Source organism: Oncorhynchus gorbuscha, linkage group LG12, assembly GCF_021184085.1.
Source record: "Oncorhynchus gorbuscha isolate QuinsamMale2020 ecotype Even-year linkage group LG12, OgorEven_v1.0, whole genome shotgun sequence".
Taxonomy (NCBI): Eukaryota; Metazoa; Chordata; class Actinopteri; order Salmoniformes; family Salmonidae; genus Oncorhynchus; species Oncorhynchus gorbuscha.
Window position 1 is genome coordinate 6,592,559 of NC_060184.1, and position 71,905 is coordinate 6,664,463.

A 71,905-nucleotide genomic window follows, 5' to 3' on the forward strand; every position below is an offset into this window, starting at 1 on the left:
TGGCCCAACACTCTAACCACTAGGCTACCTGCTGGTGACTGGCCCAACACTCTGACCACTAGGCTACCTGCTGGTTACTGGCCCAACACTCTAACCACTAGGCTACCTGCTGGTTACTGGCCCAACACTCTAACCACTAGGCTACCTGCTGGTTACTGGCCCAACACTCTAACCACTAGACTACCTGCTGGTTACTAGTCCAACACTAACCACTAGGCTACCTGCTGGTTACTGGCCCAACACTCTAACCACTAGGCTACCTGCTGGTTACTGGCCCAACACTCTAACCACTAGGCTACCTGCTGGTGACTGGCCCAACACTCTAACCACTAGGCTACCTGCTGGTGACTGGCCCAACACTCTAACCACTAGGCTACCTGCTGGTTACTAGTCCAACACTCTAACCACTAGGCTACCTGCTGGTTACTGGCCCAACACTCTAACCACTAGGCTACCTGCTGGTGACTGGCCCAACACTCTAACCACTAGGTTACCTGCTGGTTACTGGCCCAACACTCTAACCACTAGGCTACCTGCTGGTTACTGGCCCAACACTCTAACCACTAGGCTACCTGCTGGTGACTGGCCCAACACTCTAACCACTAGGCTACCTGCTGGTGACTGGCCCAACAGTCTAACCACTAGGTTACCTGCTGGTTACTGGCCCAACAGTCTAACCACTAGGCTACCTGCTGGTGACTGGCCCAACACTCTAACCACTAGGCTACCTGCTGGTGACTGGCCCAACACTCTAACCACTAGGCTACCTGCTGGTTACTGGCCCAACACTCTAACCACTAGGCTACCTGCTGGTGACTGGCCCAACACTCTAACCACTAGGCTACCTGCTGGTGACTGGCCCAACACTCTAACCACTAGGCTACCTGCTGGTGACTGGCCCAACACTCTAACCACTAGGCTACCTGCTGGTGACTGGCCCAACACTCTGACCACTAGGCCACCTGCTGGTGACTGGCCCAACACTCTAACCACTAGGCTACCTGCTGGTTACTGGCCCAACACTCTAACCACTAGGCTACCTGCTGGTGACTGGCCCAACACTCTAACCACTAGGCTACCTGCTGGTGACTGGCCCAACACTCTGACCACTAGGCTACCTGCTGGTTACTGGCCCAACACTCTAACCACTAGGCTACCTGCTGGTTACTGGCCCAACACTCTAACCACTAGGCTACCTGCTGGTGACTGGCCCAACACTCTGACCACTAGGCTACCTGCTGGTTACTGGCCCAACACTCTAACCACTAGGCTACCTGCTGGTTACTGGCCCAACACTCTAACCACTAGGCTACCTGCCATTCCAGGTTAATAAAATAGATTATAGTAGTAGCAAGTTAACCTCCGGTCCTCCTTTTCATCTTTGCACTCTCCTTCTCAAGCTGAACAGAACATAGGCTAGTCCGCGCACATGTTTTTTTATGTATTGTTTAACTAGGACTAACCTTTATTTAACTAGGCAAGTCATCAAACATTATTTTCAGGCAGATGCCTTTGACTCTCCTCCTGAAGTGCCACCGTAGCCATACACAGCACAGCCAATGGTTAAGCTGTATAAAAACTCCACTCTAACTAGCCTATAAAGCCTCCTCTAGACTATATTTAAAAAAAATACTAAACTCTCCTCTAGACTATATAAAAAAAAATACTAAACTCTCCTCTAGACTACATTAAAAACAGACTAAACCCTCCTCTAGACTACATTAAAAATGACTAAACCCTCCCCTTGACTGAAATTGAAAAAGCATGACCCTCTCCCTTTTCCTCCAGGTAACCATTCTGTACATGTTGATTCATCCCTTATGGTAAGAGTAGGGGTGTTAACCCCGGTGTCCCGGCTAAATACCCAATCTGGCCCCCATACCTCATACCATGACCACCTAATCATCCCCAGCTTCCAATTGTCTCATTCATCCCCTCTCTTCCCCCTGTAACTCTTCCCCCAGGTTATTACTTCTGTAGCTCAGTTGGTAGAGCATGGCGCTTGTAACGCCAGGGTAGTGGGTTCGATCCCCGGGACCACCCATACGTAGAATGTATGCACACATGACTGTAAGTCGCTTTGGATAAAAGCGTCTGCTAAATGGCATATATTATTATTATTACTGTAAAAGAGACGATATGTTTTCAGTCATCTGACCTGACCTGGTAAAATTATGGTTAATAAATGACTGATTTCACTGACTTACCTATTTTTATTTTACCTTTATTTAACTAGGCAAGTCAGTTAAGAACAAATTCTTATTTTCAATGACGGCCTAGGAACAGTGGGTTAACTGTTATTCAGGGGCAGAACGACAGATTTGTACCTTGTCAGCTCGGGGATTTGAACTTGCAACTTTTCGGTTACTAGTCCAACGCTCTAACCACTAGGCTACCCTGCCGCCCCTATAATATCACAGATTCACTGGCTTCACTCAATGTAAAGTATATGGTAGTATTCTATAGTTAAACACTGTTTCTCTCACGTCAACCCCACCTCATTTCCTTTCTGTCTGAATAACACGTGGAAAAACACCTTCAATAAAGAAGAAGAAAACGCTCTTGTAAAAGGATACATTCAGCACATACGAGGTCCTTTTCACCATACTCTGAAAGCTACCACAGTCCATCTTGATGTGAGGGAGACTGTCCAGAAGCACATGATGCCCTGTGGTCATGGGTTGGTTAACCTGAGGACTCCCGGGTGGCCTGGAGGTCACCCTGGACCTCACTATGACCGGATCCCACGGTAAGTCAACTATCTCTGGGGTAGGCAGACCCATGGTACTGGGTCTACACTGGAGCCCTCCGAAGGTATCGTGATGGGAGCTGTCGTGTTTCAGGTTGTCCAGTACTTGGTGGCTTTCCTGTAGAGCAGTGGGGTGGTTGTATAGGAATGGAGGCTGGTGGAAATGGAGAGGCCTTTTCACTGTTAGGTTTAGAGAACATTGGCGAGTCATTGAAGCAGGCTTTTGAACAACCAGAGATAGAGCCTCGGTTTGAATCTCTGGTAGTTGTTGGGCCATACCACTCTCGGAACATGGGGGGAGTCGTGACATGCTGTCGACATGGGTGGATGTTGACGCCGGCTCGGGGGAGCTGAGGAACGCGGTCTCATCTTCTGTTTCCACCATTCCGCCATCCTCGACGTGTAGCTCTGGTGACTTGACGAAAGCATGCGATATGTTTTTGAAAATTGAGTCAACGCTCGAGTTTACAGCTCTGGAGAGTTCGTACTTGAGAATGTCTGCTAGGAGTTTGTCTTCGTTGTCTGGGTTCGAGTGAAGGTAGTCAGTTTGCTTGTTATTCATCCATCCCAGATTACCTTTATCTAAAGGCGTCTTATTGTTAAACTCACTGTAAGGGTCCAAGAACACCTCACCAGGAGATGTCTTTGTCTCCACATATTCTTTGTTCCAAGTACTATGGTGGTCATCCTCTTCAGACTCAGTCTGATTCTCGTAGACCTGGATGAACCTGGCCTGGAGTTGACCCAGGAGCCTCTGCATGGTCTGAAGCTGCTTCCTCAATGCATGTCCATCGTCCGTATTCTTCCCGCTAACGCCCCCCGTCCCGGGGAGGTCCTGGTGCCGCGGCACCCTCTGTTTCCTCTTGTTTTCCAACATCTCACTCTGAAGGTGACTGGTTGGAGTGGTCTCCCCTTCACCAAACCCTTCACCTGTGAAATAAACACTGAGAGGAGAGCCTGCCATGCCTCTGATGATGTTCTCCACTCTGGCACGCTTGGCCCGGTGTCTGTCAACCAGCTCCAGCATCCAGTCCTGGGTCAACCCGGCCTCATTGGGTCTGAATCTAGCGGGACTGGCCCCGGTGGATGCCTGGCTGGCCGGAGACAGAGGTGCCATGGTGGTACTGCTGCTGTGGTGGTCCACCTGGTTAAGATTCGTCAAGGCAGAGCTGGACATGGGAGTGTCTGGGGGGTAATATGCAGTGGTGCTCTCCTGCAGGTTTTTTTTACTCTCTATGGTTGTCTGTAGGAGCGTAGAGAGAAGGGATCCACCACTTGAGTGAGAGGAGGAGGAGTTGTATGTGTTGTTATGTGGAAAGGAGGGAGGATTCTCTGTCCTGTCCTCTGGGTAGGTGCTGCTGGAGGAATGATGCATGTTGTGGTCCAAAAGGCTCGGCTCCATGCTTCAGGTAAAATAAACGTACATAACCACAAATATAGTTTACAGGAAAAACAGGTCTTTAGAAAGCATTTAACGGTAGCAACTGTTGTAATAAAATATTTTAAAATAAAACAATATTGCAGTATTGAGGGAAAAATCATCAATACTGCAAAATGTTATTTCCCCCAGAAAACTTCATATAATTTTAAATGACAAAACAAAACTATATTTAACAGATGAACTGAAATAGTGTATTTGTGATTAAAACTATAACATTTTGCCATTGGTAATAAATATGAAATACAGTACTTTACTGGCAGTTTTGAAAGTTCTAAGTTTTGTGAAGTCATCTACGAGACAACCATATCTGTATGTATTCATGGTGTGCAGCAATGATGCAGAAGCAGACAATATTACTCACATTTTACCTCAAAAGATCGTTAAGGTAATGTCTGCTTGAATTATGCAAATATGCATCCTGTAGAAGCACAATTAAAATCAACATTTTTTTAAAGAAAACTGTTTCTCTGAAATGACTGACACTAGCCTTTTCTTTATATATAACATGCTCCCTATATCAAAGTAGCAGCAGACAAGTTAAGACCCAAACGAGAATATCTGTTATTAATTTGATCAAATCCAAATCACACTATTTATTTTAATAAAAAGAACATGTTACTTTAAATGAGCATACTCTATGTTGAGAAGATTTTGTTGCAGCCTAGTGCCTACTTTTCACGTGTCTACTTCCAAAAACCCGACAACAACAAAAAAGGATGCCTGCCTACCAGTTGCTCTGTTGGCGTCCAGTAGCTGTCCAGAGACGAGAGCTGAAATGATGCGTGCCACAGGGGAGAAGAGTTACTTTAACTGGGTTACTGTATTTCATCCACAATCAATCCACACGAGGAGGGGGCGTGGCACCCTATAATTAAATCAACCTCATATAAATTAGCACGTAGCATTACTGCCCCCGTGGGAACTGGATGAAAGACAAAAGCATCCGACATTTCTTGGAAAATGTTTATTTCGGATGTAGAAGTATGTAAGTGAGGTTCTTATTCTTGTTTCCCCACCCCACCATTTTACACACACGCATTTTCTTTTCATACATTGGTCACATAAAACCCCAAGACGATTGAATTAATAAGCCTCTAAAGCAATTCAAACCGTATTTAAAGTTGTGTTAAATATTTTTAGCGAACAAAAGGAAGCCTAAACTTCTGGACTGTCTGTAGTTGTACATCATTTATTTGGTATGAGCTATCTCCCCTATCATAAAAACGACATTGGTTTGTCCCTCGTTCTTTCCTGTCGGGGCAGTCGGCAGCAGTCATAGCTAGATGATATCCATCTTTTGTCAAATGAACGTCACAAATAGACAGTTTTACCTAACCCTAACCTAATGGTCCTAAACATTAGCCACGTCAATTATCTTAATAACACAATGCGTAAATGCTTCTTAGTCCGCTGCTACGAAAAGTAAAATCTGATGTTCATTTGACAAAAGGTGGATCTGTTCTAGTCGTGACCCGCGGTACCGCCCCCTACTACCTTCCCAGGTGTTCTGAACTTCCGTACGGCTCCCTTTGGTCGTTTTGACACCTCTGTTGACGCTATGTTATCGCATTCCGGATGTCTTTGCAGGACACTGGGGCGCTCCCTGTCTGCGCTAAGTCAGGTAGGAGAGAAGTACCAATTCAATTTCCACGTGTATCGAATGGTTGGTTTCGGCAAAAGCTTGTTTTAATTTATATCCAAAGGCCATAACGTTAACTGCCGGGGAATAGAGTTTAGCCCAACCCAAGGATTAAGAAGCGTGAGTGTGACTTGTCAGGCATGTAAACACGGATCTAATGCCTTTGGTCATTGGTTCCCAAGCCTTTTACCCCTGAAGTAGCCTACCCCCTCATATGCATTTTACTGCAGTAAGCCTATGGTCTCATGAGTTTTCACCAGTACCCCCTATGAGCCAAGTACCCATGGTTGGGAACCACTGCCTTGGGTAACAACGTTAGCTAGCGGTACACATTCAGATCATTGTCAAGACACACTTGAGCCACAACTCTCATGCACAGACTGAAAGCGAGTTATTACCTAGCTAGCAGTGCATTTGGACTTTCCTGTCCATTTTACAGCTTGACCTCTGCTTGAAACCTATGCTCGATTTAAAAAAAAAAAAAAAAAAATCACCTTTATTTAACCAGGTAGGCTAGTTGAGAACAAGTTCTCATTTACAACTGCGACCTGGCCAAGATAAAGCATAGCAGTGTGAACAGACAACAGCACGGAGTTACACATGGGAGTAAAACAATTAACAAGTCAATAACACAGTAGGAAAAAAAAAGTCTAAAATAGCCTGTGTCATGCATGAACTAACCTTGTGTGAGTTGAGCCACAACTCTCATGCATAGACTGAAAGCGAGTTATTACCTAGCTAGCAGTAAATTTGGACTTTCTCGTCCATTTTACAGCTTGACCTCTGCTTGTAACCTATGCTAGAAATAGCCTGTGTCATGCATGAACTAACCTTGTGTGTAGTTCATAAAATAATAATAATAAATAATAATAATAGTTCAGAGAGTCTTCGGGTGTCTCCGCAACCCCACTTTAACCCACACCGACTTACACAACCTAACCTGTGCCTTGGCCAGTGTAAGCATAACTATAGCTAGACACCATTTGAATATTTCACACTGACCCACTACCGGATAGCGAAGAGAAGAGTCAGATTTCTATGCCTTTGACAAATCGTTTGCTACTTGATTGATGTTTTTGTATTAAACACTGTGCCACACACATTACTTTTCCAAAGAGGATTTATTCCAGCTCCCCCGTTTGAGTAAACACACATTGCCAAACAAGTTTGTTGTCAATGGCCTGATCAGAGCTAGACCTAAGGACAATACATAACATGCATTGCTCTGGTAAAGGCAATGGCCGTACTGGGGCGCTGTGCTGGATCAGATTGCATGCATTTCATCAAATGTTTGTTTGAACAGCAATCAATTCAACTGGTGTAACTATCCACTTGTTTGGTGACTGCGTAGGTGATTCCTTTTTTGTCGATAGGAAACATTATCCGTTAATTGTATGAAGTTTTGTTGTTGTGTGTATCAGAGGGGAAGGAAAGAGGAGGGTAACATGTATCAGAGGGGAAGGAAAGAGGAGGGTAACATGTATCAGAGGGGAAGGAAAGAGGAGGGTAACATGTATCAGAGGGGAAGGAAAGAGGAGGGTAACATGTATCAGAGGGGGGGGTAATGTGTATCAGAGGGGAAGGAAAGAGGGGGGTAACATATCAGAGGGGAAGGAAAGAGGAGAGTAACATGTATCAGAGGGGGGGTAATGTGTATCAGAGGGGAAGGAAAGAGGGGGTAACATATCAGAGGGGAAGGAAAGAGGAGAGTAACATGTATCAGAGAGGGGGGTAATGTGTATCAGAGGGGAAGGAAAGAGGGGGGTAACATATCAGAGGGGAAGGAAAGAGGGGGGTAATGTGTATCAGAGGGGAAGGAAAGAGGGGGTAATGTGTATCAGAGAGGGGGGTAATGTGTATCAGAGGGGAAGGAAAGAGGGGGGTAACATATCAGAGGGGAAGGAAAGAGGAGAGTAACATGTATCAGAGAGGGGGGGTAATGTGTATCAGAGGGGAAGGAAAGAGGGGGGTAACATATCAGAGGGGAAGGAAAGAGGGGGTAATGTGTATCAGAGGGGAAGGAAAGAGGGGGTAATGTGTATCAGAGGGGAAGGAAAGAGGGGGGTAAGGTGTATCAGAGGGGAAGGAAGAGGGGGGTAATGTGTATCAGAAGGGAAGGAAAGAGGGGGGTAAGGTGTATCAGAGGAGAAGGAAAGAGGGGGGTAACATATCAGAGGGGAAGGAAAGGGGGGGTAATGTGTATCAGAGGGGAAGGAAAGAGGGGGTAACGTATCAGAGGAGAAGGAAAGAGGGGCGTAACGTATCAGAGGAGAAGGAAAGAGGGGGGTAACATATCAGAGGGGAAGGAAAGAGGAGAGTAACATGTATCAGAGAGGGGGGTAATGTGTATCAGAGGGGAAGGAAAGAGGGGGGTAACATATCAGAGGGGAAGGAAAGAGGGGGGGGGTAATGTGTATCAGAGGGGAAGGAAAGAGGGGGGTAATGTGTATCAGAGGGGAAGGAAAGAGGGGGGTAACATATCAGAGGGGAAGGAAAGAGGGGGGTAATGTGTATCAGAGGGGAAGGAAAGAGGGGGGTAATGTGTATCAGAGGGGAAGGAAAGAGGGGGGTAAGGTGTATCAGAGGGGAAGGAACGAGGGGGGGTAATGTGTATCAGAAGGGAAGGAAAGAGGGGGGTAAGGTGTATCAGAGGAGAAGGAAAGAGGGGGTAACATATCAGAGGGGAAGGAAAGAGGGGGGTAATGTGTATCAGAGGGGAAGGAAAGAGGGGGGTAACGTATCAGAGGAGAAGGAAAGAGGGGGCGTAACGTATCAGAGGAGAAGGAAAGAGGGGGTTAATGTGTATCAGAGGAGAAGGAAAGAGGGGGTTAACGTGTATCAGAGGAGAAGGAAAGAGGGGGGATAATGTGTATCAGAGGGGAAGGAAAGAGGGGGTAACATATCAGAGGGGAAGGAAAGAGGGGGGTAACGTATCACAGGAGAAGGAAAGAGGGGGGTTAACGTATCAGAGGAGAAGGAAAGAGGGGGTTAAGGTGTATCAGAGGGGAAGGAAAGAGGGGGGTAAGGTGTATCAGAGGGGAAGGAAAGAGGGGGGTAACGTGTATCAGAGGGGAAGGAAAGAGGGGGTAACGTATCAGAGGGGAAGGAAAGAGGGGGGGGTAACGTATCAGAGGGGAAGGAAAGAGGGGGGTAACGTATCAGAGGGGAAGGAAAGAGGGGGGGTAAGGTGTATCAGAGGGGAAGGAAAGAGGGGGGTAACATATCAGAGGGGAAGGAAAGAGGGGGTAAGGTGTATCAGAGGGGAAGGAAAGAGGGGGGTAATGTGTATCAGAGGGGAAGGAAAGAGGGGGTAAGGTGTATCAGAGGGGAAGGAAAGAGGGGGGTAACGTATCAGAGGGGAAGGAAAAAGGGGGTAACGTGTATCAGAGGGGAAGGAAAGAGGGTTGGTAACGTATCAGAGGGGAAGGAAAGAGGGGGTAATGTGTATCAGAGGGGAAGGAAAGAGGGGGGTAACGTATCAGAGGGGAAGGAAAGAGGGGGTAACGTATCAGAGGAGAAGGAAAGAGGGGGGTAACGTATCAGAGGAGAAGGAAAGAGGGGGGTAACGTATCAGAGGAGAAGGAAAGAGGGGGGTAAGGTGTATCAGAGGGGAAGGAAAGAGGGGGTAAGGTGTATCAGAGGGGAAGGAAAGAGGGGGTAAGGTGTATCAGAGGGGATGGAAAGAGGGGGGGTAACGTATCAGAGGGGAAGGAAAAAGGGGGTAACGTGTATCAGAGGGGAAGGAAAGAGGGGGTAACGTATCAGAGGGGAAGGAAAGAGGGGGGTAACGTATCAGAGGAGAAGGAAAGAGGGGGGGGTAACGTATCAGAGGGGAAGGAAAGAGGGGGGGTAAGGTGTATCAGAGGGGAAGGAAAGAGGGGGGTAACATATCAGAGGGGAAGGAAAGAGGGGGTAAGGTGTATCAGAGGGGAAGGAAAGAGGGGGGTAATGTGTATCAGAGGGGAAGGAAAGAGGGGGTAAGGTGTATCAGAGGGGAAGGAAAGAGGGGGTAACGTATCAGAGGGGAAGGAAAAAGGGGGGTAACGTGTATCAGAGGGGAAGGAAAGAGGGTTGGTAACGTATCAGAGGGGAAGGAAAGAGGGGGTAATGCGTATCAGAGGGGAAGGAAAGAGGGGGGTAACGTATCAGAGGGGAAGGAAAGAGGGGGGTAACGTATCAGAGGAGAAGGAAAGAGGGGGGTAACGTATCAGAGGAGAAGGAAAGAGGGGGGTAACGTATCAGAGGAGAAGGAAAGAGGGGGGTAAGGTGTATCAGAGGGGAAGGAAAGAGGGGGTAAGGTGTATCAGAGGGGAAGGAAAGAGGGGGTAAGGTGTATCAGAGGGGATGGAAAGAGGGGGTAACGTATCAGAGGGGAAGGAAAAAGGGGGTAACGTGTATCAGAGGGGAAGGAAAGAGGGGGGTAACGTATCAGAGGGGAAGGAAAGAGGGGAAGGAAAGAGGGGGGTAACGTATCAGAGGGGAAGGAAAGAGGGGGGTAACATATCAGAGGAGAAGGAAAGAGGGGGGTAACGCATCAGAGGAGAAGGAAAGAGGGGGGTAACGTATCAGAGGGGAAGGAAAGAGGGGGTGAGGTGTATCAGAGGGGAAGGAAAGAGGGGGCGAGTAACGTATCAGAGGAGAAGGAAAAGGGGGGTAATGTGTATCAGAGGGGAAGGAAAGAGGGGGGTAACGTGTATCAGAGGAGAAGGAAAGAGGGGGGTAACATATCAGGGGGAAGGAAAGAGGGGGGTAACATATCAGAGGGGAAGGAAAGAGGGGGTGTATCAGGTGTATCAGAGGGGAAGGAAAGAGGGGGTAACATATCAGAGGGGAAGGAAAGAGGGGGCTAAGGTGTATCAGAGGGGAAGGAAAGAGGGGGGTAACATATCAGAGGGGAAGGAAAGAGGGGGCTAAGGTGTATCAGAGGGGAAGGAAAGAGGGGGTAACGTATCAGAGGAGAAGGAAAGAGGGGGGTAACGTATCAGAGGAGAAGGAAAGAGGGGGTAACGTATCAGAGGGGAAGGAAAGAGGGGGTGAGGTGTATCAGAGGGGAAGGAAAGAGGGGGGCGAGTAACGTATCAGAGGAGAAGGAAAGAGGGGGTAATGTGTATCAGAGGGGAAGGAAAGAGGGGGTAACGTGTATCAGAGGAGAAGTAAAGAGGGGGTAACATATCAGGGGGAAGGAAAGAGGGGGGTACATATCAGAGGGGAAGGAAAGAGGGGGTGTATCAGGTGTATCAGAGGGGAAGGAAAGAGGGGGTAACATATCAGAGGGGAAGGAAAGAGGGGGCTAAGGTGTATCAGAGGGGAAGGAAAGAGGGGGGTAACATATCAGAGGGGAAGGAAAGAGGGGGTAATGTATCAGAGGAGAAGGAAAGAGGGGGGGGTAACGTATCAGAGGAGAAGGAAAGAGGGGGGTAAGGTGTATCAGAGGGGAAGGAAAGAGGGGGTAACGTGTATCAGAGGGGAAGGAACGAGGGGGGTAATGTGTATCAGAGGGGAAGGAAAGAGGGGGTAAGGTGTATCAGAGGGGATGGAAAGAGGGGGGTAACGTATCAGAGGGGAAGGAAAAAGGGGGTAACGTGTATCAGAGGGGAAGGAAAGAGGGGGGTAACGTATCAGAGGGGAAGGAAAGAGGGGAAGGAAAGAGGGGGGTAACGTATCAGAGGGGAAGGAAAGAGGGGGGTAACATATCAGAGGAGAAGGAAAGAGGGGGGTAACGTATCAGAGGAGAAGGAAAGAGGGGGGTAACGTATCAGAGGGGAAGGAAAGAGGGGGTGAGGTGTATCAGAGGGGAAGGAAAGAGGGGGCGAGTAACGTATCAGAGGAGAAGGAAAGAGGGGGTAATGTGTATCAGAGGGGAAGGAAAGAGGGGGTAACGTGTATCAGAGGAGAAGGAAAGAGGGGGGTAACATATCAGGGGGAAGGAAAGAGGGGGGTAACATATCAGAGGGGAAGGAAAGAGGGGGTGTATCAGGTGTATCAGAGGGGAAGGAAAGAGGGGGTAACATATCAGAGGGGAAGGAAAGAGGGGGCTAAGGTGTATCAGAGGGGAAGGAAAGAGGGGGTAACATATCAGAGGGGAAGGAAAGAGGGGGCTAAGGTGTATCAGAGGGGAAGGAAAGAGGGGGGTAACGTATCAGAGGAGAAGGAAAGAGGGGGGTAACGTATCAGAGGAGAAGGAAAGAGGGGGGTAACGTATCAGAGGGGAAGGAAAGAGGGGGTGAGGTGTATCAGAGGGGAAGGAAAGAGGGGGCGAGTAACGTATCAGAGGAGAAGGAAAGAGGGGGTAATGTGTATCAGAGGGGAAGGAAAGAGGGGGTAATGTGTATCAGAGGAGAAGTAAAGAGGGGGGTAACATATCAGGGGGAAGGAAAAGGGGGGTAACATATCAGAGGGGAAGGAAAGAGGGGGTGTATCAGGTGTATCAGAGGGGAAGGAAAGAGGGGGTAACATATCAGAGGGGAAGGAAAGAGGGGGCTAAGGTGTATCAGAGGGGAAGGAAAGAGGGGGTAACATATCAGAGGGGAAGGAAAGAGGGGGCTAAGGTGTATCAGAGGGGAAGGAAAGAGGGGGGTAACATATCAGAGGGGAAGGAAAGAGGGGGTAATGTATCAGAGGAGAAGGAAAGAGGGGGGTAACATATCAGAGGAGAAGGAAAGAGGGGGTAACGTATCAGAGGAGAAGGAAAAAGGGGGGTAACGTATCAGAGGAGAAGGAAAAAGGGGGGTAACGTATCAGAGGAGAAGGAAAGAGGGGAGGGTAACGTGTATCAGAGGAGAAGGAAAGAGGGGGGTAATGTGTATCAGAGGGGAAGGAAAGAGGGGGGTATGGTGTATCAGAGGGGAAGGAAAGAGGGGGGGGGCTAATGTGTATCAGACCGTAACAAAACATTTTTCAACGAAAAACAAACTTTCCTCGTTAGACAAGTCCAGGTTCCCTGTTTTCAGTCCTTGTTTTGTTCTGTTTTGTGCATGATTAACATGGCCCAACCCAGGACTAATGTTAGATGATGTTAGCCTTTTATTCTGTTTTATAAATTCGGGGGGAAAAACATACTCTGTTTGGATGATGACTGTTATGCCGGTTAAGTATCAAAGATCACCGTAAGGCCTGTAAGTGGATAAATATCCCCATCATCAAGTAGCTGTTAATGTAGCTATACACCCAGTGTTCTCCAGAATGGACTGACTCAACAGTGGTTATCACTGTGTTGGAAACACTAATAATAATATCCTCAGTTCCTCGCTCTCCGTCTTTCACTCTCTCTCCTTATGCCCTCTTTCTCGCTCTTCCTCTCTTTCTCACTCTTTTCTCTTCCGCTCTCTCTCCCACGCAATTTTTTTTCCTCCCTCTTTCCCTCTCCCTCTCTCTCTTCTTTTATCTTCTTGAAGGCCTCTCCACTGGCAACAGGGCTGTCTACAGGAGCACTCAGTTGTAAGTGTCTTCTCTTGGTCCTGAGTTTATCTCAGTATGTTTGGCCTCAGGCTGAGGCCTGGAGTCATCTGAAGGTTTCACATGTATTTTTGTTTGATACAGAAAATGTTTGTTTCATGAATTATGTTTGAGAGTCTTTTAATGAGCGTTGCGCTGGTTTTAAACCCTTTGTTTTTCCAAGAGGCTACTTCCTCTGTGTTTTAGATGTGAGCCTCCGTCATCAATTGTTGTCTTCCACATTAGATACTTCAAGACATCTACAGCACATAGTATGTATTCAAACATCTCTCTAGCCTTTCTCTGTGTAGTAAACAAGTTACTGTTTTAAATCAAATCTGCCTGACATCTTTGTGGGTTTTTCTTTGGATCAGGGGAGGAAGTTGTCACTGTCGACACCCCTCCGTTCTCTGAGTCGATCACAGAGGGGGACGTCAGGTGGGAGAAAGGTAGTTTTTGGTGCGGGGGGGGGTGTCCTTCCTTTGGTCTTTCCCAGCTGTTGGAGTTTCAGTGAAAGAGGGTGAGGTGGTGTGCGAGATCGAGACTGACAAGGTCCTGTAAAACACTAAGAAGTCACATTATACACTGCTCAAACAAATAAAGGGAACACTAAAATAACACATCCTAGATCTGAATGAATGAAATATTCTTATTACATACGTTTTTCTTTACATAGTTGAATGTGCTGACAACAAAATCACACAAAAATGTATCAACCCATGGAGGTCTGGATTTGGAGTCACACTCAAACTTAAAGTGGAAAACCACACTACAGGCTGATCCAACTTTGATGTAATGTCCTTAAAACAAGTCATAATGAGTCTCAGTAGTGTGTGTGGCCTCCACGTGCCTGTATGACCTCCCTACAATGCCTGGGCATGCTCCTGAGGAGGTGGCGGATGGTCTCCTGAGGGATCTCCTCCCAGACCTGGACTAAAGCATCCGCCAACTCCTGGACAGTCTGTGGTGCAACGTGGCATTGGTGGATGGAGCGAGACATGATGTCCCAGATGTGCTCAATTGGATTCAGGTCTGGGGAACGGGCGGGCCAGTCCATAGCATGGAGTGTGTCAGGAACTGCTGACACACTCCAGCCACATTAGTAGGAACCCAGGGCCAACCGCACCAGCATATGGTCTCACAAAGGGTCTGAGGATCTCATCTCGGTACCTAATGGCAGTCAGGCTACCTCTGGCGAGCACATGGAGGGCTGTCCGGCCACCCAAAGAAATGCCACCCCACACCTTGACTGACCCACCGCCAAACTGGTCATGCTGGAGGATGTTGCAGGCAGCAGAACGTTCTCCACAGCGTCTCCAGACTCTGTCACATGTGCTCAGTGTGAACCTGCTTTCATCTGTGAAGAGCACAGGGCGCCAGTGGCAAATTTGCCAATCTTGGTGTTCTCTGGCAAATGCCAAACGTCCTGCACGGTGTTGGGCTGTATGCACAACCCCCACCTGTGGACGTCGGGCCCTCATACCTTCCTCATGGACTCTGTTTCTGACCGTTTGAGCAGCCACGTGTACATTTGTGGCCTCCTGGAGGTCATTTTGCAGGGCTCTGGCAGTGCTCCTCCTGCTCCTCCTTGCACAAAGGCGGAGGTAGCGGTCCTGCTGCTGGGTTTTTGCCCTCCTACAGCCTCCTCCACGTCTCCTGATGTACTGGCCTGTCTCCTGGTAGCGCTTCCATGCTCTGGACACTATGCTGACAGACACAGCAAACCTTCTTGCCACAGCTCGCATTGATGTGCCATCCTGAATGAGCTGCACTACCTGAGCCACTTGTGTGGGTTGTAGACTCCGTCTCATGCTACCACTAGAGTGAAAGCACCGCCAGCATTCAAAAGTGACCAAAACATCAGCCAGGAAGCATAGGAACTGAGAAGTGGTCTGTGGTCCCCACCTGCAGAACCACTCCTTTATTGGGGGTGTCTTGCTTATTGCCTATAATTTCCACCTGTTGTCTATTCCATTTGCACAAAAGCATGTGACATTTATTGTCAATCAGTGTTGCTTCCTAAGTGGACAGTTTGATTTCACAGAAGTGTGATTGACTTGGAGTTACATTGTGTTGTGGAGTTATATTGTGTTGTTTAAGTGTTCCCTTTATTTTCTTTGAGCAGTGTATATAGGAATACATAATATATCCTTTAACTGTTTAAAACATTTCCTGGTTGGTTTTTCTTTGGATTTTCTCCTACCATATCTATTGTGTTATATTCTCCTACATTATTTTAACATTTCTACACACTTCAAGGTGTTTTCTATCCAATGGTACCATTTATATACATATCCTGGCTTCTGGGCCTGAGTAACAGGCAGTTTACTTTGGGCACGTCATTCAGACAGGAAGTGGAGATAAAAGGGTCCTCACCTTATGACTTCATTGATGATCAGATATTTATAAAAGTCAAAGCTAGCTAACAAGAATGCGTTTTGTCTCAGACCTCGTTGCAGGTGCCATCTCCGGCAGCCGGTGTGATAAGGGAGCTCCTGGTGCCAGATGGAGGGAGTGTAGAGGCCGGGAATCCCCTCTTCAAACTCAAAAAAGGAGGTACACTCTCTCCCCATCTCCATCTTTCTCTCTCATCAAGTGTTCCAATGATTTCAAGTCTGTATGTAGGCAGCAGCCGCTCTGTGCTAGTGATGGCTGTTTAACAGTCTGATGGTCTTGTAGAATCAAAAAAGGAGCTATACTAATTCTACTGCTGCATCAGTTACCTGATGTGGAATAGAGTTCCATGTAGTCATGGCTCTATGTAGTACTGTGGAATAGAGTTCCATGTAGTCATGGCTCTATGTAGTACTGTGGAATAGAGTTCCATGTAGTCATGGCTCTATGTAGTACTGGGTGCCTCCCATAGTTTGTTCTGGACTTGGGGCCTGTGAAGAGACCACTGGTGGCATGTCTTGTGGGGTATGCATGGGTGTCTGAGCTGTGTGCCAGTAGTTTAAACAGACACCTTGGTGCATTCAACATGTCAACACTTCTTATATAAACAAGTAGTGAAGAAGTCAATCTGTCCTCCACTTTCAGCCAGGAGAGATTGACATGCATATTATTAATGTTATCTCTCCATGTACATCCAAGGGCCAGCCGTGCTGCCCTGTTCTGAGCCAATTGCAATTTTCCTAAGTCTGTCTTTGCGGCACCTGACCACATGACTGAACAGTAGTCCAGGTGAGACAAAACTAGGGCCTGTAGGACCTGCCTTGTTGATAGTGCTGTTAAGAAGGTAGAAACTAGGGCCTGTATGACCTGCCTTGTTGATAGTGTTGTCTAGAAGGTAGAAACTAGGGCCTGTATGACCTGCCTTGTTGATAGTGTTGTTAAGGTAGAAACTAGGGCCTGTAGGACCTGCTTTGTTGATAGTGTTGTTAAGAAGGTAGAAACTAGGGCCTGTAGGACCTGCCTTGTTGATAGTGCTGTTAAGAAGGTAGAAACTAGGGCCTGTAGGACCTGCCTTGTTGATAGTGTTGTTAAGAAGGTAGAAACTAGGGCCTGTAGGACCTGCCTTGTTGATAGTGTTGTTAAGAAGGTAGAAACTAGGGCCTGTAGGACCTGCCTTGTTGATAGTGCTGTTAAGAAGGTAGAAACTAGGGCCTGTAGGACCTGCCTTGTTGATAGTGTTGTTAAGAAGGTAGAAACTAGGGCCTGTAGGACCTGCCTTGTTGGTAGTGTTGTTAAGAAGGTAGAAACTAGGACCTGCCTTGTTGATAGTGTTGTTAAGAAGGTAGAAACTAGGGCCTGTAGGACCTGCCTTGTTGATAGTGCTGTTAAGAAGGTAGAAACTAGGGCCTGTAGGACCTGCCTTGTTGATAGTGTTGTTAAGAAGGTAGAAACTAGGGCCTGTATGACCTGCCTTGTTGATAGTGCTGTTAAGAAGGTAGAAACTAGGGCCTGTAGGACCTGCCTTGTTGATAGTGTTGTCTAGAAGGTAGAAACTAGGGCCTGTATGACCTGCCTTGTTGATAGTGCTGTTAAGAAGGTAGAAACTAGGACCTGCCTTGTTGACAGTGTTGTTAAGAAGGTAGAAACTAGGGCCTGTAGGACCTGCCTTGCTGATAGTGTGGTCTAGAAGGTAGAAACTAGGGCCTGTAGGACCTGCCTTGTTGATAGTGCTGTTAAGAAGGTAGAGCAGCGCTTTATTATGGACAGACTTCTCCCATTTTAGCTACTGTTGTATCAATATGTTTAAACCAGGGTTACTCCAAGCAGTTCAGTCACCTCAACTGTCTCAATTTCCACATTATTTATTATAAGATTTATTTGAGGTTTAAGGTTTAGTGAAATATTTAGGACTAAGTTATTCCTTGCCATCCATTCTGAAACTAACTGCAGCTCTTTAAGTGATGCAGTCATTTCAGTAGCTGACGTGATGAGTCATTGAGACAAGTGGATCCATCCCCCTCTCACTCCACTGCCTCGATCAATGAGGGAAGTTTTAATCCAGACTAAAATGGCAAAACATGTATTTATTTTAATTAATTCAAACGCACCACCTGCAAATGGACACGGAGATTTTAGTAGATGCATGTTTGGCCAGAATCGAGAACAAAGATGTGCAAACCTGGAATGGCCAGTATAATGGATACCAACAATCTCTGGTTCTGTCACGTTATCTGGTGTAGCAATCTGTAGTTAGATCTGAATGTCTCTTCTTCTCTGGTCAGCCGCAGCAGCCAACGCCGCCCCAGCAGCAGAGGTCCCTGCAGCAGCAGCCCCTCCCCCAACGATGGCCGCCGTCCCTGTCGCCGTACCCCCCCGTGGTAGCACAAGCCCAATCTTGTAGGTCGTCAGCTGCTGTTTATAAACAAACAATTCATTCATGTTGACTTTAGTAGAATTATTACAACATTTAAGTGTTGATGGGGACTCACTTAAACTGATATTTGTTTTGTATAATAAAGTCTTCTTTTTTTTCTCTCTCTAGTTTCTGCGGTCAAGCCCACTGCAGCAGCAGCACCAGCAGCAGCCCATGGGGCCAGGACAGAGAGCAGAGTACGACCTCTCTACACCAGGCCAAGTTCAGGCCAACACTTCCCGTACTGACAGAACGAGATGAAATAGCAGGGATAAAGCCTTCGGCTGGTTTCAAACCAAGAGAAGTGTCTCACTCTCGTTTATTGAAAAAAAAAAAAAAAACTACAGATGCATCCAATCAACAACAAACCGATTTTGTCTCGTTATTCATCCAGGTAAAGATGAATCGTATGAGGCTGAGGATCGCCCAGCGACTGAAGGAGGCTCAGCAGACTTGTGCCATGCTCACCACCTTCAACGAGATAGACATGAGGTGAGACGATGCAACACAATGCTGCTGTTGAATGTCCAATGCAAATGTCACTTTATTCGTCCCAGAAGGCCCGGTGGTTTCACGGAGGCACATGCCACCATACAGACACTTCAAAATGGCATGTTTTCCAAAAAACGACCCAGTCCTCTTACAGTCATTCCTCCCGTAGCAATACCCAGGAGATGAGGAAAACCCCGTAAAGATGCTTCCTACAGACACAGCCTGCTTTAACGGATCTCCTCTCCCTCTGTAGCAACATCCAGGAGTTTAGGAAGCTCCATTAAGATGCTTTCTTGAAGAGACATAACATCAAGCTTGGCTTCATGTCGGCCTTCGTTAAGGCTTCAGCCCACGCTCTCATGGACCAGCCTTCTGTCAACGGGGGTTAAGACTCTCTCCCTGTCTTTCTCAAATCTTAGTTGGAAAATTCCCGGAATAAGCAGGAAATCTGGAATCCTCAAACCAGGATTTCTTAAACTATGGAATTTATAACAAACAAAAACAATTCCCCCCTAATGTTAACTCTGCTTCCAACACCACAGACACTTATTTCAGCGGTTACATTTTAAAGTAAACTGGCTTTGATGAAGTGATGGGCTTCTGTTTACAGGAGGAAGCTTATACACATCAACTCATAATAGCTTCTGTTTACAGGAGGAAGCTTATACACATCAACTCATAATAGCTTCTGTTTACAGGAGGAAGCTTATACACATCAACTCATAATAGCTTCTGTTTACAGGAGGAAGCTTATACACATCAACTCATAATAGCTTCTGTTTACAGGAGGAAGCTTATACACATCAACTCATAATAGCTTCTGTTTACAGGAGGAAGCTTATACACATCAACTCATAATAGCTTCTGTTTACAGGAGGAAGCTTATACACATCAACTCATAATAGCTTCTGTTTACAGGAGGAAGCTTATACACATCAACTCATAATAGCTTCTGTTTACAGGAGGAAGCTTATACACATCAACTCATAATAGCTTCTGTTTACAGGAGGAAGCTTATACACATCAACTCATAATAGCTTCTGTTTACAGGAGGAAGCTTATACACATCAACTCATAATAGCTTCTGTTTACAGGAGGAAGCTTATACACATCAACTCATAATAGCTTCTGTTTACAGGAGGAAGCTTATACACATCAACTCATAATAGCTTTTGACACTTCTAACTCAATGTCTTTTGCTTGAGAGCCCAGAATGCATTGGATTGAAATGGTATTGAAGTTTAAAAAAATAAAAATAATAAAAAAAGTGAGAATGATTGATATTTCTCTCTTGCTCTTCCCAGTGATTGACGATACAACCAACGAGATCGTTTACAGGGATTATGTTGACATCAGTGTGGCTGTGGCCACTCCCAAGGTAAGGCACAGAGGACGTGTGGACCTATACATTCTGCCAATTGAACCTATGAACCTATTTTTTTGTTCTTGTAATTTCCCCTATTTGTCATGTCTGGGTCTTGGGCTGTTTTATTTCTGAAGGGCTGGAGCTCCTTGTATCAGTGTGTGGTGTCGACTGGTTTGGTTGTGTTTGGTTCTGTTGGTTGGTTGGTTCTGTTGGTTGGTTGGTTGGTTGGTTGGTTCTGTTGGTTGGTTGGTTGGTTGGTTGGTTGGTTGGTTGGTTGGTTGGTCGGTTGGTTGGTTGGTTCTGTTGGTTGGTTGGTTGGTTCTGTTGGTTGGTTGGTTGGTTGTGTTTGGTTCTGTTGGTTGGTTGGTTGGTTGGTTGGTTGGTTGGTTGGTTGGTTGGTTGGTTGGTTGTGTTTGGTTCTGTTGGTTGGTTGGTTCGGTTGGTTGGTTGGTTGGTTGGTTCTGTTGGTTGGTTGGTTGGTTGGTTGGTTGGTTGGTTGGTTGGTTGGTTGGTTGTGTTTGGTTCTGTTGGTTGGTTAGTTGGTTGGTTGGTTCTGTTGGTTGGTTGTGTTGGTTGGTTGGTTGGTTGGTTGGTTCTGTTGGTTGGTTGTGTTGGTTGGTTGGTTGGTTGGTTGTGTTGGTTGGTTGGTTGGTTGGTTGGTTGGTTGTGTTGGTTGGTTGGTTGGTTGGTTGGTTGTGTTGGTTGGTTGGTTGGTTGTGTTGGTTGGTTGGTTGGTTGTGTTGGTTGGTTGGTTGGTTGGTTGGTTGGTTGGTTGTGTTGGTTGGTTGGTTGGTTGGTTGGTTGTGTTGGTTGGTTCGGTTGGTTGGTTGGTTGGTTGGTTCTGTTGGTTGGTTGGTTGGTTGTGTTTGGTTCTGTTGGTTGGTTCTGTTGGTTGGCTCTGTTGGTTAGTTGTGTTTGGTTCTGTTGGTTGGTTGGTTGGTTGGTTGGTTGGTTGGTTGTGTTTGGTTGGTTGGTTGGTTGGTTGTGTTTGGTTCTGTTGGTTGGTTGGTTGTGTTTGGTTCTGTTGGTTGGTTGGTTCTGTTGGTTGGTTGTGTTTGGTTCTGTTGGTTGGTTGGTTGTGTTTGGTTCTGTTGGTTGGTTGGTTGTGTTTGGTTGGTTGGTTGGTTGGTTCTGTTGGTTGGTTGGTTGTGTTTGGTTCTGTTGGTTGGTTCTGTTGGTTGTGTTTGGTTGGTTGGTTGGTTCTGTTGGTTGGTTGGTTGTGTTTGGTTCTGTTGGTTGGTTGGTTGTGTTTGGTTGGTTGGTTGGTTGGTTGGTTGTGTTTGGTTCTGTTGGTTGGTTGGTTGTGTTTGGTTGGTTGGTTGGTTGGTTGGTTGGTTGGTTCTGTTGGTTGGTTGTGTTTGGTTGGTTGGTTGGTTGGTTGGTTGGTTGTGTTTGGTTCTGTTGGTTGGTTAGTTGGTTGGTTGGTTCTGTTGGTTGGTTGTGTTGGTTGGTTGGTTGGTTGGTTCTGTTGGTTGGTTGTGTTGGTTGGTTGGTTGGTTGGTTGTGTTGGTTGGTTGGTTGGTTGGTTGGTTGGTTGGTTGGTTGGTTGTGTTGGTTGGTTGGTTGGTTGGTTGGTTGTGTTGGTTGGTTGGTTGGTTGTGTTGGTTGGTTGGTTGTGTTGGTTGGTTGGTTGGTTGGTTGGTTGTGTTGGTTGGTTGGTTGGTTGGTTGGTTGTGTTGGTTGGTTCGGTTGGTTGGTTGTGTTGGTTGGTTGGTTGGTTGGTTGGTTGGTTGGTTGGTTCTGTTGGTTGGTTGGTTGGTTGTGTTTGGTTCTGTTGGTTGGTTCTGTTGGTTGGCTCTGTTGGTTAGTTGTGTTTGGTTCTGTTGGTTGGTTGGTTGGTTGGTTGGTTGGTTGGTTGTGTTTGGTTGGTTGGTTGGTTGGTTGTGTTTGGTTCTGTTGGTTGGTTGGTTGTGTTTGGTTCTGTTGGTTGGTTGGTTCTGTTGGTTGGTTGTGTTTGGTTCTGTTGGTTGGTTGGTTGTGTTTGGTTCTGTTGGTTGGTTGGTTGTGTTTGGTTGGTTGGTTGGTTGGTTCTGTTGGTTGGTTGGTTGTGTTTGGTTCTGTTGGTTGGTTCTGTTGGTTGTGTTTGGTTGGTTGGTTGGTTCTGTTGGTTGGTTGGTTGTGTTTGGTTCTGTTGGTTGGTTGGTTGTGTTTGGTTGGTTGGTTGGTTGGTTGGTTGTGTTTGGTTCTGTTGGTTGGTTGGTTGTGTTTGGTTGGTTGGTTGGTTGGTTGGTTGGTTGGTTCTGTTGGTTGGTTGTGTTTGGTTGGTTGGTTGGTTGGTTGGTTGGTTGTGTTTGGTTCTGTTGGTTGGTTGGTTGTGTTTGGTTCTGTTGGTTGGTTGGCTGTGTTGGTTGGTTGGTTGGTTGGTTCTGTTGGTTGGTTGGTTCTGTTGGTTGGTTGGTTGTGTTGGTTGGTTGGTTCTGTTGGTTGGTTGGTTGTGTTTGGTTCTGTTGGTTGGTTGGTTGTGTTGGTTGGTTGGTTGTGTTTGGTTCTGTTGGTTGGTTGGTTGTGTTGGTTGGTTGGTTGGTTCTGTTGGTTGGTTGGTTGTGTTTGGTTCTGTTGGTTGGTTGGTTGGTTGTGTTTGGTTGGTTGGTTGTGTTTGGTTGGTTGGTTGGTTGGTTGGTTGGTTGGTTGGTTGGTTGGTTCTGTTGGTTGGTTGGTTGTGTTTGGTTGTGTTGGTTGGTTGGTTGGTTGGTTCTGTTGGTTGGTTGGTTCTGTTGGTTGGTTGGTTGGTTCTGTTGGTTGGTTGGTTGTGTTTGGTTCTGTTGGTTGGTTGTGTTTGGTTCTGTTGGTTGGTTGGTTGGTTGGTTGGTTGGTTGGTTGGTTGGTTGTGTTTGGTTCTGTTGGTTGGTTGGTTCTGTTGGTTGGTTGGTTGGTTGGTTGGTTGGTTGGTTCTGTTGGTTGGTTGGTTGGTTGGTTGGTTGTGTTTGGTTCTGTTGGTTGGTTGGTTGGTTGGTTGGTTCTGTTGGTTGGTTGTGTTGGTTGGTTGGTTGGTTGGTTCTGTTGGTTGGTTGTGTTGGTTGGTTGGTTGGTTGGTTGGTTGTGTTGGTTGGTTGGTTGGTTGGTTGTGTTGGTTGGTTGTGTTGGTTGGTTGGTTGGTTGGTTGGTTGGTTGTGTTGGTTGGTTGGTTGGTTGGTTGGTTGGTTGGTTGGTTGGTTGGTTCTGTTGGTTGGTTGGTTGGTTGTGTTTGGTTCTGTTGGTTGGTTCTGTTGGTTGGCTCTGTTGGTTGGCTCTGTTGGTTAGTTGTGGTTGGTTGGTTGGTTGGTTGGTTGGTTGTGTTTGGTTGGTTGGTTGGTTGGTTGTGTTTGGTTCTGTTGGTTGGTTGGTTGTGTTTGGTTCTGTTGGTTGGTTGGTTCTGTTGGTTGGTTGTGTTTGGTTCTGTTGGTTGGTTGGTTGTGTTTGGTTCTGTTGGTTGGTTGGTTGTGTTTGGTTGGTTGGTTGGTTGGTTGGTTCTGTTGGTTGGTTGGTTGTGTTTGGTTCTGTTGGTTGTGTTTGGTTGGTTGGTTGGTTGGTTCTGTTGGTTGGTTGGTTGTGTTTGGTTGTGTTGGTTGGTTGGTTGTGTTTGGTTCGGTTGGTTGGTTGGTTGTGTTTTTGGTTGGTTGGTTGGTTGGTTGTGTTTGGTTCTGTTGGTTGGTTGGTTGTGTTTGGTTCTGTTGGTTGGTTGGTTGGTTGGTTGGTTGGTTGGTTCTGTTGGTTGGTTGTGTTTGGTTGGTTGGTTGGTTGGTTGTGTTTGGTTCTGTTGGTTGGTTGGTTGTGTTTGGTTCTGTTGGTTGGTTGTTTGGTTGGCTGTGTTGGTTGGTTGGTTGGTTGGTTGGTTGGTTGGTTCTGTTGGTTGGTTGGTTCTGTTGGTTGGTTGGTTGTGTTGGTTGGTTGGTTCTGTTGGTTGGTTGGTTGTGTTTGGTTCTGTTGGTTGGTTGGTTGTGTTTGGTTGTGTTGGTTGGTTGGTTGTGTTTGGTTCTGTTGGTTGGTTGGTTGTGTTGGTTGGTTGGTTGGTTCTGTTGGTTGGTTGGTTGTGTTTGGTTCTGTTGGTTGGTTGGTTGGTTGTGTTTGGTTGGTTGGTTGTGTTTGGTTGGTTGGTTGGTTGGTTGGTTGGTTCTGTTGGTTGGTTGGTTGTGTTTGGTTGTGTTGGTTGGTTGGTTGGTTGGTTGGTTCTGTTGGTTGGTTGGTTCTGTTGGTTGGTTGGTTGTGTTTGGTTCTGTTGGTTGGTTGGTTCTGTTGGTTGGTTGTGGTTGGTTCTGTTGGTTGGTTGTGGTTCTGTTGGTGTTTTGACCAGAAAGGTCTGAGTCTTTTCCTTGTATATGTGCTCCTCTTCACCAGGGACTGGTTGTACCGGTTATTCGCAACGTAGAGACCATGAACTGACATTGAGAAAACCATCAACGGTCTGGGAGAGAAGGTACTGAACAAGGCTTTGTCTGAATGGGATGAATGAGTCTATAGTACCTATGATACATCAGCTCATAAGGTTGTGCTTTACTTTTGGTCACGTCAAATGATAATTATTGAAAAAATAATAGCATACGCCATTTAGCAGACGCTTTTATACAACGTGACTTAGTCATGCGTACATACATTTTACGTACCGGTGGTTCCCGGGAATCGAACCCACAACCCTGGTGTTTACAAAGCACCATGCTTTACCAACTGAGGCACAGAGGATTGCGTCGTGATAAACGGCACCAAGAAGTTAACGGAGATCCGTGCAAACAAAAAGATTCAAACCCAAAGTGCCAAGGTGATCCAACTCAGGGATACATTTTATTTATTATTTATTTTTACATTTTAAAGGATTGAGACATGGCCATGGACCCCCTTGTGTTTTCTCCATGCTCGTAACAGGCTGTGGAGGACTTTGAGGTTGAGCCTTAAACTAAACTAGCCCCCGCACATTGACTCTGTACCGTAATACCCTGTATATAGCCTCCACATTGACTCTGTACCGTAACACCCTGTATATAGCCTCCACATTGACTCTGTACCGTAATACCCTGTATATAGCCTCCACATTGACTCTGTACCGTAATACCCTGTATATAGCCTCCACATTGACTCTGTAACGTAATACCCTGTATATAGCCTCCACATATTCTGTACCGGTGCCCCCTGTATATAGCCTCCACATTGACTCTGTACCGGTACCCCCTGTATATAGCCTCCACATATTCTGTACTGGTACCCCCTGTATATTGCCTCCACATTGACTCTGTCCCGTAATACCCTGAATATAGCCTCCACATTGACTCTGTACCGTAATACCCTGTATATAGCCTCCACATTGACTCTGTACCGTAATACCATGTATATAGCCTCCACATTGACTCTGTACCGTAATACCCTGTATATAGCTTCCACATTGACTCTGTACCGTAACACCCTGTATATAGCCTCCACATTGACTCTGTACCGTAATACCCTGTATATAGCCTCCACATTGACTCTGTACCGTAATACCCTGTATATAGCCTCCACATTGACTCTGTACCGTAATACCCTGTATATAGCCTCCACATTGACTCTGTACCGTAATACCCTGTATATAGCCTCCACATTGACTCTGCACCGGTACCCCCTGTATATAGCCTCCACATTGACTCTGTACCGTAATACCCTGTATATAGCTTCCACATTGACTCTGTACCGTAACACCCTGTATATAGCCTCCACATTGACTCTGTACCGTAATACCCTGTATATAGCCTCCACATTGACTCTGTACCGTAATACCCTGTATATAGCCTCCACATTGACTCTGTACCGTAATACCCTGTATATAGCCTCTACATTTGTTGTATTCGGCGCATGTGACTAATAAAGTTTGATTTGATTAGTTTTATCACCACGTCAATATGATAACGTCACCTTTATGATCAAATCTGCCAAGAAGTTCTTCAAGGAAAAAAATAAATAAAAAATCAATGAAACGAATAGCATTGAATAATGACCCAAACTCGACTGCTGTGTGTGTGTTTTTGTCCAGGCTCGTAATAATCTGCTGGCTGTGGAGGACATGGACGGAGGAACCTTCACCATCAGTAACGGAGGAGTGTTCGGTTCCATGTTCGGCACGCCCATCATCAACCCGCCCCAGTCAGCCATCTTGGGCATGCTTCGACAGGCCTGTTGCCATCGGCGGCAAGGTGGGTCTCATTCCCGTCTGTATGTCAACAAGTTAAATTCATCTCCATCCAGAAATTTAAACTGGACATTAATTTCGAAGCCAAAGGCAAATTTTATACATTTTCAATCAACATTTTGATTCTACTGTCTGCTGTATAGTTATTTCTCTCTCTCTCTCTCCATCAGGTGGAGATACGGCCCATGATGTACGTGGCTCTGACCTACTACCATCGGCTGGTCGACGGCAGAGAGGCAGTCACCTTCCTGCTAAGATCAAGTCCGTGGTGGAGGATCCCCGCGTTCTTCTGCTCGACATGTGATTCCAGCATCACAGCAACAGGGCCACGTTCAGTAGGCACTAACGTTGTTGAGCGTTACAAAGAGCAGTGTTGTGACTCTCTTTAACAAACCCCGGAGAGGTATGTGGTTGTACATAATGCTCCACAAACGTTGTGGCCTGCTGAACACACCCGCAGCGATTTTAAACATCTGTATAAAACCAACCCGTCCCAAAAACAAGCCACAGCCAAATCCATTGTTGTTTATTTTTGGTTGAAGAAAAGTCCTCGATCTGTTTGTGTGACAAAGACATTATAGTTGGCTAAAAGGCACAAACAGAAATGGGACTAAGAGAGAATTTAATGTTGAGATTATTCACTTATTATTAGTTGGTTTCATTCAGCAGTTTTTGCTCAGGTTGAAATGTCAGATTGATACAATGTATGATTGATACAATGACTGATGAACCGACCAGGTCTGTTCTGTCTCAATGTATCACTGACTGATGAACCGACCAGGTCTGTTCTGTCTCAATGTATCACTGACTGATGAACCGACCAGGTCTGTTCTGTCTCAATGTATCACTGACTGATGAACCGACCAGGTCTGTTCTGTCTCAATGTTATACTGGCTCTCTGATGAACTTACCAGGTCTGATCTGTCTCAATATTATACTGGCTCTCTGATGAACTTACCAGGTCTGTTCTGTCTCAATGTTATACTGGCTCTCTGATGAACTTACCAGGTCTGATCTGTCTCAATATTATACTGGCTCTCTGATGAACTTACCAGGTCTGATCTGTCTCAATGTTATACTGACTCTCTGATGAACCGACCAGGTCTGTTCTGTCTCAATATTATACTGGCTCTCTGATGAACTGACCAGGTCTGTTCTGTCTCAATATTATACTGACTCTCTGATGAACCGACCTGGTCTGTTCTGTCTCAATATTCGACTTTTCCATTACTGGCTGCCAAACAAGCATCTGATGAACCAGAGGGCTTTTCAATGGTAAATGGATCTGTCTCAATGTTATACTGACTCAGTCAGACTGATGAAGTCCATTCTAGACCAGTTCTGCATCTGTCTCATGTCGACTTTTCCATTCTGTTCTGTATGACTGTCCATGTCAAAGTTCTGTTCTGTATGACTGTCCCATGTGATGGTGTTCTGTTCTGTATGACTGTCAATCCCAAATGGTTCTATCCATGCTACGTGGTTCTGTTTTATGACTGTCCCATGTCATGGTTCTGTTTTTACTGTCCCATTCATGGTTCTGAATAGCTGTCCCAGTCATGGACAAGATGAAGTCCATTCTAGACTGTCCCATGTCATGGTTCTGTTCTGCATGGCTGTCCCATGTCGGGGTTCTGTTCTGTATGACTGTCCCATGTCATGGTTCTGTTCTGTATGACTGTCCCATGTTCTGTATGGTTCTGTTCTGTATGACTGTCCCATGTCCCATGTCATGGTTCTGTATGGCTGTCCCATGTCATGGTTCTGTATGACTGTCCCATGTCATGGTTCTGTTCTGTATGACTGTCCCATGTCATGGTTCTGTATGGCTGTCCCATGTCATGGTTCTGTATGACTGTCCCATGTCATGGTTCTGTATGACTGTCCCATGTCGTGTTCTGTTCTGTATGACTGTCCCATGTCATGGTTCTGTTCTGTATGACTGTCCGATGTCATGGTTCTGTATGGCTGTCCCATGTCATGGTTCTGTATGGTTCTGTTCTGTATGACTGTCCCATGTCATGGTTCTGTTCTGTATGACTGTCCCATGTCATGGTTCTGTTCTGTATGACTGTCCCATGTCATGGTTCTGTTCTGTATGACTGTCCCATGTCATGGTTCTGTTCTGTATGACTGTCCCATGTCGTGGTTCTGTTCTGTATGACTGTCCCATGTCGTGGTTCTGTATGACTGTCCCATGTCGTGGTTCTGTATGACTGTCCCATGTCGTGGTTCTGTTCTGTATGACTGTCCCATGTCGTGGTTCTGTTCTGTATGACTGTCCCATGTCATGGTTCTGTATGGCTGTCCCATGTCATGGTTCCCATGTCATGGTTCTGTATGACTGTCCCATGTCGTGGTTCTGTTCTGTATGACTGTCCCATGTCATGGTTCTGTATGACTGTCCCATGTCGGGGTTCTGTATGACTGTCCCATGTCATGGTTCTGTTCTGTATGACTGTCCCATGTTGTGGTTCTGTATGGCTGTCCCATATCATGGTTCTGTTCTGTATGGCTGTCCCATATCGTGGTTCTGTTCTGTATAGCTGTCCCATATCGTGGTTCTGTATGACTGTCCCATGTCGGGGTTCTGTATGACTGTCCCATATCGTGGTTCTGTATGACTGTCCCATGTCGGGGTTCTGTATGACTGTCCCATGTCGGGGTTCTGTATGACTGTCCCATGTCGGGGTTCTGTATGACTGTCCCATGTCGGGGTTCTGTATGACTGTCCCATGTCGGGGTTCTGTATGACTGTCCCATGTCGGGGTTCTGTATGACTGTCCCATGTCGGGGTTCTGTATGACTGTCCCATGTCGGGGTTCTGTATGACTGTCCCATGTCATGGTTCTGTATGACTGTCCCATGTCATGGTTCTGTATGACTGTCCCATGTCGGGGTTCTGTATGACTGTCCCATGTCGGGGTTCTGTATGACTGTCCCATGTCGGGGTTCTGTATGACTGTCCCATGTCATGGTTCTGTATGACTGTCCCATGTCGGGGTTCTGTATGACTGTCCCATGTCATGGTTCTGTATGACTGTCCCATGTCATGGTTCTGTATGACTGTCCCATGTTGGGGTTCTGTGTTTTGACAGTGCTGTTCCTGGGGTTGGTTAAAGGGTCACCTCTTCATGTCTAGTCTCTTGGTTTCCCCGGTGCAGGAACTTTACCTGCTTCTTTGGGATGACTGTCCACTGAGTGGGCATCGCTCCTCTCATCGAAACCACCGCAAACATCGCTTGCATACTAAACGGCATCCGATTCACTATATCAGGGCCCCTATACAGGGGGATAAGGGTGCCATTACATACGCAGACATTTCCACATTGTATAGAAGCTTCTTTTTTTTTTGGTAGAGAAGAGAAACCACTTCCTCTCCTTCGCCCTGTGGAGATAGTTCTGTCAGTCTATGACAAGGCAACACGCAGTGTAACACCCGGGCCACAGTGTTTGGGTACAGTCTTCAAGTCGCCCTTCATGATGAACTCTTCTTCGCTGAAACCCAGGAAGCAGATTCTCTATGTGCCGTATACAATACTTGTAACTCATTTAAAGGAAACCCCCATTTAAAAACATCCCAGAGTATTATGTACAGATTCTCGTCTTGGGTTTTTCTTCTCCTCTCTGATCTTGTCTAATGCCCCCCTCCCCTCCCCAGTAGAGCAAGCAGAGGCACAGTGTCAAGGAAAAGGCAGATTGGTTTCAAACGCACATGACACATCCAATAACATGCCGGTGCTGGGTACAAACACACACAATAACCATGAAATAAAGGACAGATGCATCATGGGTCAGAAACGTTGCGCAATAAAAGTGTGTGAACTTTTATCAGTGTTCTGGTGTCGACTTTTTAAAATTTTCCTAAGGAAAAGGAAGAAACCTTGTGAGGAACCAGTCAACCAGACCACGTGACTACCTTCTTCTTAGTGGACTGGTAACAGGGGTGTAATTTATTTTAAAAGGGGTTCATCCTGCAGTTGAAATAATAACGAAGCACATCCCCAGATTTCAGTGAATAACTGAGCAAAGGCTGGAGAAATGCAACCCCACTCAAATACATAGACAGAGTTATGGACCCAAGGACTGACCATCCAGGATATTCAAATTATGTTTTCAAAGGAGCAAACAAAAATATTTACCTGTTTTTTTATTTTTATATTTCCACACTATGAGGTTGAAATTACACTCTCAAATTAGGAAAATGATGATCATGCCCTTTTTAGCCTGTTCAGGTGGGATGGAACTTTTGGGCCCACAATCATGACTTCACAATGTGATCTGATTATAATAGACCAATGACTGTTCAGGGGTGGGCTCTAGACTGTCCTATCAGCCAATTAGGGATGTGTATGGAAATATATTCCAATTTGTTTCCTAACACACAATCAGACTGAGCATTTCCTGGGTAAAAGGAGGCTCAGGGAAATGTTCCTGAAATAAACACACACAGTGATTTATTAGACATACAGTGATGAATAAGTAATAATATTTTGTAGGCTATAGTTGTTTTTCTGCTGTTACTTGTTGTATTTCTACAAACGAGTGTAGTTTGGGTTCGGTTGGGGTACGACAGTTGAACTATGCTTTACAAGGAATTTATACGTTGTATTCTTCACGAATCAATTGGTACACACAGAATATAAGAACCCCACTACCACTATCAGATTAGAGCCATAAGGGAGACTTGACATCTACCACCCCATTACCAGATTAGAGCCATAAGGGAGAATAGACATCTACCACCCCATTACCACTATCACATTAGAGCCATAAAGGAGAATAGACATCTACCACCCCATTACCACTATCACATTAGAGCCATAAGGGAGAATAGACATCTACCACCCCACTATCACATTAGAGCCATAAGGGAGAACACATTTTGCCGTCTGAACAGACTCAATTCGTCGGGACAAGGATTGTGAAAGGTGTTGAAAGCGTTCCACAGGGATGCTGGTCCATGTTGACTCTACAAGGTGTTGAAAGCGTTCCACAGGGATGCTGGCCCATGATGACTACAAGGTGTTTAAAGCGTTCCACAGGGATGCTGGCCCATGTTGACTCTACAAGGTGTTGAAAGCGTTCCACAGGGATGCTGGTCCATGTTGACTCTACAAGGTGTTGAAAGCGTTCCACAGGGATGCTGGTCCATGTTGACTCTACAAGGTGTTGAAAGCGTTCCACAGGGATGCTGGTCCATGTTGACTCTACAAGGTGTTGAAAGCGTTCCACAGGGATGCTGGTCCATGTTGACTCTACAAGGTGTTGAAAGCGTTCCACAGGGATGCTGGTCCATGTTGACTCTACAAGGTGTTGAAAGCGTTCCACAGGGATGCTGGTCCATGTTGACTCTACAAGGTGTTGAAAGCGTTCCACAGGGATGCTGGCCCATGTTGACTACAAGGTGTTGAAAGCCTTCCACAGGGATGCTGGCCCATGTAGACTCTACAAGGTGTTGAAAGCGTTCCACAGGGATGCTGGTCCATGTAGACTCTACAAGGTGTTGAAAGCGTTCCACAGGGATGCTGGCCCATGTAGACTCTACAAGGTGTTGAAAGCGTTCCACAGGGATGCTGGCCCATGTTGACTCTACAAGGTGTTGAAAGCGTTCCACAGGGATGCTGGCCCATGTAGACTCTACAAGGTGTTGAAAGCGTTCCACAGGGATGCTGGCCCATGTTGACTCTACAAGGTGTTGAAAGCGTTCCACAGGGATGCTGGTCCATGTTGACTCTACAAGGTGTTGAAAGCGTTCCACAGGGATGCTGGTCCATGTTGACTCTACAAGGTGTTGAAAGCGTTCCACAGGGATGCTGGTCCATGTTGACTCTACAAGGTGTTGAAAGCGTTCCACAGGGATGCTGGTCCATGTTGACTCTACAAGGTGTTGAAAGCGTTCCACAGGGATGCTGGCCCATGTAGACTCTACAAGGTGTTGAAAGCGTTCCACAGGGATGCTGGCCCATGTAGACTCTACAAGGTGTTGAAAGCGTTCCACAGGGATGCTGGTCCATGTTGACTCTACAAGGTGTTGAAAGCGTTCCACAGGGATGCTGGTCCATGTTGACTCTACAAGGTGTTGAAAGCCTTCCACAGGGATGCTGGTCCATGTTGACTCTACAAGGTGTTGAAAGCGTTCCACAGGGATGCTGGCCCATGTAGACTCTACAAGGTGTTGAAAGCGTTCCACAGGGATGCTGGCCCATGTAGACTCTACAAGGTGTTGAAAGCGTTCCACAGGGATGCTGGCCCATGTAGACTCTACGAGGTGTTGAAAGCGTTCCACAGGGATGCTGGCCCATGTAGACTCTACAAGGTGTTGAAAGCGTTCCACAGGGATGCTGGTCCATGTTGACTCTACAAGGTGTTGAAAGCGTTCCACAGGGATGCTGGTCCATGTTGACTCTACAGCGTTCCACAGGGATGCTGGTCCATGTTGACTCTACAAGGTGTTGAAAGCGTTCCACAGGGATGCTGGTCCATGTTGACTCTACAAGGTGTTGAAAGCGTTCCACAGGGATGCTGGTCCATGTTGACTCTACAAGGTGTTGAAAGCGTTCCACAGGGATGCTGGTCCATGTTGACTCTACAAGGTGTTGAAAGCGTTCCACAGGGATGCTGGTCCATGTTGACTCTACAAGGTGTTGAAAGCGTTCCACAGGGATGCTGGTCCATGTTGACTCTACAAGGTGTTGAAAGCATTCCACAGGGAATGCTGGTCCATGTAGACTCCAATGCTTCCCACAGTTGTGTCAAGTTTGCTGAATGTCCTTTGGGTGGTGGATCATTCTTGATACACTCGGGAAACTGTTGAGCTTGGAAAAACCCAGCAGCGTTGCAGTTCTTGACACAAACCGGTACACCTACTACCATACCCTGTTCAAAGGCCCTGAAATCTATTGTCTTGCCCATTCACTGTCTGAATGGCACACATACACAATCCATGTCTCAAGGCTTAACAATCCTTCTTTAACCCGACTCCTCCCCTTCATCTACACCAATTGAAGTGGATTTTACAAGTCAATACGGAATCATATCTTTCACCTGGTTACTGGATGTCATGGATAGAGCAGGTGTTCTTAATGTTTTGTACACTCAGTGTATATAATTCATTTAAAAGTCTAGAAATGAATGTAGCAATGACAGATTTGTTTTGTTCCTAGCCGTGTCTGTCATTACACTGCTGTTACGACACCCAGATGAGTCCTAACCCAGAGATAGATCTGGGGCCCTATTCATTAAGGCACACCGTAGCGAAACATTTTCAACAGAAAGGGAAAACGAGCAGTTCTTATTGAGTCCTGATAGTGCCTCCCTGTTTTATAGTTTTTTCTTCAGTTTGGTGTGTAATGACAACCACCCTGATCTTCTATGCTAATTATCGTAGCGCTTCCTGCTGTTCTCTAGAAGCCTCAGAATAATGGGCTCACCTCTCTAACAGAGAGTCTTGCGGGTTGCTTGACCCGGACCCTTCCTCCCCTCTCTTCCTCCCCTCTTCACGGACGCTCCCCTCAAGTGCCTGCAGCTGCCTCCACTCTACACTCTCTGTTTACTTTAATAATCATTGAGGACAATGGCTAGTAATGGCTGCGTCTTTGTTTCTGTGCCAGCACCTACAGTCCACAAAGGTCTGAACAACGCCATTTGGAAGGAGAAAAAAAAACAAGTTTCGTTCATTCGAATTTTTAAATAAAATAAAAACAGGTTGATAATGTTTGATTGGCATGATAATACAGGATTAATTCATTAATGGTTGATGAATACAGGGATCAATAGCACCAATGGGGTAACTTTAACGAAGTACCTTTATGGAGATTGCTTTTAATGTGTTGCATGTGCTCCGTTAGACCTACACTGCAAGGTGCATAGATATTCATTCATTCAGTTGTGATGGAGTTTTTGTTGTTGTTGTTGTTGTCTTGAACATTTGGACCCAACATATGAATGTCCAATGAAGCTTGTCCAATCAGGCCTCCAAGGGCTTTGTGTTGATTCAGATGACAGATGGACCATTAGGAACAGCAGAAATAACTATTGGTTTTCATTAAGCCAACATCAGAGAGGTAATTTACCTAAATTATTCGGGTCGTTTTTTTTCTGTTTTTTTTTCTAACAGGCCTGTTGACTAGTCTTGTTAATCTCTGTTGACTAGTCTTGTTAATCTCTGTTGACTAGTCTTGTTAATCTCTGTTGACTAGTCTTGTTAATCTCTGTTGACTAGTCTTGTTAATCTCTGTTGACTAGTCTTGTTAATCTCTGTTGACTAGTCTTGTTAATCTCTGTTGACTAGTCTTGTTAATCTCTGTTGACTAGTCTTGTTAATCTCTGTTGACTAGTCTTGTTAATCTCTGTTGACTAGTCTTGTTAATCTCTGTTGACTAGTCTTCAAATCAAATTTTATTGGTCACATGGTTAAGACTAGTCTTGTTATTCTCTGTTGACTTGGTCACATGGTTAGTCATCTCTGTTGATGTTAATGTGAGTTGACTAGTCTTGTTAAAATGCTTGTGCTTCTAGTTCCTCTGTTGACGAGTCTTGTTAATCTCTGTGCAGTCTTGTAATATCTTGTTAAACAAGTCATCTGTTAACAATTTCACAACAACTATTCTCTTAGTCTTGTTACACACAGACTAGTCTTGTGTAAAGGAATGAATAAGAATATGTCTTCAAATCAAATTTTATTGGTCAAAAATAGCAGATGTTAATGGATGATGCTTGTGCTTCTATGGCAGTAATATCTAACAAGAACAGCATGGACAAGATGCAGTGGACAAGATGCAGTGAGATGATATAGAGTACAGTATATACATATGAGATGAGTAATGTAGGGTATGTAAACATTATATGAAGTGGCATTGTTTAAATGACTAGTGATACATTTATTACATCCAATTTGAATTATTAAAGTGGCTAGAGATTTGAGTCAGTATGTTGGCAGCAGCCACTCAATGTTAGTGATGGCTGTTTAACAGTCTGATGGCCTTGAGATAGAAGCTGTTTTTCAGTCTCTCGGCCCCAGATTTGTCACCAGACCTCACCTTCTTGATGCACAGTGGCTGTTACTCACCAAACCACAGGCAACGTTACTCACCAAACCACAGGTATGATTACTCACCAAACCACAGGTATGATTACTCACCAAACCACAGGCATCGTTACTCACCAAACCACAGGCATGATTACTCACCAAACCACAGGCATCGTTACTCACCAAACCACAGGCATGATTACTCACCAAACCATAGATATGATTACTCACCAAACCACAGGCACCGTTACTCACCAAACCACAGGCACTCACCAAACCACAGGCACCGTTACTCACCAAACCACAGGCACCGTTACTCACCAAACCACAGGCACCGTTACTCACCAAACCACAGGCACCGTTACTCACCAAACCACAGGCACCGTTACTCACCAAACCACAGGTACCGTTACTCACCAAACATTTACATTTACATTACATTTGATTACTCTCCAGGTGCTGTTGTGTTACTCACCAAACCACAGGCACCGTTACTCACCAAACCACAGGCACCGTTACTCACCGAACCACAGGCACCGTTACTCACCAAACCACAGGTATGATTACTCTCCAGGTGCTGTTGTGCCGAAGCCTTTTCAGCTACCGAAAGTCTCTCCATAAAGAAACACACCTTGAGACACAATCAGCCTTATTTCCCACCCAACGTTGTGCCTGCATAAGTAATGACCTGCGTGCATATTCATGAAGAGTTTCTGTCCGTCCATTTCCTTTACAGGCCGTTCGTACATTCACAAAGCAGACACACACCTGGCAGCATCTGGCCCTATTCTTCTTGCCTCCCTCTGGCTGCCTTTGATACGGGCCTGGACCAAGGTCTTCTATTCTTCCTCCTCCTGCCTCTCAGTCTGTGTATCTCTCTCTGGGTGTATTGTTGTCGTAGCAGAAGATTAATGCTGGCTGTAGAATGGTCCGGAGGCGATGAGGAGAGACCGGAAGAGAGACCAAGCTCTGGAACACCTGGCTGAACTGACGTGCCCTCCCTGCATCGCAGCTGGCTGGGGGGGTTAAAGGTCAAACATATTCACCAATCACCACGAAGGGTTTGAGTGGGGAAGACTAGTGTAGATCCCTACAATACCACCTTGAATATTCAGTTTTGTTTTGTTTGTTCGTTGGTTCACAGCCTGATGTTTATTTATGTCGTCCTCCATCTTGTTCACTTTACACCAGTGGTCGCTGTCTGTTCTGCTTCTCTCACTACCGATGGTTGCCTATTACTGCTCAGCAAATTAGCTTGCTGCAATACACAAACACAACGCTTATCTTAACCACTAAATTCAAAATAATCTTGATCGATTGATTTATCGGTTGTTGTTTGGTTGATTGATTGGTCTAGTCATTTCCATGGTTCCTGAACTCCTAGTTATCCACAGACCTGGTTCCTGAACTCCTAGTTATCCACAGACATGGTTCCGGAACTCCTTGTTATCCACAGACATGGTTCCTGAACTCCTAGTTATCCACAGACATGGTTCCTGAACTCCTTGTTATCCACAGACATGGTTCCGGAACTCCTTGTTATCCACAGACATGGTTCCGGAACTCCTAGTTATCCACAGACATGGTTCCTGAACTCCTAGTTATCCACAGACATGGTTCCTGAACTCCTAGTTATCCACAGACATGGTTCCGGAACTCCTTGTTATCCACAGACATGGTTCCTGAACTCCTAGTTATCCACAGACATGGTTCCTGAACTCCTAGTTATCCACAGACATGGTTCCTGAACTCCTTGTTATCCACAGACATGGTTCCGGAACTCCTTGTTATCCACAGACATGGTTCCTGAACTCCTTGTTATCCACAGACATGGTTCCGGAACTCCTTGTTATCCACAGACATGGTTCCTGAACTCCTAGTTATACACAGACATGGTTCCTGAACTCCTAGTTATACACAGACATGGAGCCGTAAAGGAGACTAAACATCCACCACCCCACTACCACTAACAGATTAGAGCCATAAGGGAGACTAGACATCTACCATTCACTACCAGATTAGAGCCATACGGGAGACTTGACATCTGCCACCCCCTAACAGATTAGAGCCATAAAGGAGACTAGACATCTACCACCCCCTACCAGATTAGAGCCATAAGGGAGACTAGACATCTACCACCCCACTACCACTATCAGATTAGAGCCATAAAGGAGACTAGACATCTACCACCCCACTACCACTATCAGATTAGAGCCATAAAGGAGACTAGACATCTGCCACCCCACTACCACTATCAGATTAGAGCCATGAGGGAGACTAGACATCTGCCACCCCCTAACAGATTAGAGCCATAAAGGAGACTAGACATCTACCACCCCACTACCACTATCAGATTAGAGCCATAAGGGAGACTAGACATCTACCACCCCCTACCAGATTAGAGCCATAAGGGAGACTAGACATCTGCCACCCCCTAACAGATTAGAGCCATAAAGGAGACTAGACATCTACCACCCCACTACCACTATCAGATTAGAGCCATAAAGGAGACTAGACATCTACTACCCCTCTACCACTATCAGATTAGAGCCATAAGGGAGACTAGACATCTACCACCCACTACCACTACAGATTAGAGCCATAAAGGAGACTAGACATCTACCACCCCACTACCACTATCAGATTAGAGCCATAAAGGAGACTAGACATCTACTACCCCTCTACCACTATCAGATTAGAGCCATAAGGGAGACTAGACATCTACCACCCCACTACCAGATTAGAGCCATAAGGGAGAATAGACATCTACCATCCACTACCAGATTAGAGCCATAAGGGAGAATAGACATCTACTTCCCCACTTTCAATATCACATTAGAGCCATAAGGGACCCTAGACTTCTACCAGCCCTCTACCACTATCAGATTAGAGCCATAAGGGAGACTAGACATCTACCACCCACTACCACTATCCTTTCAGATCCATAAAGGAGACTAGACATCTACCAACCCACTACCACTATCAGATCACAGCCATAAAGGAGACAAGTCATCTACCACCCCACTTCCACTATCAGAGTAGAGCCTTAAGGGAGAATAGACTTCTACCACCCCACTTCCACTATCAGAGTAGAGCCTTAAGGGAGAATAGACATCTACCACCCCACTTCCACTATCAGATCACAGCCATAAGGGAGTCATAGACTTCTACCACTCCACTTCCACTATCAGATTAGAGCCATAAGGGAGAATAGACTTCTACCACCCACTTCCACTATCAGAGTAGAGCCTTAAGGGAGACTAGACATCTACCACCCACTACCACTATCCTTTCAGATCCATAAAGGAGACTAGACATCTACCAACCCACTACCACTATCAGATCACAGCCATAAAGGAGACAAGTCATCTACCAACCCACTACCACTATCAGATTAGAGCCATAAAGGAGACAAGTCATCTACCACCCCACTACCACTATCAGATTAGAGCCATAAGGGAGACTAGACATCTACCACCCACTACCACTATCCTTTCAGATCCATAAAGGAGACAAGTCATCTACCACCCCACTATCAGATTATAGCCATAAGGGAGACAAGACATCTAACACTGTACTACCACTATCACATTAGAGCCATAAGGGAGACTAGACATCTAACACCCCACTACCACGATCAGATTAGAGCCATAAAGGAGACAAGACATCTAACACTGTACTACCACTTTCAGATTAGAGCCATAAGGGAGACAAGACATCTAACACCCCACTACCACTATCAGATTAGAGCCATAAGGGAGACAAGACATCTACCACCCCACTACCCCGATCAGATTAGCCATAAAGGAGACAAGACATCTAACACTGTACTACCACTTTCAGATTAGAGCCATAAGGGAGACAAGACATCTAACACCCCCCTACCACTATCAGATTAGAGCCATAAGGGAGACAAGACATCTACCACCCCACTACCACTATCAGATTAGAGCCATAAAGGAGACAAGACATCTAACACTGTACTACCACTATCAGATTAGAGCCATAAAGGAGACTAGACATCTACCACCCCACTATCAGATTAGAGCCATAAGGGAGACAAGACATCTTCCACCCCACTACCACTATCAGATTATAGCCATAAGGGAGACTAGACATCTACCACCCCACTATCAGATTAGAGCCATAAAGGGAGACTAGACATCTACCACCCCACTATCAGATTAGAGCCATAAAGGGAGACTAGACATCTACCACCCCACTATCAGATTAGAGCCATAAAGGGAGACTAGACATCTACCACCCCACTATCAGATTAGAGCCATAAAGGGAGACTAGACATCTACCACCCCACTACCACTATCATATTAGAGCCATAAGGGAGAATAGACATCTACCACCCCACTTCCACTATCAGATTAGAGCCATAAGGAGACAAGACATCTACCACCCCACTTCCACTATCAGATTAGAGCCATAAGGGAGAATAGACATCTACCACTCCACTACCACTATCAGATTAGAGCCATAAGGGAGACAAGACATCTACCACCCCACTTCCACTATCAGATTAGAGCCATAAGGGAGAATAGACATCTAACACCCCACTTCCACTATCAGATTAGAGCCATAAGGGAGAATAGACATCTAACACCCCACTACCACTATCAGATTAGAGCCATAAAGGAGACTAACACCCCACTTACCACTATCAGATTAGAGCCTTAAGGGAGAATAGACATCTACCACTCCACTTCCACTATCAGATTAGAGCCATAAGGGAGAATAGACATCTACCACCCCACTTCCACTATCAGAGTAGAGCCATAAAGGGAGAATAGACATCTACCACTCCCCCACTATCAGATTAGAGCCATAAGGGAGACAAGACATCTTCCACCCCACTATCGGATTAGAGCCATAAAGGAGACAAGTCATCTACCACCCCACTTCCACTATCAGAGTAGAGCCTTAAGGGAGAATAGACTTCTACCACCCCACTTCCACTATCAGAGTAGAGCCTTAAGGGAGAATAGACTTCTACCACCCCACTTCCACTATCAGAGTAGAGCCTTAAGGGAGAATAGACTTCTACCACCCCACTTCCACTATCAGAGTAGAGCCTTAAGGGAGAATAGACATCTACCACCCCACTTCCACTATCAGAGTAGAGCCTTAAGGGAGAATAGACTTCTACCACCCCACTTCCACTATCAGAGTAGAGCCTTAAGGGAGAATAGACTTCTACCACCCCACTTCCACTATCAGAGTAGAGCCTTAAGGGAGAATAGACTTCTACCACCCCACTTCCACTATCATATTAGAGCTATAAGTGTACCTTACAGTGAAATGCCGAATACAACAGGTGTTGTAGACCTTACAGTGAAATGCTGACTACAACAGGTGTAGTAGACCTTACAGTGAAATTCTGAATACAACAGGTGTAGTAGACCTTACAGTGAAATGCTGAATACAACAGGTGTTGTAGACCTTACAGTGAAATGCTGAATACAACAGGTGTAGTAGACCTTACAGTGAAATCTGAATACAACAGGTGTAGTAGACCTTACAGTGAAATGCTGAATACAACAGGTGTTGTAGACCTCACAGTGAAATGCTGAATACAACAGGTGTAGTAGACCTCACAGTGAAATGCTTACTTACAGGCTCTAACAAATAGTGCAAAAAAGGTATTAGGTGAACAATAGATAAGTAAAGAAATAAAACAACAGTAAAAAGACAGGCTATATACAGTAGAGAGGCTATATACAGTAGTGAGACTATATACAGTAGAGAGGCTATATACAGTAGTGAGACTATATACAGTAGAGGCTATATACAGTAGAGAGGCTATATACAGTAGTGAGACTATATACAGTAGAGAGGCTATATACAGTAGTGAGACTATATACAGTAGAGGCTATATACAGTAGAGAGGCTATATACAGTAGTGAGACTATATACAGTAGAGAGGCTATATACAGTAGAGAGGCTATATACAGTAGACGCTATATACAGTAGTGAGGCTATATACAGTGAGAGGCTATATACAGTAGAGGCTATATACAGTAGAGAGGCTATATACAGTAGAGAGGCTATATACAGTAGAGAGGCTATATACAGTAGAGAGGCTATATACAGTAGAGAGGCTATATACAGTAGAGGCTATATACAGTAGTGAGACTATATACAGTAGAGAGGCTATATACAGTAGAGAGGCTACATACAGTAGAGAGGCTACATACAGTAGAGAGGCTATATACAGTAGTGAGGCTATATACAGTAGAGAGGCTACATACAGTAGAGAGGCTATATACAATAGAGAGGCTATATACAGTAGTGAGGCTGAATATATGATGATCATGTGTTCAGCAGTCTGATGGCTTGTACAGTAGATAGAAACTGTCTCTGGGCCTGTTGGTATCAAGTGTTCAGCAGTCTGATGGCTTGTACAGTAGATAGAAACTGTCTCTGGGCCTGTTGGTATCAAGTGTTCAGCAGTCTGATGGCTTGTACAGTAGATAGAAACTGTCTCTGGGCCTGTTGGTATCATGTGTTCAGCAGTCTGATGGCTTGTACAGTAGATAGAAACTGTCTCTGGGCCTGTTGGTATCAAGTGTTCAGCAGTCGGATGGCTTGTAGATACAAAGAAGCCTGATTGTCAGAGACTAGCATAATGTGTGGAATGGAGTGACTGGAATGGAATCACCATGGAAACCACATGTTTAATGTGTTTGATACCATTCCGTTCATTCCGTTCCAGCCATTACCGTGAGCCCGTCTTCTAATTTTAAGTGCCACCAGCCACCACTGATATTCCCCCACAGGCCCAAGTCCTGCTCCCTCTGTGATGCCAAATCACACTTCTCCAGGTGCACTTTGGTAAGATGTTATTTAGTCTGAACAACCAAAAAGTATGCATGTATGCACAACTAGAAATGATCAAGTTCCGAGAGGAAGTTTTTCTCAGCTCATGATAAAATACTGTTGGTCTTCAGTGCCCTCTAGTGGCTGCTTTGTGTTACAAAGATTGTTTTATAAAGACTGCTTTGTGTTACAAACCTTGTTTTAGTTCGACCGCTTTGTGTTACAAACCTTGTATTATATAGACGTTGATTTCTTGTCTGAAAACATAGTTTCTATGGCCAAACAGATTTGATGAACGATTTTCATGTTTGAAAAAGTGAGATGAGCGAATGAATAAAATATAAAACAAGCTTGCAAAAATACTAGTTTGTCACCTCATAACATAGTCAAGATGTTATTGGTGTCAGAAGTGGGAGGGTACCATTTGAAGCCTCTCCTAGGCTGGGTCTGAGACAGTTCAGTTTCCATAAACCAGGGGAAGTTATGTATCTCTTTACTTGATGCTTAAGGACATCATCTTTGCTACTATTTCTGTTATTATTTTGTATACATTTTTTTAAGAACTATGAATTTTTGTAATTTATTTTACTAGGCAAGTCAGTTAAGAACAAATTCTTATTTACAATGACGGCCTATTGGGACTCCCAATCACGGCCGGCTGTGATACTGCCTGGATTTGAACCAGGGACTGTAGTGACACCTCTTGCACTGAGATGCAGTGCCTTAGACCACTCAAGAGGATCTGTTAAACAGAAAATCAACTTTGCATGGCGTTAATACATGAAGGTTTGTGTTTGATCACTGTCCGTCCTATTGTCCAGGTACCACTAACAGTGTCCAGTTGTCCATCGACATCGTTGTCTATCGACATCGTTGTCTTTGTAGCACAGACCATCGTGGTTGCCATAGGTACTATTTACAAAAACCAGGAAGAACCGCCCACCAGCAGGTGAGAATCACAGGGATTGGTTCCTTTTTAGTTCCATTTAGGTCCCGAGCTTCCACACCTTCAATGTTCACAGATCTTGTCACACCCTGACCATAGTTTGCGTTGTTTGTTTCTATGTTTTGTTTGGTCAGGGTGTGATATGAGTGGGCATTCTATGTTGTATGTCTAGTTTGTCTTTTTCTATGTGTTTGGCCTGATATGGTTCTCAATCAGAGGCAGGTGTTAGTCGTTGTCTCTGATTGGGAACCATATTTAGGTAGCCTGTTTTGTATTGTTAGGTTGTGGGTGATTGTTTCTGTTTCCTGTGTTGGTATTCACGGTACGGGACTGTATTGTCTTGGTTCATTGTTTTTGTTCGTTGTTTAAGTATCCCATTAAAAATTGATAATCATCACGTTGTATTTTGGTCCTCTTCTCCTTCATCTGACGAAGATCGTTACAGATCTAAAAGATTTGATAGATCTATTTCTAATCAAATATGGATGAGGGAAGCAATCCATCCATAAGCCAATTGGAGCACACCATAAATGACATTCACATATTCTGTCCTTCAGATCTGTCAACTGAAATGTAATCAATCCAATCCAAATCAAATCAAATGTATTTATTAAGCCCTTCGTACATCAGCAGATGTCACAATGTGCTGTAGAGAAACCCAGCCTAAAACCCCAAACAGCAAGCAATGCCGGTGTAGAAGCACGGTGGCTACGAAAAACTCCCTAGAAAGGCCAAAACCTAGGAAGAAACCTAGAGAGGAACCAGGCTGTGTGGGGTGGCCAGTCCTCTTCTGGCTTTTCCGGGTGGAGATTATAACAGAACATGACCAAGATGTTCAAATGTTCATAAATGACCAGCAGGGTCAAATAATAATAATCGCAGTGGTTGTCGAGGGTGCAACAGGTCACCTCAGGAGTAAATGTCAGTTGGCTTTTCATAGCCGATCATTAAGAGTATCTCTACTGCTCCTACTGTCTCTAGAGAGTTGAAAACAGCAGGTCTGGGACAGGTATCACGTCCGGTGAACAGGTCAGTGTTCCATAGACGCGTTCAGAACAGTTGAAACTGGAGCAGCAGCACAGCCAGGTGGACTGGGGACAGCAAGGAGTCATCATGCCAGGTAGTCCTGAGGCATGGTCCTAGGGCTCAGGTCCTCCGAGAGAGAGAAAGAAAGAGAGAATTAGAGAGAGCATACTTAAATTCACACAGGACACCGGATAAGACAGTACTCCAGATACAAACTGACCTTAGCCCCCCGACACATAGACTACTGCAGCATAAATACTGGAGGCTGAGACAAGAGGGGTCAGGAGATACTGTGGATGGGTCCAAACAGGCAGGATATAACCCCACCCACTTTGCCAAAGCACAGCACCCACACCACTAGAGGGATATCTTCAATCACCAACTTACCATCCTGAGACAAGGCCGAGTATAGCCCACAAAGATCTCCGCCACAGCACAACCTAAGGGGGGATGCCAAACCAAATCAGGTCATAAATAGACCTTTGACATAATCATCTTGTCCATATAAACCTCTTTCAACAATTGAATCTTTAAGGTTTTCTATAGAATTAATGAATGGTCTGTTATGTTGTCTGATGTGTGTGTAGTTGTTCGGTTCTCTGTATAGAACAACTTAACCTTTTACTGCAGTGGGCACACAGAGTGTTTCTTGGTCTGAAACAAATCTACTCTGAAACTAAAGTTAACATCTCACACACATGGTTATGGGCTTAACAAAAGAAGACTCCGGAACCATGACAGATATATAGAGTTGAAATGTATTACATTTTGTGTTTGCATCCCAATATTACACTTCATATACATCACAGAAGACTGAAATATATCAAAAACATTTAATGTAGAAACACCAGATTTTCAGAGAATTCTTTAAAATTGATTAATTATGAAATAATGAAGATTATTTATAAAGTTCCAACGATGAGGCCACTAGAGGGCGCTCTGGTCATTTGACTGTAGGGAAGGGCTACAGAAGCCTCTGGTGTTGACCTTCAGGTCCTGAAGAAATGATCCCTTGTTCCCCGCTCTTCTCCCAGTGCTGGACTAAGAATCTCAAACTGTCTGTAGTTTTATTGATCGACTAAAATAGGAAATAAATGTTTTTACAATTGATGTTTATCTACGATAGTACATAGCGTTTTTTAAGATGTATTTATCGTTGCAATTTCATATTTTTTTATTAGCTTGTCTTAATATTAGCTTATCTCGGATGCAGTATAGATGAAGATATTTATTAATACATTTTTGGTTGATGTCAAAGTTTAGATATGTTTGTTTTGTTTATTGAATATTTTTATGATTATTTTTTACATATGTATATAGAGATAGATATATATCTTTTTACATTTCTGTAACTGTTACTGACGTTAAAAAAATCACAAAATAATAACGAACTTTATGTCAAATCTGGGCTATTTTCAGATGTAACAGCCTGTAATGTTCCACAACTTCCACTAGATGGGGCTGTTAGCTAAAATAGCTTCTGATCTCCAACCAAACTCAAGGTGTGAAAGTCTCTACTGTACTTAAAAGGGTGAAAATCTCTACCGTTGTTATTAACATGGTGAAGGTCTCTACTGTGGTTATTAACAAAGTGAAGGTCTCTACTGTTGTTATTAACACGGTGAAGGTCTCTACTGTTGTTATTAACATGGTGAAGGTCTCTACTGTGGTTATTAACAAAGAGAAGGTCTCTACTGTTGTTATTAACAGGTGTGAAGGTCTCTACTGTAATTAACAGGGTGAAGGTCTCTACGGTGGTTATTAACAGGGTGAAGGTCTCTACTGTTGTTATTAACAGGGTGAAGGTCTCTACTGTTGTAATGAACAGGGTGAAGGTCTCTACTGTGGTTATTAACATGGTGAAGGTCTCTACTGTTGTTATTAACAGGGTGAAGGTAATTAATGTTGTAATTAACAGGGTGAAAGTCTCTACTATTTTAATTAAAAGGTTATTTGTATTTATTATGGATCCCCATTAGTTCCTGCCAAGACAGCAGCTACTCTTCCTGGGGTTTATTATGGATCCTCATTAGTTCCTGTCAAGGCAGCAGCTGCTCTTCCTGGGGTTTATTATGGATCCCCATTAGTTCCTGTCAAGGCAGCAGCTGCTCTTCCTGGGGTTTATTATGGATCCCCATTAGTTCCTTTCAAGACAGCAGCTACTCTTCCTGGGGTTTATTATGGATCCCCATTAGTTCCTGTCAAGACAGCAGCTACTCTTCATGGGGTTTATTAAGGATCCCCATTAGTTCCTGTCAAGACAGCAGCTACTCTTCCTGGGGTTTATTATGAATCCCCATTAGTTCCTATCAAGGCAGCAGCTGCTCTTCCTGGGGTTTATTATGGATCCCCATTAGTTCCTGTCAAGGCAGCAGCTGCTCTTCCTGGGGTTTATTATGGATCCCCATTAGTTCCTGCCAAGGCAGCAGCTACTCTTCCTGGGGTTTATTATGGATCCCCATTAGTTCCTGCCAAGGCAGCAGCTACTCTTCCTGGGGTTTATTATGGATCCCCATTAGTTCCTGCCAAGGCAGCAGCTACTCTTCCTGGGGTTTATTATGGATCCCCATTAGTTCCTGTCAAGGCAGCAGCTACTCTTCCTGGGGTTTATTATGGATCCCCATTAGTTCCTGCCAAGGCAGCAGCTACTCTTCCTGGGGTTTATTATGGATCCCCATTAGTTCCTGCCAAGGCAGCAGCTACTCTTCCTGGGGTTTATTATGGATCCCCATTAGTTCATGCCAAGGCAGCAGCTACTCTTCCTGGGGTTTATTATGGATCCCCATTAGTTCCTGCCAAGGCAGCAGCTACTCTTCCTGGGGTTTATTATGGATCCCCATTAGTTCCTGCCAAGGCAGCAGCTACTCTTCCTGGGGTTTATTATGGATCCCCATTAGTTCCTGCCAAGGCAGCAGCTACTCTTCCTGGGGTTTATTATGGATCCCCATTAGTTCCTGCCAAGGCAGCAGCTACTCTTCCTGGGGTTTATTATGGATCCCCATTAGTTCCTGCCAAGGCAGCAGCTACTCTTCCTGTATGGGTTTATTACTGGATCCCCATTAGTTCCTGCCAAGGCAGCAGCTACTCTTCCTGGGGTTTATTATGGATCCCCATGTAGTTCATGCCAAAGCAGCAGCTACTCTTCCTGTAGGGTTTATTATGGATCCCCATTAGTCTTCCTGACCAAGGACAGCAGCTACCTCTTCCTGGGGTTTATTATGGATCCCCATTAGTTCCTGCCAAAGCAGCAGCTACTCTTCCTCTGGTCCAGCAACATTATGGCAGTTATATATCATATTTTTTTCACATGACATGACATTTCATAACACTTTTCACAGCACATGTAAGTGTGTTCCCTCAGACCACTACTCTACTACCACATATCTACAATACAAAATCCATGTGTATGTGTGTCTATGCCTATGTTTGTGTCACTGTACAGTCCACGTTTTTCCATTTAAATCTGATTCTACTGATTGCATCAGTTACTTGATGTGGAATAGAGTTCCGTGTAGTCATGTCTCTATGTTGTACTGTGCACCTCCCTTAGTCTGTTTTGGACTTGGGGACTGTGAAGAGACCTCTGTGTGGCATGTCTTATTGACATTATGGATGGTAACTATTCGTTATAGCTGGTGCCACTATTATTAGTTTAGCACAGATTCCTCAGGGTGTGTAACTTTCAGCATGTCAACACATCTTCCAAACTATTACAAGTTATAGAAGAAGTCAATAACTCTCCTCCACTTTGAGCCATGTAACTATTATTGACATGCATATTCATTAATGTTAGCTCTTCCTGTATCTTTATTATGGACAGACTATTATTCCCCATCTCAGCTACTGTTTTATCAAAATGTTTTGATTCCCATGACAGTTTAACTATTATTCTAGCAGGGTGTCAAGTAACTATTATTACCGTTATAGCAGGGTATCAAGTTTAGTATAGCAGGGTGTCAAGTAATTCACATTATACTTGCTCAATCAAGTAACTATTATTCCACATTATTTACTAACAATTTTTAGTTGAGGTTTAGGGTTTAGTGAGTGTTTTGTTCCAAATACAATGCTTTTAGTTTTAGAAATATTTAGGGGACTAAATTATTCCTATAGCAGGGTGTCAAGTAACTAAACGTTAACTGCAACTCTTTGTTAAGTGTTTTAGTCATTTCAGTCTGTAATAACTGATGTATTCCACATTGTAGCAGGGTTGAGTCATTCCACATACATAGACACTCTGGCTATTATTCCACAAAGCCAGTGGCATGTAACTATTATTAAAGATTTAACAAAGTAACATTATTCCTAGACAGCTATTCCCTGGGGAATTCACATTATAGAGGGTTCTAACTGAATTATGTTGATGAGGTAACTATTATTCCACATTATAAAGAACACCCTCTGTGTAACTATTATTCTATTTAGAGGGTGTCAAGTAACTATTATTCCACATTATAGCAGGGTGTCAAGTAACTATTATTCCACGTTATAGCAGGGTGTCAAGTAACTATTATTCCACATTATAGCAGGGTGTCAAGTAACTATTATTCCACGTTATAGCAGGGTGTCAAGTAACTATTATTCCACATTATAGTGTATAAAGTCATGACACATACGTGTTTCCATCAGCTGACTGTTTGATAATGCCAAAAGCCGCACTGAAGTCTAACAAAACTTCTCCCGTAATCTTTTTTATCATCAATTTCTCTCAGCCATTCATTTGTTTTAGTTCTGTGCTTGTTGAATGTCCTTGCCTAGCAGCGTGCTGATATCGTCCGCTATTGTCCTCAGTAATTTTCCATCCAACTTGTCAGTCCCCGGGGGCTCATTTAAGGCGCTCCATAGCGTTTTATTATCATTCTTTATATAGTTTATCCTCATTTTCATATTAAAGTTTCTTCTTTTTTAAATTCAGTATATTATTATTTCTCAATTTGCAGTATGTTTGCCATTCGGTTGTGCGGCCAGACTTATTTGCCATTAATTTTGCCTCATCCCTCTCAACCATACAATCAATCCATGGGGATTTACATTTTTTACAGTCATTTTCTTGATGGGTTCATGCTTAACTGGAATAAGCAATTTCGTAAATTGCAACATACATTTACATTTAAGTCATTTAGCAGACGCTCTTATCCAGAGCGACTTACAAATTGGTGCATTCACCTTATGACATCCAGTGGAACAGCAACATCTGGTTGCTCCTCATTACACACCACAGACCAACAAATATTCTTTACATCATCAACATTGGAATCGCTACAAAACTTATATGACCTCTTATACACTATATTAGGCCCAGCCCTTGGAACTTTAATTTTCCTAGATATGGCTACTATATTGTGATCACTACATCTGATGGGTTTGGATACTGTAAAGCAAATTGTTTTCAGCATTAGTAAAGATGTGATCAATACATGTTGATGATGTCATTCCTGTACGGTTTGTAACAACTCTGGTAGGTTGACTGATAACATGAACCAAGCTGAAGGCACTGGTGACAGTTTGAAGCTATTTTCTTGAGTGGGGAGCTTGATCAAAGCCAGTCAATATATTTAAATCACCCAGAAAATATCAACCTCTCTCTTGATATCACATACGTTATCAAGCATTTCACACATGTTATCCAGATACTGACTGTTAGCACATGGAGGTCTATAGCAGCTTCCCACCAGAATAGGCTTTAGGTGAGACAGATGAACCTGTAGCCATGTTACTTCAACAGTATTTAACATGAGATCCTCTCTAATCTTTACAGGAATGTGGTTCTGAATATAAAGGGTCAACACCACCATTGGCATTTCTGTCTTTTCTGTAGATGTTATAACCTTGTATTGCTACCACTGTATCAAAGGTATTATCTCAGTGAGTTTCAGAGATAGTCAGAATATGAATGTCATCTGTTACTAGCAAATTATTGATTTCATGAACCTTGCTTCTTAAGCTACATATGTTAAAGTGGGCTATTTTGAGCCCTTTTCTTCCGGGATGCTTGATCGTTTTCATTACTTTACTGGGAAGCTAAGCAGAAGTAAACATGCTCATGTTATTTATGTTGGTGCAGGGTGAGCTGCACACATTGGATATCCTGCTAGTGCACACCGCCTCAGTGCTAATAGCATAACTCTGGTTTATAAGCACATGATTATTGTATACAATAGCTGCAGGATCAGCAGAGGCATTCAGGGCAGTTTGAGGGGCATACATTAGGTTACTTACATTGTGTCTTCCAACGTCCCCTGGGACAAAGTACATTTGCTGAAGCATTATGACAACTCAGCGACGCAATGGTAGGGATTAACTGAGCTGGGCTTGGGTCATTGATAAGTCATTGTCTCAATGCAGCCTTATAACGCTGTGAAAGGATCCAGGAGCCCAAATCATTTGGGTGGATCACTTCCTCCTTATAACGCTGTGAAAGGATCCAGGAGCCCAAATCATTTGGGTGGATCACTTCCTCCTTATAATGCTGTGAAAGGATCCTGGAACCCAAATGATTTGGGTGGATCACTTCCTCCTTATAATGCTGTGAAAGGATCCTGGAACCCAAATGATTTGGGTGGATCACTTCCTCCTTATAATGCTGTGAAAGGATCCAGGAACCCAAATCATTTGGGTGGATCACTTCCTCCTTATAATGCTGTGAAAGGATCCAGGAACCCAAATGATTTGGGTGGATCACTTCCTCTTTATAACGCTGTGAAAGGATCCTGGAACCCAAATCATTTGGGTGGATCACTTCCTCCTTATAATGCTGTGAAAGGATCCTGGAACCCAAATGATTTGGGTGGATCACTTCCTCCTTATAAAACAAGCTTTGTTTCCAGAAGGCATCAACATTGTCAGTAAATGTTTCACCCACAGAGCTGCAATAGTCTGGTAGCCAGTTATGGAGGGATACACGTCTGTTGAACTGTTCAATGCCACGTTTAGTTTGTTTAGGCAGAGGGACAGATATTATGGGGTGTTTGTTGGTGTCAAGCAGAGACCCAATCAGTTGTTTAAAATCCATCTTCAGGTGTTCTGAGCTTCATAATATCATTGAATCCCACATGAATTACGATAGACTCAATTTCTGGATGCAGGTTTATAATGTTTGGTACCAGATTATTGATGTCCTGATGCAGGTTTATAATGTTTGGTAGGAGATTATTGATGTCCTGATGCAGGTTTATAATGTCTGGTACCAGATTATTGATGTCCTGATGCAGGTTTATAATGTCTGGTAGCAGGTTATTGATGTCCTGATACAGGTTTATAATGTCTGGTACCAGATTATTGATGTCCTGATGCAGGTTTATAATGTCTGGGAGCAGCTTGTTGATGTTCTGTACTCGTGCTCCTGAATAGCACAACATTTGTGCTCCAGGGACTGAGACATTTCTCACCATTCAACTGTCTAATACAGCAGCCGGAGAAGAGAACGGAGAAATCTGCCCATTCCTACCACTCACATAATTAATGGAACTTGTCACAGGCCCACGAGAAGGAGAGTGTACGCCCCCAGCTCCCGGCAATAGGTCCAGACCTCCCACAGCAGGCAGAGACCCATCAGATTCAGAGAGAGGGAAAGGAGGCAAACTTGATGATGAAGCTCCTGTTCGAGTCAGCACAGCTGGAGTCAGCGCAGCCGTCGCAGACACAGGCAGTCCCAGTGATGAAGACGCAGGTAGATCAGGCACAAGGCCTGCGAAGCTATTCTTCATGTCAATCTGCTCCGGAACTCTCGCAGACTGCGGTTTCCACGACTTGTGACATGGGGCCATGATTGGACCAATCCTCTTGTTGTTCTCCATCTACTTCACTACAAGATGGAAGAGAATAAGTAGATGGAGACGACTTCCTTGGCAGGCTAGTTCCAGGTAGCACAGACCCTTCAGATAAGGACAGATGACGAGATGGGGAAACATCCATCCGCCCCTTGCGGCGTCCAGCCATAGGAGCTGAGAACCAGAAAGTTCCAATTTGTGTTTTCCCCATAAATTTGCACAGAATTTAAATTTTCTTGCTGACGATAGCCAACTCATTCATGTAATCCTCCGCAAGGAAACAATTGCAACTTTGGAAGCGGACTATATTACAATTTAGACCTTCACAGGTTAGAGGTAGCAATACAAACACATAGGACTAGCTAGCATCCAGTCCAAAACAGCAGGATTTGACACAAACTTAGAATTTATAAGGACATTAGACCCACCTGTTAAGTCACAACAGTCCGAATAGAAGAACATTAGACACTGAGCACCGTCATCAGTGTGTGCTGCTGAACACTGTATGCTGGAAACACTCGGCTTGTTATTTTTTTACTAAAACATAACACATTTTCTTTAAATATAAACACAGAACTTGTTTTTGCTTTTAACAGCAAAGGGACTCTATTTCTTGTTCTGGAATCCCGCTGAAACGACAGGTTGAAGTTTGCTTGACAGACCCGCTAACCTAGCTAAGCTGCTAACCTTAGCCATCAAGCTAATGAAGATAGTCCCAGATGAGTATTGCAATGGAGCCCTCTTTGTCTGGAGAAGTAAATGAAAGGTTCCAGCACTGTGCTATGTTTCGGGACAAACTGGATCACTCCAGTTCCAATGCAGCAATTGTTTGCGTGCTTGGGATTATAGGCTTGAGGTGGCTTCCTTGATCACGCAGGTTGCCAGCCTACGTAAAAGAACTGGGGAAAACGCAATGTGGGAATGTTTACCTTTTCTACACCGATGGCTGGACGGCGGTGGCTTCTCAGCCTTGTCATTTGTCGTTGTCTGACTGGCCGGTGTTGCCCGGAGTTTGTTCTCCAGGGGAGCCACCTCCTGTCTCTACTCCCCCATCTGATAGCGGAGTCGAAAGGGCCCAGCAAGTGGAGCATGGCAATCAATGATGGTCACATGTCACGAGCCGTGTAAGCCCGAAGACAGTGGCCTCCCTCAAAGCAGTCTATGCTCCCAAAGACAGGTCCGGAGCAGATAAAAACAACAAATCGTTTTACCGTCCTAGAACCTGATCTTCCTGCACCTTCGTCGCTGGGGTACCTGTGTCTGCTGCCGCTGTGCCTACTCCTGCACCTTCGTCACTGGGGTACCTGTGTCTGCTGCCGCTGTGCCTACTCCTGCACCTTCGTCACTGGGGTACCTGTGTCTGCTGCCGCTGTGCCTACTCCTGCACCTTCGTCACTGGGGTACCTGTGTCTGCAGCCGCTGTGCCTACTCCTGCACCTTCGTCACTGGGGTACCTGTGTCTGCTGCCGCTGTGCCTACTCCTGCACCTTCGTCACTGGGGTACCTGTGTCTGCTGCTGCTGTGCCTACTCCTGCACCTTCGTCACTGGGGTACCTGTGTCTGCTGCCGCTGTGCCTACTCCTGCACCTTCGTCGCTGGGGTACCTGTGTCTGCTGCCGCTGTGCCTACTCCTGTACCTTCGTCGCTGGGGTAGCTGTGTCTGCTGCCGCTGTGCCTACTCCTGCACCTTCGTCACTGGGGTACCTGTGTCTGCTGCCGCTGTGCCTACTCCTGCACCTTCGTCACTGGGGTACCTGTGTCTGCTGCCGCTGTGCCTACTCCTGCACCTTCGTCACTGGGGTACCTGTGTCTGCTGCTGCTGTACCTACTCCTGCACCTTCATCACTGGGGTACCTGTGTCTGCTGCCGCTGTGCCTACTCCTGCACCTTCGTCGCTGGGGTACCTGTGTCTGCTGCCGCTGTGCCTACTCCTGTACCTTCGTCGCTGGGGTAGCTGTGTCTGCTGCCGCTGTGCCTACTCCTGCACCTTCGTCACTGGGGTACCTGTGTCTGCTGCTGCTGTGCCTACTCCTGCACCTTCATCACTGGGGTACCTGTGTCTGCTGCCGCTGTGCCTACTCCTGCACCTTCGTCGCTGGGGTACCTGTGTCTGCTGCCGCTGTGCCTACTCCTGTACCTTCGTCGCTGGGGTACCTGTGTCTGCTGCCGCTGTGCCTACTCCTGCACCTTCGTCACTGGGGTACCTGTGTCTGCTGCCGCTGTGCCTACTCCTGCACCTTCGTCACTGGGGTACCTGTGTCTGCAGCCGCTGTGCTTACTCCTGCACCTTCCCCTACAATTTCAAAGTCGACGTCGGCAACCTTCTCTCCCTGCTCTGGATCTCTTGGAGGAATGCACCAGGCGGAAGGAGCTGCGGGCTCAAGTTATCTTGCCTCTCACCCGTCCATAAAGGGTTCTCTGAATCCTGTGAAGCGTGGGAGTGGGCGGATTTCCTCATCCTTCTCGCCAGCCGTGGTTTTGCGTAGCTCCATGGTAAGAAATGTGACTCTTCCTGGTGCAAAAACAATGTCCTATCCCAAAGCTTGAGTAAATAACATTACTAAGCTGCTGCCGAATGTACTTTGTCAGGACATGGAAATCGATTCCATCGTAGTCCATGTGGGTTTTAATGAAATTATGAAAAGCAGCTCTGAACAGTTGAAACTGGATTTTAAAGAGCTGAATGACTCTGTGCTAGACGCTAATAAAATACCCATCATATCTGGTCCTGTGCCCTCTCTGAATCGTGGCATTGAACACTTTAGCAAGATTCTTTATCTTCACAACTGGCTACGTGATTATTGCAGTTCAATGGATGTAACTTTCGTTGACGATTTTGATACCTCTTGGAAACAAAACACTTTAAATAAGGAGGATGAAATCCACCCAAATCATTTGGGTTCCAGGATCCTTTCACAGCATTATAAGGCTGTGTTGAGACAATGATTTATCAATGACCCAAGTCCAGCTCAGTTAATCCCTACCATTGTGTCGCTGAGTTGGCATAATGCTTCAGCAAATGTACATTATCCCAGGGGCGTTGGCAGACACAATGTAAGTAATCTAATGTATGCCCCTCAAACTGCCCTGAATGCCTCTGCTGATCCTGCAACTATTGTATACAGAAATTATGTGCCTATAAACCAGAGTTATACTATTAGCACTGAGGCGGTGTGCACTAGCAGGATATCCAATGTGTGCAGCTTACCCTGCACCAACATAAATAACATGAGCATGTTTACTTCTGCTAAGCTTCCCAGTAAAGAAATGAAAACAAGCAAGCATCCCAGAAAAGTGTTCAAAAATGCCCACACTAACATATGTAGTTTAAGAAACAAGGTTCATGTTATGAATAATTTGCTAGTAACAGATGACATTCATACCTCTGAAACTCGCTTAGATTATACCTTTGATGATACAGTGGTAGCAATACATGGTTATAACATCTACAAAAAAATGCAGAAATCTCAACGGTGGTGATGTTGCTGTTTATATTCAGAACAATATTCCTGTAAATATTAGATAGGATCTCATGTTAAATACTGTTGAAGTAATGTGGCTATGGGTTCATCTGCCTCACCTAAAGTCCATTCTGGTGGGAAGCTGCTATAGACCTCCATGTGCTAACAGTCAGTATCTGGATAACATGTGTGAAATGACTGATCATGTATGTGATATCAACAGAGAGGTTGACATTTTCTGAGTGATTTAAATATATTGACTGGCTTTCGTCGAGCTCCCCACTCAAGAAAAAGCTTCAAACTGTTACCAGTGCCTTCAGCTTGGTTCATGTTATCAGTCAACCTACCAGGGTAGTTACAAACAGCACAGGAATGACATCATCAACATGTATTGATCACATCTTTACTGACGCTGCAGAAATGTGTTTGAAAGCAGAATACAGATCCATCGAATGTTGTGATCACAATATAGTAACCATATCTAGGAAAACCACAGTTCCAAAGGCTGGGCTTAACTTATAGTGCATAAGAGGTCATACAGTAAGTTTTGTAGTGATTGCTATGTTGTTGATGTAAAGAATGTTTGTTGGTCCGTGGTGTGTAATGAGGAGACACCAGATGCTGCACTTTATCCATTAATGAAATTGATTATTCCAGATACTAATAAGCACGAACCCTTTAGGAAAATAACTGTAAAACTGATTGATTGACGTTTTTAAAAATTGTATGGTTGAGAGGGATGAGGTGAAAGGAATGGCAAATAAGTCTGGCTGCAGAACCGATTGGCAAACATACTGCAAATAGAGAAATCATGTGACTAAACTGAACAAAAAGACACTGCACTATGAAGAAAATATAAATTCCACAAAGAATAATAAAAAAATAAGGGGCACCTTAAATCACATTTTTTGGTCAAAACGCAGACTCAGTGTAACTTCGTTCTTCTGTTGTTTGAAGAGAGTCAGACCGAAATGCAGCGTGTAGGTTACTCATGACTTTTAATGAAGATAAATACGGTACATGAAATAACTGAAGAAGAAAACAACAAACGAGTGAAACTAATTACAGCCTATCTGGTGACTAACACAGAGACAGGTACAATCACCCACGAAATACAACGCGCACTCAGGCTACCTAAATACGGTTCCCAATCCGAGACAACGAGAATCAGCTGACCCAATTAGGAATCGCCTCAGGCAGCCAAGTCTAACTAGACACACCCCTACTAAAACACACTCCCAATTAATACAAACCCCAATACGAAACACAACATATAAACCCATGTCACACCCTGGACTACCCAAACATATAACAAAAACACAAGATACAATGACCAAGGCGTGACACTCGGCTCCATCATTCATTGAATCAGATGGCTCATTCAACAAAAAATACACTGATATTGCCAACTACTTTCATGATTTTTCATTGGTAAGAATAGTAGAATAGCATGATGCCACTCCTATTTGCCACATCTTCAATTTAAGCGTACTAGAGAGTGTGTGTCCTCAGGCCTGGAGGGAAGCAAAAGTCAGCCCCCTTTACTGGCTCAAATAGCCGACCAATCAACCTGTTATCAACCCTTAGTAAAATTTTGGAAAAAATTGTGTTTGACCAGATACAATGCTTTTTTAAACAAATTGACCTCCAACTTTCAGTACGCTGTTAGTGAAGGACATTCAACAAGTACAGCACTTACACAAATGACTGATGATTGGCTGAGAGAAATTGATGATATAAAGAGTGTGGGGGCTGTTTTGGCTTTAAATCCATTTACTAATGACTAACTTTGAGTAACTATACATACATTAACACTATCATCACTACACTCGTCAGCTACTACAGAGACTGAAATGACTGTAACACTTAACATAGAGCTGTAGTTAGTTTCAGAGTGGGTGGTAAGGAATAAGTTAATCCTAAATATTTCTAAAACTAAAAGCATTGTATTTGGGACAAGTCAATCACTAAACACTAAACCTCAACTAAAATTTGTAATAAATAGTGTGGAAATTGAGCAAGTTGAGATGACCTAACTGCTTGGGGCATCTCTGGATTGTAAACGGTCAAAACACATTGATAGTCACACCCTGATCTGTTTCACCTGTCCTTGCAATTTTCTCCTCCCCCTCCAGGTCTTGTTTTCCCCAGTGTATTTATCCCTGTGTTTCCTGTCTCTCTGTGCCAGTGTATTTATCCCTGTGTTTCCTGTCTCTCTGTGCCAGTGTATTTATCCCTGTGTTTCCTGTCTCTCTGTACCAGTGTATTTATCCCTGTGTTTCCTGTCTCTCTGTGCCAGTGTATTTATCCCTGTGTTTCCTGTCTCTCTGTGCCAGTGTATTTATCCCTGTGTTTCCTGTCTCTCTGTGCCAGTGTATTTATCCCTGTGTTTCCTGTCTCCCTGTGCCAGTGTATTTATCCCTGTGTTTCCTGTCTCTCTGTGCCAGTGTATTTATCCCTGTGTTTCCTGTCTCTCTGTACCAGTGTATTTATCCCTGTGTTTCCTTTTCTATTCTCTTTCTCTAGTCCTCACTGTTTTTGATCCTTGCCTGTTTTCTGGACTCCATTTCTGCCTGCCTGACCATTCTGCCTGCCCTGACCTCAGGCCTGCCTGCCTGCCTGCCTGCCTGCCTGCCTGCCTGCCTGCCTGCCTGCCTGCCTGCCTGCCTGCCTGCCTGCCTGCCTGCCTGCCTGCCTGCCTGCCTGCCTGCCTGCCTGCCTGCCTGCCTGCCTGCCATTCTGTACTTCTGGAACTCTGAACTGGTTTTGACCTTTTGCCTGTCTACCTTCTTAACAGCACTATCAACAAGGCAGGTCCTACAGGACCTAGTTTCTACCTTCTAGACCACACTATCAGCAAGACAGGTCCTACAGGTCCTAGTTTCTACCTTCTTAACAACATTATCAACAAGGCAGGTCCTAGTATCTACTTTCTTAACAACACTATCAACAAGGCAGGTCCTACAGGCCCTAGTTTCTACCTTCTTAACAGCACTATCAACAAGGCAGGTCCTACAGGCCCTAGTTTCTACCTTCTAGACCACACTATCAACAAGGTAGGTTCTACAGGCCCTAGTTTCTACCTTCTTAACAACACTATCAACAAGGCAGGTCCTACAGGCCCTAGTTTCTACCTTCTAGACCACACTATCAACAAGGCAGGTTCTACAGGCCCTAGTTTCTACCTTCTTAACAACACTATCAACAAGGCAGGTCCTACAGGCCCTAGTTTCTACCTTCTAGACCACACTATCAACAAGGCAGGTTCTATAGGCCCTAGTTTCTACCTTATTAACAACACTATCAACAAGGCAGGTCCTATAGGCCCTAGTTTCTACCTTCTAGACCACACTATCAACAAGGCAGGTTCTACAGGCCCTAGTTTCTACCTTCTTAACAACACTATCAACAAGGCAGGTCCTATAGGCCCTAGTTTCTACCTTCTTAACAACACTATCAACAAGGCAGGTCCTACAGGCCCTAGTTTCTACCTTCTAGACCACACTATCAACAAGGCAGGTCCTACAGGCCCTAGTTTCTACCTTCTTAACAACACTATCAACAAGGCAGGTCCTACAGGCCCTAGTTTCTACCTTCTAGACCACACTATCAACAAGGCAGATCCTATACGCCCTAGTTTCTACCTTCTTAACAACACTATCAACAAGGCACGTCCTATAGGCCCTAGTTTCTACCTTCTTAACAACACTATCAACAAGGCAGGTCCTATAGGCCCTAGTTTCTACCTTCTTAACAACACTATCAACAAGGTAGGTCCTACAGGCCCTAGTTTCTACCTTCTTAACAACACTATCAACAAGGCAGGTCCTACAGGCCCTAGTTTCTACCTTCTTAACAACACTATCAACAAGGCAGGTCCTACAGGCCCTAGTTTCTACCTTCTAGACCACACCATCAACAAGGCAGGTCCTACAGGCCCTAGTTTCTACCTTCTAGACCACACTATCAACAAGGCAGGTCCTACAGGCCCTAGTTTCTACCTTCTAGACCACACTATCAACAAGGCAGGTTCTACAGGCCCTAGTTTCTACCTTCTTAACAACACTATCAACAAGGCAGGTCCTACAGGCCCTAGTTTCTACCTTCTTAACAACACTATCAACAAGGTAGGTTCTACAGGCCCTAGTTTCTACCTTCTTAACAGCACTATCAACAAGGCAGGTCCTACAGGCCCTAGTTTCTACCTTCTAGACCACACTATCAACAAGGTAGGTTCTACAGGCCCTAGTTTCTACCTTCTTAACAACACTATCAACAAGGCAGGTCCTACAGGCCCTAGTTTCTACCTTCTAGACCACACTATCAACAAGGCAGGTTCTACAGGCCCTAGTTTCTACCTTCTTAACAACACTATCAACAAGGCAGGTCCTACAGGCCCTAGTTTCTACCTTCTAGACCACACTATCAACAAGGCAGGTTCTATAGGCCCTAGTTTCTACCTTATTAACAACACTATCAACAAGGCAGGTCCTATAGGCCCTAGTTTCTACCTTCTAGACCACACTATCAACAAGGCAGGTTCTACAGGCCCTAGTTTCTACCTTCTTAACAACACTATCAACAAGGCAGGTCCTATAGGCCCTAGTTTCTACCTTCTTAACAACACTATCAACAAGGCAGGTCCTACAGGCCCTAGTTTCTACCTTCTAGACCACACTATCAACAAGGCAGGTCCTACAGGCCCTAGTTTCTACCTTCTTAACAACACTATCAACAAGGCAGGTCCTACAGGCCCTAGTTTCTACCTTCTTAACAACACTATCAACAAGGTAGGTTCTACAGGCCATAGTTTCTACCTTCTTAACAGCACTATCAACAAGGCAGGTCCTACAGGCCCTAGTTTCTACCTTCTAGACCACACTATCAACAAGGCAGATCCTATACGCCCTAGTTTCTACCTTCTTAACAACACTATCAACAAGGCACGTCCTATAGGCCCTAGTTTCTACCTTCTTAACAACACTATCAACAAGGCAGGTCCTATAGGCCCTAGTTTCTACCTTCTTAACAACACTATCAACAAGGTAGGTTCTACAGGCCCTAGTTTCTACCTTCTTAACAGCACTATCAACAAGGCAGGTCCTACAGGCCCTAGTTTCTACCTTCTTAACAACACTATCAACAAGGCAGGTCCTACAGGCCCTAGTTTCTACCTTCTAGACCACACCATCAACAAGGCAGGTCCTACAGGCCCTAGTTTCTACCTTCTAGACCACACTATCAACAAGGCAGGTCCTACAGGCCCTAGTTTCTACCTTCTAGACCACACTATCAACAAGGCAGGTTCTACAGGCCCTAGTTTCTACCTTCTTAACAACACTATCAACAAGGCAGGTTCTACAGGCCCTAGTTTCTACCTTCTAGACCACACTATCAACAAGGCTGGTTCTACAGGCCCTAGTTTCTACCTTCTTAACAACACTATCAACAAGGCAGGTCCTACAGGCCCTAGTTTCTACCTTCTAGACCACACTATCAACAAGGCAGGTCCTACAGGCCCTAGTTTCTACCTTCTAGACCACACTATCAACAAGGCAGGTTCTACAGGCCCTATTTTCTACCTTCTTAACAACACTATCAACAAGGCAGGTCCTATAGGCCCTAGTTTCTACCTTCTAGACCACACTATCAACAAGGCAGGTCCTACAGGCCCTAGTTTCTACCTTCTAGACCACACTATCAACAAGGCAGGTCCTACAGGCCCTAGTTTCTACCTTCTAGACCACACTATCAACAAGGCAGGTCCTATAGGCCCTAGTTTCTACCTTCTAGACCACACTATCAACAAGGCAGGTCGTATAGGCCCTAGTTTCTACCTTCTAGACCACACTATCAACAAGGCAGCTTCTACAGGCCCTAGTTTCTACCTTCTTAACAACACTATCAACAAGGCAGGTCCTATAGGCCCTAGTTTCTACCTTCTTAACAACACTATCAACAAGGCAGGTCCTATAGGCCCTAGTTTCTACCTTCTTAACAACACTATCAACGAGGCAGGTCCTACAGGCCCTAGTTTCTACCTTCTAGACCACACTATCAACAAGGCAGGTCCTATAGGCCCTAGTTTCTACCTTCTAGACCACACTATCAACAAGGCAGCTTCTACAGGCCCTAGTTTCTACCTTCTTAACAACACTATCAACAAGGCAGGTCCTATAGGCCCTAGTTTCTACCTTCTTAACAACACTATCAACAAGGCAGGTCCTACAGGCCCTAGTTTCTACCTTCTAGACCACACTATCAACAAGGCAGGTCCTATAGGCCCTAGTTTCTACCTTCTAGACCACACTATCAACAAGGCAGGTCCTATAGGCCCTAGTTTCTACCTTCTAGACCACACTATCAACAAGGCAGGTCCTACAGGCCCTAGTTTCTACCTTCTAGACCACACTATCAACAAGGCAGGTCCTATAGGCCCTAGTTTCTACCTTCTAGACCACACTATCAACAAGGCAGGTCCTACAGGCCCTAGTTTCTACCTTCTAGACCACACTATCAACAAGGCAGGTCCTACAGGCCCTAGTTTCTACCTTCTAGACCACACTATCAACAAGGCAGGTCCTACAGGCCCTAGTTTTGTCACACCTGGACTAATGTTCAGTCGTGTTGTCAGGTGCCACAAAGAGGGAACTTAGAAAAATTGCAATTGGCTCAGAACAGGGCAGAGCAGGGCAGAACAGGGCAGAACAGGGCAGAACAGGGCAGAGCAGGGCAGAGCAGGTCAGCACGGCTGGCCCTTGGATGTACACAGGTAGACAACATTAGTAATATGCATGTCAATCTCCCCTGGCTTAAAGTGGAGTAGAGATTTGACTTTATTTGTGAGAGGTATTGACATGTTGAATGAACCGTGCGTCTGTTTAAACGACTAGGCTCACAGCTCAGACACCCATGCATACCTCAAAAGGCATGTCACCGGAGGTCTCTTCACAGGCCCCAAGTCCAGAACAGTCTATGGGAGGCGCACAGTACTACATAGAACCATGACTACTATTCCACATCAGATAACTGATGCAGCAGTAGAATCATATTTTAAAAAAACGAATTAAAAAAACACCTTGTGGAACAGCAGGGACTGTGAAGTAACACAAACATAGGCACAGACACATGCAAACACACACATACACCCACATGGATTTTGTGTTGTAGATACAATTGAAGTTGGAAGTTTACTTACACCTTAGCCAAATACATTTAAACCCAGTTTTTCACAATTCTATACATTTAATAGTAGTAAAAAAATCCCTGTCTTAGGTCAGTTAGGATCACAAATTATTTAAAGAATGTGAATTGTCAGAAAAATATTAGAGAATTATTTATTTCAGCTTTAATTTATTTCATCACATTCCCAGTAGGTCAAAAAGTTTACATACACTCAATTAGTATTTGGTAGCATTGCCTTTAAATTGTTCAAATTGGGGTCAAATATTTTTGGGTAGCCTTCCACATGCTTCCCACAATAAGTTGGGTGAATTTTGGCCCGTTCCTCCTGACAGAGCTGGTGTAACTGAGTCAGGTTTGTAGGCCTCCTTTTTCGCACACACTTTTTCAGTTCTGCCCACAAATGTTCAATAGGATTGAGGTCAGGGCTTTGTGATGGCCACTCCAATACCTTGACTTTGTGGTCCTTAAGTCATTTTGCCACAACTTTGGAAGTATGCTTGGGGTCATTGTCCATTTGGAAGACCCATTTGTGACCAAGATTTAACTTCCTGACTGATGTCTTGAGATGTTGCTTCAATATATCCACATCATTTTCCAGCCTCATGATGCCATCTATTTTGTGAAGTGTACCAGTCCCTCCTGCAGCAAAGCACCTCCACAACATGATGCTGCCACCCCAGAGCTTCACGGTTGGGATGGTGTTCTTCGGCTTGCAAGCGTCCCCCTTGTTCCTCCAAACATAACGATGGTCATTATGGCTAAAAAGTTACATTTTTGTTTCGTCAGACCAGAGGACATTTCTCCAAAAAGTACAATCTTTGTCCCCATGTGCAGTTGCAAACCATAGTCTGGTATTTTTATGGTGGTTTTGGAGCAGTGGCTTCTTCCTTGCTGAGCGGCCTTTCAGGTTATGTCGATATAGGACGTGTTTTACTGTGGATATAGATACTTTTGTACCTGTTTTCTCCAGCATCTTCACAAGGTCCTTTGCTGTTGTTCTGGAATTGATTTGCACTTTTCACACCAAAGTACGTTCATCTCTAGGAGACAGAACGCGTCTCCTTCCAGAGCGGTATGACGGCTGTGTGGTCCCATGGTGTTTATACTTGCGTACTATTGTTTGTACAGATGAACGTGGTACCTTCAGTAGTTTGGAAATTGCTCCCAAGGATGAACCAGACTTGTAGAGGTCTACAATTGTTTTTTGGAGAGCTTGGCTGATTTCTTTTGATTTTCCCATGATGTCAAGCAAAGAGGCACTGAGATTGAAGGTAGGCCTTGAAATACATCCACAGGTACACCTCTAATTGACTCTAATTATGTCAATTAGCATATCAGAAGCTTCTAAAGCCATGACATAATTTTCCAAGCTGTTTAAAGGCACAGTTAACTTCGTGTATGTAAGCTTCTGACCCACTGGAATTGTGATACAGTGAATTAGAATTATAATCTGTCTGTAAACAATTGTTGGAACATTTTCTTGTGTCATGCACACAGTAGATGTCCTAACCAACTTACCAAAGCTATAGTTTGTTAACAAGAAATTTGCGGAGTGGTTGAAAAATGAGTTTTCATTACTCCAGCCTGAGTGTATGTAAACTTTCAACTTCAACTGTATATGGTAGTGGGGTCTGTTTTGAATGTATTGTATTTAAGGCTGTCAAATGATTTAAAAAATAATAATAATCGTGATTAATCGCTACTTTTTTATTTGCTCAAAGTTGGTGATAAATAATGTTTTCATTTTAGTTATAAAGCATGTAGGGCCTGGAAAACAAAACAATATTCTGTTTCAGAACATTTTAAATGTATTTATATTTCAACACCATAAGCAATACAAAAGTCCTGTAACCAATTCATTCTCTCTCTTTCTTTTCTCAATTTAGGCAATATTTAAAAAAAGCACACGCACGCGCACGCGCACGCACGCACGCACGCACGCACACACACACACACACACACACACACACACACACACACACACACACACACACACACACACACACACACACACACACACACACACACACACACACACACACACACACACACACACACACACACACACACACACACGGTTAAATCTTCAGCTCTGCTTTGTAATGCCGGGCTCTGCTTTGTAATGCCGGGCTCTGCTTTGTAATGCCGGGGTCTGTCTGTCTGTCTGTCTGTCTGTCTGTCTGTCTGTCTGTCTGTCTGTCTGTCTGTCTGTCTGTCTGTCTGTCTGTCTGTCTGTCTGTCTGTCTGTCTGTCTGTCTGTCTGTCTGTCTGTCTGTCTCTGATTCTCTGCTCTCTTTGTAATCTGTCTGTCTGTCTGTCTGTCTGTCTGTCTGTCTGTCTGTCTGTCTGTCTGTCTGTCTGTCTGTCTGTCTGTCTGTCTGTCTGTCTGTCTGTCTGTCTGTCTGTCTGTCTGTCTGTACCACCAATTACACCAACCACCACCCACCTACCACCAATTACACCAACCACCACCCACCTACCACCAACTATACCAACCTACACCAACCACCAACCACCAATTACACCAACTACCACCCACCTACCACCAATTACACCAACCACCACCCACCTACCACCAATTACACCAACCACCACCCACCTACCACCAATTACACCAACTATACCAACCTACACCAACCACCAACCACCACCCACCAATTACACCAACCACCAACCACCATCTACCACCCACCTACCACCAATTACATCAACCACCAACTATACCAACCTACACCTACCACCAATTACACCAACCACCAACTACACCAACCACAAACTACACCAACCATAGGCTGTATCTTCAAAAGGCCACATTTTTAATTTGGCATTTTTCTTCCCTCCCAGACAGCCGGCCAGCCAACCAGCCAGCCAGCCTAGCCTGTTCTGTGTTGGGGGGGAAAGCAATATAAATCTGGGCTGCTTTTTCATTATACTAAGCTGACTGCATTCTTTACAACCTTTTGATGGGACAGGAGAGCAGATGAGGTAGGGTGTGGTGATTTACCACACAGAGGAGAGGGTTAGGTCATTATGTTCTGTAGCCTACCATGTTGCTAATGAACAATGTGATGACACAGTGGATGGAGAGAGGGATGAGAGAGGGAGATATGCAGAGAAGGGGAGAGATAGGGAGAGAAGGAAAGAGGGGGAGATATGGAAAGAAGGGGGGAGATAGGGATGGAGGAGATAGGGAGATATGCAGAGAAGGAGGGAGGAGATAGGGATGGAGGAGATAGGGAGATATGCAGAGAAGGAGGGAGATAGGGAGAGAAGGAGGGAGATAGGGAGAGAAGGAGGGAGGAGATAGGGAGATATGCAGAGAAGGAGGGAGATAAGGAGGGGGAGATAGGGAGATATGCAGAGAAGGAGGGAGATAGGGAGAGAAGGAGGGAGGAGATAGGGAGATATGCAGAGAAGGAGGGAGATAGGGAGAGAAGGAGGGAGGAGATAGGGAGATGCAGAGAAGGAGAGAAGGAGGGGGGATAGGGAGAGAAGGAGGGAGGAGATAGGGAGATATGCAGAGAAGGAGGGAGATAGGGAGAGAAGGAGGGAGGAGATAGGGAGATATGCAGAGAAGGAGGGAGATAGGGAGAGAAGGAGGGAGGAGATAGGGAGATATGCAGAGAAGGAGGGAGATAGGGAGAGAAGGAGGGAGATAGGGAGATAGGGAGAGAAGGAGAGAGATAGGGAGAGAAGGAGGGAGGAGATAGGGAGATATGCAGAGAAGGAGAGAGATAGGGAGATATGCAGAGAAGGAGAGAGATAGGGAGAGAAGGAGGGAGATAGGGAGATATGCAGAGAAGGAGAGAGATAGGGAGAGAAGGAGGGAGGAGATAGGGAGATATGCAGAGTTGTACACAAGTCACTCCAGATGTGTGTGTGTGTGTGTGTGTGTGTGTGTGTGTGTGTGTGTGTGTGTGTGTGTGTGTGTGTGTGTGTGTGTGTGTGTGTGTGTGTGTGTGTGTGTGTGTGTGTGTGTGTGTGTGCACAGAGTGCCAGGGCAAAGGTCATGGATACTGGCAGACAATTCAAGGTGTGCTGTAGGTGTCATGTTTTGTCATATATTGTCTTGTGCTTTCCCTTCTGTTCGTTTCCCCCTGCTGGTCTTATTAGGTTTGTTCCCTCTTTCTATCCCTCTCTCTCCCCCTCTCTCTCCCCCTCCCTCTCTCTCTTCTCTCTATCGTTCCGTTCCTGCTCCCAGCTGTTCCTCATTCTCCTAACTCACTCATTTACTCTTTTCACACCTGTCCCCTATTTTGCCCTCTGATTAGAGCCCCTATTTCTTCCCTTGTTTTCCGCTTCTGTCCTTGTCGGATCCTTGTATGATGTTCGCTGTTCTGTGTCCTGGTCTCGCCCTGTCATGTTTTGTCTTCTTCAGATGCTGCGTGTGAGCAGGTGTCTTAGTCTGCTACGGTCGGTGCCTTCCCTAAGCAACCTGCAGTCTATGGTCGAGTCTCCAGTCAGTCCTCGCTACTACGAGTGGATTTAAGTTTTTCCTGTTTTGTTTTCTCCTTGTTATATCCAGGATTATTACTTTTGTCTTATACTGGAATAAAGACTCTGTTTTCGTTAAGTCGCTTTTGGGTCCTCATTCACCAGCATAACAGAAGGATCCGACCAAGAATGGACCCAGCGACTACGGATTCTTGTAACACTGCCGTCGAGATCCAGGGAGCAATGCTCGGCAGACACGAGCAGGAATTGTCTGCTGCTCGTCATGCCGTTGAGACCCTGGCCGCTCAGGTTTCCGACCTCTCAGGACAGTTTCAGAGTCTTCGTCTCGTGCCAACAGCTACTTCCTGGCCTTCCGAGTCTCCGGAACCTAGGGTTAATAACCCACCATGTTACTCTGGGCAGCCCACTGAGTGCCGCTCCTTTCTCACCCAGTGTGATATTGTGTTCTCTCTCCAACCCAACACATACTCAAGAGAGAGAGCTCGGATTGCTTACGTCATTTCACTCCTTACTGGTCGGGCTCGAGAGTGGGGCACAGCTATCTGGGAGGCAAGGGCTGAGTGTTCTAACAATTACCTGAACTTTAAAGAGGAGATGATACGGGTTTTTGATCATTCAGTTTTTGGTAGGGAGGCTTCTAGGGCCCTGGCTTCCCTATGTCAAGGTGATCGATCCATAACGGATTACTCTATAGAGTTTCGCACTCTTGCTGCCTCTAGTGACTGGAACGAGCCGGCGCTGCTCGCTCGTTTTCTGGAGGGACTCCACGCTGAGGTTAAGGATGAGATTCTCTCCCGGGAGGTTCCTTCCAGTGTGGACTCTTTGATTGCACTCGCCATCCGCATAGAACGACGGGTAGATCTTCGTCACCGAGCTCACCGATCCTCCGCATCGCAACCATCTCCTCCCTCCGGCTCAGAGACTGAGCCCATGCAGCTGGGAGGTATTCGCATCTCGACTAAGGAGAGGGAACGGAGGATCACCAACCGCCTTTGCCTCTATTGCGGTTCTGCTGGACATTTTGTCAATTCATGTCCAGTAAAAAGCCAGAGCTCATCAGTAAGCGGAGGGCTACTGGTGAGCGCTACTACTCAGGTCTCTCCATCAAGATCCTGTACTACCATGTCGGTCCATCTACGCTGGACCGGTTCGGCTGCTTCATGCAGTGCCTTGATAGACTCTGGGGCTGAGGGTTGTTTTATGGACGAAGCATGGGCTCGGAAACATGACATTCCTCTCAGACAGTTAGGGAAGCCCACGCCCATGTTCGCCTTAGATGGTAGTCTTCTCCCCAGTATCAGATATGAGACACTACCTTTAACCCTCACAGTATCTGGTAACCACAGTGAGACCATTTCCTTTTTGATTTTTCGTTCACCTTTTACACCTGTTGTTTTGGGTCATCCCTGGCTAGTATGTCATAATCCTTCTATTAATTGGTCTAGTAATTCTATCCTATCCTGGAACGTTTCTTGTCATGTGAAGTGTTTAATGTCTGCTATCCCTCCTGTTTCTTCTGTCCCCTCTTCTCAGGAGGAACCTGGTGATTTGACAGGAGTGCCGGAGGAATATCATGATCTGCGCACGGTCTTCAGTCGGTCCAGAGCCAACTCCCTTCCTCCTCACCGGTCGTATGATTGTAGTATTGATCTCCTTCCGGGGACCACTCCCCCTCGGGGTAGACTATACTCTCTGTCGGCTCCCGAACGTAAGGCTCTCGAAGATTATTTGTCTGTTTCTCTCGACGCCGGCACCGTAGTGCCTTCTTCCTCTCCCGCCGGAGCGGGGTTTTTTTTGTTAAGAAGAAGGACGGTACTCTGCGCCCTGCGTGGATTATCGAGGGCTGAATGACATAACGGTTAAGAATCGTTATCCGCTTCCCTTATGTCGTCAGCCTTCGAGATTCTGCAGGGAGCCAGGTTCTTTACTAAGTTGGACCTTCGTAACGCTTACCATCTCGTGCGCATCAGAGAGGGGGACGAGTGGAAAACGGCGTTTAACACTCCGTTAGGGCATTTTGAGTACCGGGTTCTGCCGTTCGGTCTCGCTAATGCTCCAGCTGTTTTTCAGGCATTAGTTAATGATGTACTGAGAGACATGCTGAACATCTTTGTTTTTGTCTACCTTGACGATATCCTGATTTTTTCACCGTCACTCGAGATTCATGTTCAGCACGTTCGACGTGTACTCCAACGCCTTTTAGAGAATTGTCTCTACGTGAAGGCTGAGAAGTGCGCCTTTCATGTCTCCTCTGTCACATTTCTCGGTTCTGTTATTTCCGCTGAAGGCATTCAGATGGATCCCGCTAAAGTCCAGGCTGTCAGTGATTGGCCCGTTCCAAGGTCACGTGTCGAGTTGCAGCGCTTTCTAGGTTTCGCTAATTTCTATCGGCGTTTCATTCGTAATTTCGGTCAAGTTGCTGCCCCTCTCACAGCTCTTACTTCTGTCAAGACGTGCTTTAAGTGGTCCGGTTCCGCCCAGGGAGCTTTTGATCTCCTCAAGAAGCGTTTTACGTCCGCTCCTATCCTTGTTACTCCTGACGTCACTAAACAATTCATTGTCGAGGTTGACGCTTCAGAGGTGGGCGTGGGAGCCATTCTATCCCAGCGCTTCCAGTCTGACGATAAGGTCCATCCTTGCGCTTATTTTTCTCATCGCCTGTCGCCATCGGAACGCAACTATGATGTGGGTAACCGCGAACTGCTCGCCATCCGCTTAGCCCTAGGCGAATGGCGACAGTGGTTGGAGGGGGCGACCGTTCCTTTTGTCGTTTGGACTGACCATAAGAACCTTGAGTACATCCGTTCTGCCAAACGACTTAATGCACGTCAAGCTCGTTGGGAGTTGTTTTTCGCTCGTTTCGAGTTCGTGATTTCTTATCGCCCGGGTAATAAGAACACCAAGCCTGATGCCTTATCTCGTCTCTTTAGTTCTTCTGTGGCTTCTACCGATCCCGAGGGGATACTTCCTGATGGGCGTGTTGTCGGGTTGACTGTCTGGGGAATTGAGAGACAGGTTAAGCAAGCACTCACTCACACGTCGCCGCGCGCTTGTCCTAGTAACCTTCTTTTCGTTCCTGTTTCTACTCGTCTGGCTGTTCTTCAGTGGGCTCACTCTGCCAAGTTAGCTGGCCACCCCGGCGTTCGGGGTACACTTGCATCTATTCGCCAGCGGTTTTGGTGGCCTACTCAGGAGCGTGACACGCGCCGTTTCGTGGCTGCTTGTTCGGACTGCGCGCAGACTAAGTCAGGTAACTCTCCTCCTGCCGGTCGTCTCAGACCGCTTCCCATTCCTTCTCGACCATGGTCTCACATCGCCTTAGACTTCATTACCGGTCTGCCTTCGTCTGCGGGGAAGACTGTGATTCTTACGGTTGTCGATAGGTTCTCTAAGGCGGCACATTTCATTCCCTCGCTAAGCTTCCTTCCGCTAAGGAGACGGCACAAATCATCATTGAGAATGTGTTCAGAATTCATGGCCTCCCGTTAGACGCCGTTTCAGACAGAGGTCCGCAATTCACGTCACAGTTTTGGAGGGAATTCTGTCGTTTGATTGGTGCTTCCGTCAGTCTCTCTTCCGGTTTTCATCCCCAGTCTAACGGTCAAGCAGAAAGGGCCAATCAGACGATTGGTCGCATATTACGCAGCCTTTCTTTTAGAAACCCTGCGTCTTGGGCAGAACAGCTCCCCTGGGCAGAATACGCTCACAACTCGCTTCCTTCGTCTGCTACCGGGCTATCTCCGTTTCAGAGTAGTCTGGGGTACCAGCCTCCTCTGTTCTCGTCCCAGCTCGCCGAGTCCAGCGTTCCCTCCGCTCAGGCGTTTGTCCAACGTTGTGAGCGCACTTGGAGGAGGGTGAGGTCTGCACTTTGCCGTTACAGGGCGCAGACTGTGAGAGCCGCCAATAAACGTAGGATTAAGAGTCCTAGGTATTGTCGCGGCCAGAGAGTGTGGCTTTCCACTCGTAACCTTCCCCTTACGACAGCTTCTCGCAAGTTGACTCCGCGGTTCATTGGTCCGTTCCGTGTCTCCCAGGTCGTCAATCCTGTCGCTGTGCGACTGCTTCTTCCGCGACATCTTCGTCGCGTCCACCCTGTCTTCCATGTCTCCTGTGTCAAGCCCTTTCTTCGCGCCCCCGTTCGTCCCCCCCCGTCCTTGTCGAGGGCGCACCTATTTACAAAGTACGAAGGATCATGGACATGCGTTCTCGGGGACGTGGTCACCAGTACTTAGTGGATTGGGAGGGTTACGGTCCTGAGGAGAGGAGTTGGGTTCCATCTCGGGACGTGCTGGACCGTTCGCTGATTGATGATTTCCTCCGTTGCCGCCAGGGTTCCTCCTCGAGTGCGCCAGGAGGCGCTCGGTGAGTGGGGGGGTACTGTCATGTTTTGTCATATATTGTCTTGTCCTTGTGCTTTCCCTTCTGTTCGTTTCCCCCTGCTGGTCTTATTAGGTTCGTTCCCTCTTTCTATCCTCTCTCTCCCCCCCCCCTCTCTCTCTTCTCTCTATCGTTCCGTTCCTGCTCCCAGCTGTTCCTCATTCTCCTAACTCACTCATTTACTCTTTTCACACCTGTCCCCTATTTTGCCCTCTGATTAGAGCCCCTATTTCTCCCCTTGTTTTCCGCTTCTGTCCTTGTCGGATCCTTGTATGATGTTCGCTGTTCTGTGTCCTGGTCTCGCCCTGTCGTGTTTTGTCTTCTTCAGATGCTGCGTGTGAGCAGGTGTCTTAGTCTGCTACGGTCGGTGCCTTCCCTAAGCAACCTGCAGTCTATGGTCGAGTCTCCAGTCAGTCCTCGCTACTACGAGTGGATTTAAGTTTTTCCTGTTTTGTTTTCTCCTTGTTATATCCAGGATTATTACTTTTGTCTTATACTGGAATAAAGACTCTGTTTTCGTTAAGTCGCTTTTGGGTCCTCATTCACCAGCATAACAGAAGGATCCGACCAAGAATGGACCCAGCGACTACGGATTCTTGTAACACTGCCGTCGAGATCCAGGGAGCAATGCTCGGCAGACACGAGCAGGAATTGTCTGCTGCTCGTCATGCCGTTGAGACCCTGGCCGCTCAGGTTTCCGACCTCTCAGGACAGTTTCAGAGTCTTCGTCTCGTGCCACCAGCTACTTCCTGGTCTTCCGAGTCTCCGG

General features: G+C 45.5%; 2 protein-coding genes across 3 annotated transcripts; one reads left to right on the forward strand and one right to left on the reverse strand.

Annotated features, from left to right (window-relative positions):
* Positions 1-2,364: 2,364 nt before the first annotated feature.
* On the reverse strand, positions 2,365-4,132 carry LOC123991532 (prospero homeobox protein 1-like). Its single transcript, XM_046293151.1, has one exon. The coding sequence runs from the start codon at positions 4,122-4,124 to the stop codon at positions 2,499-2,501; it is 1,626 nt and encodes a 541-aa protein (XP_046149107.1). The 5' UTR covers positions 4,125-4,132; the 3' UTR covers positions 2,365-2,498.
* Positions 4,133-5,507: 1,375 nt separating this feature from the next.
* LOC123991533 (dihydrolipoyllysine-residue succinyltransferase component of 2-oxoglutarate dehydrogenase complex-like) lies at positions 5,508-27,281 on the forward strand. 2 transcript variants are annotated; one of them, XM_046293153.1, is made up of 13 exons: positions 5,508-5,811; positions 13,224-13,266; positions 13,448-13,535; positions 13,638-13,712; positions 15,711-15,819; positions 17,940-18,054; positions 18,200-18,267; positions 18,465-18,562; positions 19,867-19,940; positions 24,243-24,321; positions 25,903-26,062; positions 26,229-26,796; positions 26,840-27,281. In XM_046293153.1, the coding sequence occupies exons 1-9, from the start codon at positions 5,766-5,768 to the stop codon at positions 19,867-19,869; spliced, it is 645 nt and encodes a 214-aa protein (XP_046149109.1). In that variant the 5' UTR covers positions 5,508-5,765; the 3' UTR covers positions 19,870-19,940; positions 24,243-24,321; positions 25,903-26,062; positions 26,229-26,796; positions 26,840-27,281. The 2 variants fall into 2 exon arrangements, with proteins under 2 accessions (XP_046149109.1, XP_046149108.1); XM_046293152.1 differs by having other exon boundaries at positions 26,229-27,281.
* Positions 27,282-71,905: the final 44,624 nt, after the last annotated feature.

Excerpts from the sequence above, each read along its gene's own strand:
- LOC123991532 (XM_046293151.1), bottom strand. The coding sequence starts at position 4,124 with ATGCATCATTCCTCCAGCAGCACCTACCCAGAGGACAGGACAGAGAAT.
- LOC123991533 (XM_046293152.1), top strand. The coding sequence starts at position 5,766 with ATGTCTTTGCAGGACACTGGGGCGCTCCCTGTCTGCGCTAAGTCAG. Across the intron at positions 5,812-13,223 it reads CCCTGTCTGCGCTAAGTCAG|GCCTCTCCACTGGCAACAGG; the intron begins GTAGGAGAGAAG and ends ATCTTCTTGAAG. Across the intron at positions 18,055-18,199 it reads GGTAGCACAAGCCCAATCTT|TTTCTGCGGTCAAGCCCACT; the intron begins GTAGGTCGTCAG and ends TTCTCTCTCTAG.